This window comes from Camellia sinensis, chromosome 2 (genome assembly GCF_055761805.1).
Source record: "Camellia sinensis isolate YWXY chromosome 2, ASM5576180v1, whole genome shotgun sequence".
Taxonomy (NCBI): Eukaryota; Viridiplantae; Streptophyta; class Magnoliopsida; order Ericales; family Theaceae; genus Camellia; species Camellia sinensis.
Window position 1 is genome coordinate 20,292,008 of NC_138962.1, and position 72,089 is coordinate 20,364,096.

The window sequence follows — 72,089 nt, forward strand, 5'->3', positions numbered from 1 at the left end:
GATTTGTTCAAGTTTTAGAAAATTACTCTGTTTCGTTCGTGGCTGCTTCGAATTTGGCTAGTTTAATAGATTTGATTTGTGTCTATTATTTTGGGTCTTCTGCAACTTTATTTTGAAGATTTTGTTCGTCTATTTGGTGAGGTCTTTCCTCTTGTTTATTTGTGATTATTTAGAATTCACCTAAGGGTGATTTTGTGAGACCATTCGTGTCTCGTTTGTAATCGTTTGGAAACTTTTTGGTTGATAGTGGAATCGAATTTCGATGACGTGGACGTACCTCACATTGAGAAAATCACGTAAAATTCTTGTGTTGCTTTTGATTTAATTTTTCCGCATCAGTTTTTATTCCCATTGATTGATTTACTTGTGAAAAATCTTATATTTTCCTCAACAACTGGTATCAGAGGTTACGGTTTATTTGGGTTTAATTATTTGTGTAAATCAATGGAAGAAAATGTGGGTCGTATGTCTAACTTCAATGGAAGCAATTGGGTAACTTGGAAAACTAAAATGGAGGACTTATTATTTTATAAAGATTTGAATGGACCTATTGAGGGTGATAGTAGCAAACCTAATGATATGAAAGATGATGAATGGAAGAGGCTTAATCGAAAAGCCATTGGTGTTATCCGTCAATGGATTGATGACAGTATGTTTCATCATGTTGCCACTGAAACTTCGGCACATGATTTATGAAAAAAATTAGAGAGTCTTTATAATAGAAAATCAGCCACAAATAAAGTCTTTCGGTTTTGTAAGTTGGTTAATTTAAAATATAAAGATGGCAGCCCCATTCCAGAACATTTGAATGAACTAAAGAGTATTTGTTAACCAACTTACTTCTATGAAAATTGTTTTTGATAATGAGTTACAGGCTTTGATACTACTTAGTTCTTTGCCCGAAAGTTAAGAACTTTGGTTGTGACCGTTAGTAATTCGGCGCCCGATGGAGTTATTACAATGGACCAAGTCACTAGTAGCCTGTTGAATGAAGAAACTAAAAGAAAATCAGCGGGTTCCTCTGTCATAACCCAAACCCGCCCCTATGGGTTTAGCACCGTAACCGACCAGTAATCCGAGATTACCGAAGGCCTGTTTAACAGTAAAACAGTAATACAGAGTACAGGGGTTGGTGGAAGCCAAAACAGTAATTAAAAGATGTCCAATGAGCTGTGACAGTCTGTATGCAAAAAGATTTTTCATAATATGTTCACATTCAGAACAAAAACAGTATATACATACATCATTTACAGGCATTCAGGTTAAGGACCAAATCCCTACCATAACAGTATAGTACAAATATCATTCAGTCTATACATAACAGAGACAGATAGGGTGAATCTAAGACACCCCAAAAGCAGCCTTAGCTTGAACAGATCTGGAACCTCGAAGTGAGGCACAGAGGTTGGCTTGACAAAACAAGGGCTTAGCCTGACGCTTCTAGCAACGGTCCGATGCTTGAACACCTACATATATATATGAGCAGTGAGCTAAAGCCCAGTGAATAACATATGCGTAAAGAGGTTAAGAATGAATGTCCTTTCAGTATTGAAAATATTCATTTATCAGTATATCAGTTATTCAGTTTGTGGCTCATATTTCATGCCATAACAGTCATTCAGAAACTATAATAGTCATATGTGGTACATCCAATAGCAAAACAGTACAGTAGGTCTTAATAGACCGAACAGTTAGTTGATGGCCATCATATCAGTAAACAGTAATGGTTCCAAACATGGGAACCGATAGAGATCTCTATGACAGTAGCAGTACAGTACAGTAACAGTAAATTGCTATGGATGCCACGAATACAGTTCACAAATAGGACAAACATTCATTCAGTAAGAAATATCATTTCAGAAAGCAGTACAGTTGTTCATTCAGAAAACATTCATGATTGAACATATCTATACAACATTGTTACTCACAGAGCACTGGGCTATAGGCAGCTAGAGCGTCGTCGGATGCAAACTCTACACAGTTACAGAACGAACACACACTAAGCTACACAGTTGGAAAATAATAACTTAATCCCTAATTTGCCTCGATGTGGTTCTACATCAATATCCTCATTAAGATGCCTTAAATCAGGCCTAAGAATACCTAGGATGGAATGAGGATGCAAAGATGCATTTAATAACACTTTTCAAAATTTTGCTGAAATAGGGTCCCGCTCGAGCGTGGGTTTCCCCGCTCGAGTGGACATGCAGACAAAAGAGCCCCGCTCGAGCGTGACTTACTCCGCTCGAGCGGACTACAAAAGTACTGGATGGGTGAAATTCACGCTCGATGGGCGCTCGACCTCCGCTCGAGCGTGAGACACAATTCTTCACATGAGCGTGCATTCCCCCGCTCAAGCGGACTGTAAACACATACAAAGTACTGGACACACGCATTTCCCGCTCGAGCGGACTGCATGAACTCAGTGTGTACGCTCGAGCGTGGAGTTCCCCGCTCGAGCATGAGTCCAAAATTTGGAATTTCCAGATTTGAACCTCAAGCTCAAAACTCAACTTTAAAGCATCAAATTCGATCCTTTTGGGCTAATTTTCTGGAAAACACTTGTAAACTCATAATATGACATGTTTCAAAGATCAATTTGAGAAATCAAAGCCCAAAGGTAGTTCAATTAAACACAATTTCAAAGAAGTTTTCATGAACATGAAGAACATATGACATGCATGAATTCTAGTAAATTCTAATACCTCAAAACATGATCCAAAGCAAGATTAAACTCAAAACCATGATGAACTCATGGACTAGAACAAGAATGTAAACTTGCATGTAAGATTTCATGAAAATCAACTTCAAAATGCAAGAATATGTACATGCATGCATGATTCAAGCTTCAATTCAACAATTTAAGCCATAACTTGGCTCTAAACTCCAACAATCCTCTAAACCATGCAAGAACCAACCCAAAATATGAACAAAAAGGTAAATTCTCTACCTTAAGTCTCCAATTTCAAATGTAGAAGCTCAATATGCAAGGAATCCTTCAATCTCCTAAGCCTCCAAGCCAATTTTTGGTTGAAATCAATCTATCTCCTATCTCTCTCTCTCTAGTCAGTTTGGTATAAGGAAAGGGGCTGAGAATAAAGTGTCAAAAGCTCCTAATCAAGTCCCAAATATTGATGTAGAGAAAGGCCACTCAATGGCAACTAGGTAAATAAAGCCAACTTATGTAATTTAACATTATTAAATCTAATTTAATCATACCAAATCATATTTCAATTAAAGATACCATAAAATCACATAAATTCTAACTAGCATAAAACATTACTCAATTTCAGATTCGGCCACCGATAAGGCCTTCAATTTACAATTTAAAGCGCAAAAAATGAACAGATCATTCAACAGTCAACAGATATAAATGCACTTAAGCTATACACTCAATCAATTAGTTTAGGATTTCAGTCAATTAGTCATTTAACATGCTTAATCATAGATTAGCACTAACTAGTGGTGAGGGTTGTCACAGTCTCTCCTTTTTATAAAGAGTTTGGTCCTCCAAACTTGAGTTATCTTCATTCTGGAAGAAAACAGGATTCAGTGGGAACAGTTCAGGATATCTCTTGATCATATCGTTTTCCCTTTCCGAAGTGGCATACACGCCACCATGGTTTTGCCAGTCAACTTTCACTAACGGAATCTCTTTATTGCTTAACTTCTTGATCCGTCTGTTCATAATCTGAATAGGCCGCTCTTCGTAAGTGTAGTCATTACTTAGCACTACACAGGTAGGCTCAATCACATGGAAGGGATCCCGAAGGTAATCCCTCAACATTGAAATGTGGAACACGTTATGCATATGTTCCATTTCAGGAGGAAGCGCTACTTGATACACCACCGGATTAATCTTTTCAATAATCTCATACGGTCCGACATATCTTGGCGTTAGCTTACCCTTGACTCCAAAACGAGTCTGGCCTTTCATCGGTGTCACTTTAACAAAGACATGATCACCTATGTCATACTCTCTGTCTCGCCTCCGGACATCCGCATAACTTTTCTGTCGGCTCTGTGCGGTTTTCAATCTCTGTTGAATCAGTTTCACTTTTTCAATAGTTTCATGTACAATTTCGGGCCCAAGCAAAGGCCCATCTCCAACTTTTACCTAGCAAATTGGAGATCGACATTTTTTTCCATACAAAGCCTTGAAAGGCGCCATACCAATGCTCGAGTGAAAACTGTTGTTGTAGGCGAATTCAGCCAACGGTAAATGGCTTTCCCAGTTTCCTTGGAAATCAAGAACACACATTCTCAGTAAATCCTCCAGAGTCTGGATGGTTCTTTCTGACTGACCATCTGTCTGAGGATGGTATGCACTACTCAGTCTCAGTTCAGTACCCAATGCTGTCTGCAAACTTTGCCAAAATCTTGATGTAAACTTCGAGTCCCTATCAGAAACAATGGACACAGGCACTCCATGCAATCTAATAATCTCATCAATATAGATTACAGCCAATTTGTCCACATTATAAATTGTTTTGACAGGTAAGAAATGAGCAGATTTAGTCAGTCTATCAACAATAACCCAAATTGAATCCATACCTTTATTGGAGCGAGGTAAACCAATAATGAAATCTATAGTGATATGTTCCCATTTCCACTCTGGTATCGGTAAGGGTTGCAGTAAACCTGTGGGTCGTTGATGTTCGGCTTTAACTTGTTGGTAATGAAGACATTTCGACACAAAATCAGCAATCTCTTTCTTCATTCCCGGCCACCAGAAATTCAGTTTTAAGTCTTGGTACATTTTTGTATTTCCTAGATAGATAGACAGTTTTGAATTGTGGCCTTCTTGCAGAATTCTTCTTTTCAGTTCAGAATCACTCGGTACACACAATCTTCCTTGAAATTTCAGCACATTATTCTCAAATTTGAAATCCGGCCTCGGTTTGGATTCCCGTTCTTCGATGATCTTCCTCAAGAGTCATCCTGTTGCTGTTTCTCTTTAATCTCTTCAATCAGTGCCGGTTGAGCAGAAATAGCGGCTATTGTTCCACCTTGTTCACGCAAAACAATCTCAATTTCAAGTCTTTTAAGGTCACATAGCAATTCTTTGTGCCCGGTGAGTAAACAGGCTAAATTTCCAATCGATTGTCGACTCAATGCATCAGCAATGGTGTTAGCTTTTCCTGGATGGTACAAAATTTACAGGTCATAGTCTTTTATCAGTTCTAACCATCTCCGCTGCCTCATGTTCAATTCTTTCTGTGTGAAGAAGTATTTCAAACTCTTGTGGTTTGTATACACCTCACATGTTGCCCCATAAAGGTAGTAACACCAAATTTTCAGTGCAAACACTACTGCAGCAAGTTCTAAATCATGGGTCGGGTAGTTCTTTTCATGTGGTCTCTGTTGTCGGGAAGCATATGCAATAACTTTACCATTCTGCATTAAAACACATCCCAAACCCTTATAAGAAGCATCACTATATACGTATAACCATTCGTATCTGAGGGTAAGGTGAGAATCGGTGCAGTCACTAGTCGAGTTTTCAACTCTTGAAAAGCTGATTTCCTCTGATCGGTCCAGTCAAATGATATCCTCTTCTGAGTCAGCTATGTCAGTGGTAGGGTAATTTTGGAGAAATCTTTGACAAACCTTCTGTAATACCCGGCTAAGCCTAGAAAACTTCGGACTTCGGTGACATTTGTCGGTCTAGGCCAGTTCACTACTGTTTCAATTTTCTGTGGGTCAACTGTGATACCATCCTTACTGATCATATGTCCTAAAAACATCACACTGTCTAGCCAAAATTCACATTTAGTTAGTTTTGCATAAAGTTTCTGTTCTCTTAGGGTCTGTAGGGCAATGTTCAAATGACGTTCATGTTCTTCCGTGCTTTTGGAATAAATCAGAATGTCATCTATGAAAACAACTATAAATTCATCAAGGTATGGTTTGAAAATTCTGTTCATAAGGTCCATAAATGCAGCAGGTGCATTGGTAACTCCGAAAGGCATAACAAGAAATTCGTAATGTCCGTACCTCATTCGAAAGGCAGTCTTTTCGATGTCCCCTGTCTTGACTTTTAACTAGTGATATCCAGATCTAAGATCAATTTTGGAGAACACTTGGGTATCCTGTAACTGGACAAATAAATCATCAATGCGAGGCAATGGATATTTATTTTTCACTGTTACCTTGTTCAGTTCACGGTAATCAATGCAGAGTCTCAGTGAGCTGTCTTTCTTTTTCACAAATAAGACTGACGCGCCCCACGGTGAAGTACTAGGCCTGATGAACTTCTTATCTAATAGTTCTTGCAGCTGAACTTTCAACTCTTTCAATTCGGTAGGTGCCATTCTGTACGGAGCTTTAGATACAGGCTATATACCCGGAATCACATCAATGGTGAACTCAATCTCCCTATCAATCAAATCCCTTAGCAGATCATCTGAAAAAATATCTGGGAATTCTCTGACTATAGGAATACTGTCCACATTAGTTTTATCGTCAGTAGGTACAGTCAATACAGAACATAGATACCCTTTACACCCCTTTCTAATCAGTTTGAAAGCTTTCATGGATGAAATCAGATACGGGAGAGGTACTACTCCAACTCCATTAAACACAAATTCAGGCAGTCCGGATGGACGAAAAACAACTTGTTTTGTTACATAGTCTATGATAGCATGATATTTCATTAACCAATCCATTCCTAATATCACATCAAAATGATCAATATTCAATGGCAGTAAATCAATGTACAAATGAACATCCTCAACAATAATTTCACATGCAGGGTACATATAAGTATAAGTCATGGATCCCCCAACAGGTGAAGATACAGCTAACAGATAGTTCATGGGTTCCAATGGTCTATTCAATTTTCGCGAAAAAGCATGCGATACATATGAATGTGTAGACCTGGAATCAATCAAAATATACGTATTTTGAGCACAAATTGAGAGTATACCTGACATAACGGTCTCGGTATTCTGTACGTCTCCCGGTACAAGTGCGAACACTCGGCCTTGCCTCATAGGCTCTTTTCCGGTAGCTTTGGGATTGGGTTTCGGTGCGACAGTTGATGTTGCTGCACTAGGTGCAGCTTTGCTATTGCCTTAGGAAGTGGAAGGGCAATCTTTAACCATGTGACCCACCTTGCCACACCTGTAACAAGCACCAGAGAGTTTATAACAAGCCCCCTTATAATTCTTACCACATTCGGAGCAGGGCGGTATAGAACGGTTTCCTTGACTAGAACTGTTTGTTGACCCTGTGTTCTGTTTTTTGTTCAACAAACTGTTCCGGCCTTTCTTAAATTTAAAATCCTGTCTCTTACCATGCCATTCAGACGTTGGTGTTTCAGTCTGTTTCAATGCTTCGATGTTCGACTCAGCCATTATTGCTCGATCAAGAACATCCACGTATTTCAGCAATTTCAAAACGTTGATTCTGTCAAGAATTTCTACATTAAGGCCGCCTTCAAACTTCCTGGCCTTTTTGTAATCAGTGTCAACCATGTGCGGTGCATATCTAGCGAGTTCAGTAAACTTTGACTCATACTCAGCCACGGACATGGTACCTTGTCTCAACTATTCAAACTCGATTACCTTACGGTCTCTGACACACTGCGGGAAGTATTTCTCAAAGAAGGCTCCTTTAAACTGAGCCCAATTCATAGTAGTATTGATGTCGCGGACCAGCATCCACCACCTTCTGGCCTCTTCTTGTAAGGTGAAGGTAGCTAGTAGCACTTTGTGTGCTTCAGAATATGGAAACACTTCAAATAATTTTTCAGTTTCTAGCACCCACGCTTCGGCCTTCAATGGTTCAAGGCCTCCCTGAAATGATGGCGGTTTCATCTTATTGAACTTCTGTGTTAGAGCAATGATGTCATCATTCACATTCTGTTCCGGCTGTACCGGAGGGGGTGGGGGCTGTTGGTTCTGTTGTTGCTGTTGCCTTAAGGCTTCGGTCAACAGTTCCACTGTTCTTTCTAATCTTGCCGTTCTAGCGTCAGATGATTCAGTTTCATCGGCAGTTCTTATGTTATCCATTTCACTATAGGCAATTATGACAATAATAAACATAGGCAGTTGCATACTTAAACACATTAACACGTATATTCATGTCATGGCCACACACACTTTTCATGCTTATGTAATGTCCTAATTGCTTTCCTAGGACATCCTATAGCTCATTTGGACACGTGTATGCGGTATAACTCGTGGTTTAATATCGCTCTGATACCACTCTGTCACAATCCAAACCCGCCCCTATGGGTTTAGCACCGTAACCGGCTAGTAATCCGAGATTACCGAAGGCCTGCTTAACAGTAAAACAGTAATACAGAGTACAGGGGCTGGCAGAAGCCAAAACAATAATTAAAAGATGTCCAATGAGCTGTGATAGTCTGTATGCAAAAAGACTTTTCATAACATGTTCACATTCAGAACAAAAACAATATATACATACATCATTTACAGGCATTCAGGTTAGGGACCAAATCCCCACCATAACAGTACAGTACAAATATCATTTAGTCTATACATAACAGAGACAGATAGGGTGAATCTGAGACACCCCAAAAGTAGCCTTAGCTTGAACAGATTTGGAACCTCGAAGTGAGGCACAAAGGTTGGCTTGACAAAATAAGGGCTTAGCTTGACGCTTCTAGCAACGGTCTGGTGCTTGAACACCTACATATATATATGAGCAGTGAGCTAAAGTCCAGTGAATAACATATGCATAAAGAGGTTAAGAATGAATGTCATTTCAGTATTGAAAACAGTCATTTATCAGTATATCAGTCATTCAGTTTGTGGCTCATATTTCATGCCATAACAGTCATTCAGAAACTATAATAGTCATATGTGGTACATCCAATAGCAAAATAGTACAGTAGGTCTTAATAGACCGAACAGTTAGTTGATGGCCATCATATCAGTAAACAGTAATGGTTCCAAACATGGGAACCGATAGAGATCTCTATGACAGTAGCAGTACAGTACAGTAACAGTAAATTGCTATGGATGCCACGAATACAGTTCACAAATAGGACAATCATTCATTCAGTAAGAAATATCATTTCAGAAAGCAGTACAGTTGTTCATTCAGAAAATATTCATGATTGAACATATCTTTATAACATTGTTACTCACAGAGCACTGGGCTATAGGCAGCTAAAGCGTCCTCGGATGCCAACCCTACACAGTTACAGAACGAACACACACTAAGCTACACAATTGGGAAATAATAACTTAATCCCTAATTTGCCTCGGTGTGGTTCTACATCAATATCTTCATTAAGATGCCTTAAATCAGGCCTAAGAATACCTAGGATAGAATGAGGATACAAAGATGCATTTAAAAACACTTTTCAAAATTTTACTGAAACAGGGTCCCGCTCGAGCATGGATTTCCCCGCTCGAGCGGACATGTAGACAAAAGAGCCCCGCTCGAGTGGACTGCAAAAGTACTGGATGGGTGAAATTCATGCTCGATGGGCGCTCGACCTCCGCTCGAGCGTGAGACACAAGTCCTCGCTCGAGCGTGTATTCCCCCGCTCGAGCGGATTGTAAACACATACAAAGTACTGGATACATGCATTTCCCGCTCGAGCGTCACTTTCCCTGCTTGAGCGGACTGCATGAACTCAATGTGTACGCTCGAGCGTGGAGTTCCCTGCTCGAGCATGAGTCCAAAATCTGGAATTTCCAGATTTGAACCTCAAGCTCAAAACTCAACTTTAAAGCATCAAATTCGATCCTTTTGGGCTAATTTTCTGGAAAACACTTGTAAACTCATAATATGACATGTTTCAAAGATCAATTTGAGAAATCAAAGCCCAAAGGTAGTTCAATTAAACACAATTTCAAAGAAGTTTTCATGAACATGAAGAACATATGACATGCATGAATTCTAGTGAATCCTAATGCCTCAAAACATGATCCAAAACAAGATTAAACTCAAAACCATGATGAACTCATGGACTAGAACAAGAATGTAAACTTGCATGCAAGATTTCATGAAAATCAACTTCAAAATGCAAGAATATGTACATGCATGCATGATTCAAGCTTCAATTCAACAATTTAAGCCATAACTTGGCTCTAAACTCCAACAATCCTCTAAACCATGCAAGAACCAACCCAAAATATGAACAAGAAGGTAAATTCTCTACCTTAAGTCTCCAATTTCAAATGTAGAAGCTCAATATGCAAGGAATCCTTCAATCTCCTAAGCCTCTAAGCCAATTTTTGGTTGAAATCAATCTATCTCCTGTCTCTTTCTCTCTAGTCGGTTTGGTATAAGGAAAGGGGCTGAGAATAAAGTGTCAAAAGCTCTTAATCAAGTCCTAAATATTGATGTAGAGAAAGGCCACTCAATGGCAACTAGGTAAATAAAGCCAACTTATGTAATTTAACATTATTAAATCTAATTTAATCATACCAAATCACATTTCAATTAAAGATACCATAAAATCACATAAATTCTAACTAGCATAAAACATTACTCGATTTCAGATTCGGCCGCCGATAAGGCCTTCAATTTACAGTTTAAAGCACAAAACATGAACAGATCATTCAACAGTCAACAGATAGAAATGCACTTAAGCTATACACTCAATCAATCAGTTCAGGATTTCAGTCAATCAGTCATTTAACATGCTTAATTATAGATTAGCACAAATCAATGGTGAGGGTTGTCACATCCTCTCATTCGGAAGTATTTGTTATGAGAGGCCGAAGCAAAACAAGGGGGAGGAGTAACACTCCTCATGGTTGTGATCAAAACCGTGACAAATCAAAAGATTGTTCTTTTTCAAAGAAAGACATTAAGTGCTATTATTGCCATGAGAAAGGGCATATGAAACGAGAATACCGAAAGCTCAAGAACAAAAAGAAAATGTGTGACAAAAGTGTGGATAAGAAGCAAGAAGACACAACTGCAGTTACTACCAATAGTGATCTCATGGTCGTTTGTGAAAATGATTGTATCAATTTTGTGGGCAAAGAGACCAATTGGGTGATTGATTCTTATGCTTCTTTTTATGTGACTTTTCGAGTTGATTTCTTCACTACCTACACCAAAGGAGATTATGGTTCTGTTGGAATGGGTAATGAAGGTTTGTCCAAGATTATTGGCATGGATGATGTTTGCTTAGAAACAAATTTGGACTGCAAGTTGTTGCTTAAAGATGTGAGGCATATTCCTGACATTCGCCTCAATTTGATCTCTACCGGGAAGCTGGTTGATGAAGGCTTCAACAACAAATTTGGTGATGGAAAATGGAAGCTCACAAAGGGTTCTTTGATGGTGGCTAAGTGCAAGAAAACTATAATAACCCTCACCGCTGATTACTGGTTAACCACTGATTACTGCTAAACTGAGACTGATTATGATAAGTAATTGAATCGACTGAAATACTAAACTGACCGATTGAATGTACTAGTTTAAATGCATGTCTACCTGTTTGACTGTTTAATTATCTGTTCATGTTTTATGTTTAAACGGCAAATTGAAAGCCTTATCGGCGGCCGAATCTAAAATTGATTAGTGATATGTGTTAATCATAATTTATGTGATTTTATGGCATATTTATCCGAAATGTGATTTGGTATGATTTAATTAGATTAAAATAAGCTTAATCCCACAAGTTGCATTATCTACAACTTTGCCATTATAGTGGGCCACTATCAAAAACCTTGTTTGGAGCCTTGGTGTACCATTTTGCTCATCTTTGAGTCCCCTAACCGATTGAGAGAGAGAGAGTAGGAGGACAAACTTGAAGTTCATCAATTTTTGCTTGGTTTTGCTTGGAAAATAAGAGGATTGAAGGGTTGATTGCATCATTGGACCCCTAGACTCACAATTGAAGACTTAAGGTAGAGTTTATACCTTCTTGCTCATGAATTCAAGTCATTTTGTTGCATGGTACATGGAAGTTTAGAGATTAAGGCATGAAATAGCTTCATATGTTGAATTGAGTTAGAATTCTTGCATGCAGGTGTTCATCCTTGCATTGTGAGGTGGATTTCATAGAAATCTTGCATGCATGCTTATATTTATGTTTCAGTTCATGAATTCACCACGATTTTAGAAGATTGGCTCATTATAGCAAGTATTAGAAGCTTTAAATTAGTTTAAATTCATGCATGTTCCATGTTCATCATGTTCATGAAAGTTGGTTGGAAATTGGGTTTAATTCCCTCACCTTTGGGCCTTGATTTTACAAATTGAGCTTTGAATCATGTCATACTATGTATTTACAAGTGTTTTCCAGGAAATGGGTCCAAAAGAATCGAATTTGATATATTTGAAGTTGATTTTGAGCTTGAGGTTCAAATCTGGGAATTTCAGATTTTGAACTCACGCTTGAGCGGGGTGACTGGCGCTTGAGCGTGAAATTCGTGCTCCCAGCACTTTGCACTGTTTTGAAGTCCGCTCGAGCGGGGTAATTTACAATTGAGCGAGACATTGTGTCTTATGCTCGAGCGGGTGTCGAGCGCCCAATCGAGCGTGATTTTCACACATCCAGCACTTTTGATTGTTTTGTAGTACGCTCGAGCGAGTAAGTCTACGCTCGAGCAGAGTAACCTACGCTCGAGCGGGACCCCTGTTTTCTGAAAATTCTGAAAATGCTTTTAAAGTGCATCTTTGCATCTTCATTTCATCCTAGGCATTCTTAGGCCTAGTTTAAAGCATCTTAATGAGGATATAGATGTAGAACCACACCGAGTCTAAGTAGGGACTAAGTCTTTGATTCCCGAATGTGAACTTAGTGTGTGTTCATCCTGTAAATTGTGTAGGGTTGGCATCTGAGGACGCGCTCTAACTTAATTGTAGCCTAGAACTCTGTGAGTAACAACTGTGTAAAGATATGTTCAAATATGAATATCTTCTGAATGGTTAAACTGTACTGTTTCTGAATTGATACTGTTAACTGAATGAATGTATGTCCTCTATTCTGAACTGTATTGTGGCATCCATAATAACTATTGTTACTGTTACTACTACTGTTACAGAGATCTCTGCCGATTCTCATATTGGAACCACTACTGTTTACTGATATGATGGCCATCATTGACTGCTCGGTCTTTCAAGACCTACTGTTTACTGTACTGTTCTGCTAATGGATGTACCACATATGACTGTTATGACTGAATGACTGATATACTGAATCAATTGACTGTTTCAATACTGAAAGGACATTCATTCTTAACCTCTTTATGCATTGTGTTATTCACTGGGCTTTAGCTCACTGCTCATATATATATGTAGGTGTTTAGGCACCAGACCGTTGTTAGAAGCGTCGGGGTAAACTCCAGTTTTGTCAAGCCAACCTATGTGCCTCACTGCGAGGTTCCGAGTCCGTTCAAGCTATGGCTTTGGGGTGTTTTAATTTTTTCCCCTATCTGTCTCTGTATCTGTATCTGTTTTGTAATACTATATAAACTGTAGCACTGTACTGTACTGTTATAATAGGGATTAAGTCCCTGTTCTGAATGATTGTACATATGTATAGACTGTTTCGTTATGAATGTGCATATGAATGAAAAGTCTTTTTGCATATAGACTGTCACAGCTCATTCGACATTGTTTATTTACTGATTTGGCTTCCGCCATTCCCCTGTACTCTGTACTACTGTTTTACTGTTAAGCAGACCTTCGGTAATCTCGGATTACTGGCCGGTTACGGTGCTAAACCCATAGGGGCGGGTTTGGGTCGTGACAAAAACTCATACACTTTATTCGATGCAAGGAAAAATTTGTAAAGGTGTTGTCAATGCACTTGAAGATGATACTTCTACCGAATTATGGCACAAGCGGCTTGGCTATATGAGTGAAAACGGGCTAAAAGTTTTGTTCAAGAAAGTGCTTCTACCCGGTTTGAAAGGTACACATCTTAAAACATGTGTTCATTGTTTGGCGAGTAAACAACATAGAGTTTCTTTTCATAAAAATGTTGCTTCTAGAAAAGAAAATGTGTTGGAGTTTATTCATTCGGATGTTTGTAGTCCTTGAAAAGTTAGAACACATAGTAGTACACTTTATTTTGTTACTTTCATTGATAATTATTTAAGGAAAGTTTGGGCTTTTATACTAAAAACTAAAGATCAAGTTCTAAAAGTATTTAAGCATTTTCAGGCCATGGTTGAAAGAGAAACAGAGCAAAAATTGAAGTGCATTCAATCAAACAATGGGGGTGAATACATTGGGCCATTTGATGAGTATTGTCGCAACCAAGGTATTTGGCACCAAAAGACAGTTAAGAAGACTCCTCAACAAAATGGTATTGCCGAGAGGATGAACCGTACCATTGTGGAAAGAACAAGGTGTTTGCTTTCACAAGCTAAATTGCGAAGATCCTTTTGGGGTGAGGCAATGAGAACAGCAATTGACGTAATCAATTTGTCTCCTTCCTATCCTTTGAATGGTGATGTTCTTGAAAGAGTTTGGACTGGCAAAGACGTGTCTTATAAGCACTTAAGAGTGTTTGGTTGCCGAGCTTTTGTTCACATTCCAAAGGATGAGAGATCCAAGCTTGATAATAAGTAAAGACAATATATTTTTCTTGGCCATGGGTGTGATGAATTCGGGTATTGATTGTGGGATCCGGTCGACAAGAAAGTCATTCGAAGCCATGATGTTGTGTTTCTTGAAGACCAAACAATTAAAGACTTTGGCAAAGGTGATCAACCGGGGCCAAAAACTAGTGATCTCATTGACATGGATCCATCTCCTTCATCATCAGTTGATGATGAAAATGGGGGAGATATGCAACCACCTACTGAAGATGCAGAGAATGATACTAATCCTAATGAACTTGAGCCATAAATTGAGGAAGAGCATCCAACTTAAGAACAACCACCACAACTTGAATTGAGAAAATCTACAAAGGACCAACAACCTTTGAAAAAGTATCCTCCCAATGAATTTGTGTTGATTTCCGATCAAGGGGAGCTCGAGAGCTACCAAGAAGCAATTGAGCATGCAAAGAAAGGTGATTGAAAAAAGGCCATTGATGAGGAGATGAATTCTTTGCTTGAAAACCACACTTATAATTTAGTGAAGTTGCCTAAAGGGAGGAAAATTTTGAAAAATAAGTGGGTATTCAAATTGAAGAATGATGGCAAGAATCTGAGGTACAAAGCATGTTTTGTTGTGAAAGGCTTTGGGCAAAAGAAATGTATTGATTTTGATGAGATTTTTTCGCCGATTGTGAAGATGTCTTCTATTCGGGTTGTACTTGGCATGGCTGCAAGTATGAACCTTGAAGTTAAACAACTTGATGTGAAGACCGTATTTCTTCATGGTGATCTTGAAGAAGAAATTTACATGGAGCAACCAGAAGGTTTTGTGGAAAAAAGGAAAGAGAAATTTATTTGCAAATTGAAGAAAAGTTTGTATGGCCTCAAGCAAGCCCCGCGGTAATGGTACAAAAAATTTGACTCTTTCATGATGAATAATGGTTTTTCTAAAACTACTTCGGACCATTGTGTGTTTGTGAAAATTTTTTCCGGATGGTAAATTTATTATTCTTTTGCTTTATGTTAATGACACGTTAATTGTGGGTCAAAATTCTACCATGATTAACAAGTTGAAATTGGAGTTGAGCAAGTCATTTGCTATGAAAGATTTGGGACCAGTAAAGCAAATACTTGGTATGAAAATTGTTCGTGATCGCAAAGAGGGGCTAATTTGGTTGTCTAAAAAAAGCTACATTGAGAAAGTTCTTGAGAGGTTCAACATGGATAAAGCAAAACCGGTTGGTTGTCCACTTGCAGGTCACTTCAAGCTTAGTTCAAATCAATGTCTTACAAGTGAGAAAGACAAGGAAGAGATGCAGAAAATTCTTTATGCTTTAGCAGTTGGTTTCTTAATGTACGCCATGGTTTGTACAAGGCCGGATATGGCTCACTTCGTTGGTGTGGTGAGTCGTTTTGTCTCTAATCTGGGTAAAGAACATTGGGTAACGGTAAAATGGATTCTAAGATATCTTCGAGGGACTGCGAAGGTTTGTTTGTGTTTTGGGGATGGTAAGCCGATGCTTGATGGGTTCACAGATTCTGACTGGCCGGTGATATTGATTCTAGGAAATCTACTTCGGGATATTTGATGACATTTGTAGGGGGAGCTGTGGCATAGCAATCTAAATTACAAAAATGTGTTACTCTCTCAACTACCGAAGCTGAATTTATTGCCATTACGGAAGCTTGCAAAGAAGAGTTATGGTTGAAGAAATTTTTGCAAGAGTTGGGTTTGAAGCAAGAAAAGTATGTGCTCTATTATGATAGTCAAAGTGCTATTCATTTGAGTAAAAATTCTATTTTTCATTAGAGATCGAAAACACATTAATGTGAGATATCATTGGATTCGTGATGTGTTAGATTTGAAATTGTTACAACTCGAAAGGTTCACACAGATGATAATATTTCAGATATGTTGACTAAGACTTTGTCGAGAGACAAACATTTAAATGTGTCAAACTTTGACGGGTATGATTGATGTCTTCACCTAAGTCGATAGGGGGAGAATAGGTTTGGATCATGTTATCCAAATCCACGATCCAAACACAGCCTTGCTGATATCAGTAGCGGACAACTTTTGTTTTTGGTTGGTTGTTTGTTTCAACAGCTTACTGTCTGCTGCAACTTTTTCTGCTCTTAAATGTGCTTATAAGCACAACTTTCTGCACATTAATTTTATTACTAATTCTTGAGTCTCTGTTTTAGTAGATAAAGGGCAGTAAAGATATTCAGGTGGTGACAACTGCACGGTTTTTGGATTTCTATGTATCTCACAAAATATTTTCATTCATGCCAATTATGTCTACAGCAACAGACTTTGCTCACGGCAACTTTTTCCTTAGCCCGATTCGTAGCATTTTCCAGTATCTCCTCTTCTCGTGGGGAGGCCTACTTTTCTTTTGAGATAAAGTGATCCTACCCGACAGCATCCAACCAATCTACTGTTATTTTCGTATACTGTGTTTTTTGTTTTCGCTTCAGTTTCTGTTTAGGCTTCTTCATGTTGTTAGTTATTGTTTCCTGAATTGTTTTAATTTATATATATATATATATATGTCAATGAGTGATGTTGTTTTACTTAAATTGCTGTGCAAACCTATTCTTGGTGGTGTCATAACACACATCATTTGTGTTATGTTCTCAACAATTCTCATTGCAATTTGTGGTTCCAGTAGAGCATACAGCAGCTTTTATTTGAAGACATGCCAAGCAAGTAGAATAGACACATTCATTTCTTTTCTTCTTATTTTTCAACAATGGGACCACTTGTAGTTGATCCTTCTTCACATGTCTACAAGGAAAAAAAGTCGCAATGGAGAAATATCTTGGATAGTGGGCCCCGTTATTGATGGCATAGATAGTTTCTATTACCGATTTTGTGATTGGTTTTGTATCATTACAATTAGAATTAGGTGGTGCATTGAGCTAAATTGAGTTGAATTCGCATCAAAAATAATTTTACATTCACACACAAAAAAAAAAGAACAAAATATAATTATAATTGAATGATATTTTATTTAATGAGATTGTCAATTACAAAAATTCTAACAAAAAGTTAATCGAAATTTATTTTAGGAATCATACTGGTACACTCATAACGAATTTTGAGTTTGAATTATTTATTTATTTTAATAATTTTTTATGTGTATGCATGTAACATAACATTATTATAATTTATTTGAAGAAGATTAATATATATCATCTTGTGTCCTTAGACTTTGTATTTTTGTTAGTTTTTAATAATTATTTTTAAACAAGAAATTAACCATAAAAATTAATATAAGCAATGATACCAGATGATAATAAAAAATGGGAGAATTATTTAACAGTGGGGATAGAAAAAAAATTACAAAAATATTGGTGGTGCAAGTATTTTTGTAATGGAATGCAAGTGAAAAACTATGCTTGCACTCCTCCATGTTTGGATATATATATATATTTTTTATCCAACTGATAAGTAATTTCCCCATAAAAAATTGACAACAATTGTTTTTTATTTTTAATTTGAATCTTTGCTTCTTTAGCCTTCGTTTTGGAAGATATAATTTAGCCTAACTTTTTAATTTTTTGACTAATTTAGTTAAATTAGCTCTATTTGGGAAATTTTTTTGACTTTTTTTGTTTGGATGTGATAATTGTAAAAGAAAAAATGAAATGATTATGATTATAATTTAGATGTGATATTTTGTCTAATTAACTTATTTTGTCTTTTTGTATTTATTTAGTCACTTTAACCTTTGTCAAATGAGGCCTTAATAATTTGCGTGCACTCCTTGATGTGACATTGTCATGAAATAACAAAATTGGTGGACCCTCAACTCTTAAGGCTAGGCGTGTGTGCAGTACAATTCGACAATTTGAAGGTAAAATTATAAATTAAATGGCAGATTGGTGGATAATTAAATAGCGATTTGAGTAGTTTAGAACGGATTGACAAATTGAAAAATACTCTAAATCAATTATCAAGTATTTGCATAATATATAATGTTAATTTGTATAATATTTTTCATATATATTACATAGTAACATTTTTCATATTCTGCATATATATATATATATATAACTACTAATTTGTAATAAATTTTATATTTTAAATTTCTCTCACATTCATTTTTATTTTGATATATCATTAAATGTTAAAAATATACATATATTAACTATAACGGTGTAGAACAATTTTAAAAATAAATTATAAAATTTAAAATTTAATCTGCTGTTAACGGATAAAACGGAACAAATTAATATGATTTTTAACAAATTATACTGTATTGTGCACAATCCTACTTAAGGCCTCGTTTGGGAACAGGCTAATTTAGTAACTTTTTGGCTATTTGGCTAAAAAGGTAGGTAAAAAAAACTTGTATATTTGGGATGACTTTTTGGCTAATTACGAAAAGATATGCAAAAAGTAGAGAGAAAAGAGAATCTTTGACTTTTTGATAGCGTTGTTGACTTTTTGACTAATTTAATAACTTTTTAACTAATTAATTAAAATAGCCTCTTGCCAAACGAGAGCTAAGTCTATATTTGTTGGGTAGTCATCAGTAATACTACGCTCACAAAATCAAAGCACAGATTGAAACATAGAAATAGATGTGGCCCACCATGACCTTTTTGGTGAAGTTTTTTAAGAAAAAATTGATAATGAGAAATTAAAAGGATCATTTTTTTAATTTTTAAATAATTAATTTTTTTAACTTATTTAAACTATTTTTACCTAATAAACTATATGTTGAAGTTACACTAAATAATCTGACATATACTCCTAATTTAAAATAAGTTACAACAAATAGTCTCATGTTATTAGGGCTCTGTTTGTCCCAATTTAGAATAACTAATCGTGAACTAACACACATGGTATCAAACCCCACTATACCTCGTCACCATCGGCTCTCATTCATTCTTCAATACCCACTGTACAACGATCATCATCTTCTCATTCCCTCTTCCACCGGGGACCATCATTTTCTCACTTTCCTTTCCACAGGCGACTGCCACCCCTTCATTTATTCTTCTTCTTCTCCTTCCACTGGTCTAGCCCAACCCGTTCTTGTGCCGTCATCGGATATGGATTCAGCATAGATCGCAATTGTCGAAAAATGTGAATCGTCAATGGATATGCAATTATGACTTTCACTTCGATCCAAACCCAGCCCAACCTCTGCCTTTGCGCCGTCAATTTTGGGGTTTCTATTTTGGCAAGGTGAAGAGACGAATCTGAGGGGTGGGGGTTGTGGGTTGGGTTTGGCAGAAGAGGGAGGAGATAAGATGGTGATGGAAATAAAAAAAACATACCCTTTAGTGTAGGCATAATCCCCATCAACTTGCAACATGAAGAATACCTCGTTACCATCATGCAAAGCCCGTAATCGAACCGTCAAACTTCTATAAACAAAAACACAAAAACCCAAAATCATAATTGATCAAAACAAAAAAAAACACAAAACAAAAAAAGAAATTTCACAATGCTCTGTATAGTAGCCAAAAAACATAAGATTTAACATTATATATTTTTTAGTTTTTCTCTTATTCTAACTTTTTCATTCCTCTTGTCTATTGCTTTTTTCTAATTAACCAAAAAGGGCATTAACATACTGATCTCATAATCAAGTGAACATTATGTGACTTTCCACATTTCTTACGGGGAACATTTTACTCATATTTCTTTAAAAACCATTCTCAGCCAGATAGAGAGAGAATTGGAAAGAACAGAGATGATGGATTCAAACAAATCTTAACGGTAAACTTTCCACTGTTGTATAGTTTGTCAAAATCTAGATCCAAAGCGGGTAAGAGAGAGAAATGGAATCCATCAATATCGTTCCAATCGTTTACATGGCCGCCGTTGAGGGTGATGAGTCCAGGCTTGAAGAAGGCTCGGAGTTGGATCTTAGGGTCCAGATCGCAGCTCCATTAGCTGCTCTCTTGATAAAAAAAAATCAACCGATTTGTTCACCTTTTTTCTCTCTAGCGTGTTTTGAGAAGTTGTTGATTTTTTAGCTTTTTTGTGGATAAATTTTTTTTTTTTAATAAATTATGTGAGAGATGATGTGATTTAAAATTGATTAAAAATTAAAAATTGACTTTTTATTTGCTTTTCAAAAGGCCACAAATGTAATATATATAATGGATGTGTATATCTATACTATTATTATTAGAATGTTTAAATTAATTTAGTGAAACATTATTTTCTTTACATCACGTGACGATTGTATATATTAAAATAAAAAAATTATTATATATTGGATTTTATTAAGCACATATTTATCATTTAAGTAATATACATATTATGATATTAAATTTATTTTATTTGATTTTATTATTAGTTATTAAAATTGCACACATTGCGTGTGTCACGTGCTAATATTTATATATATATATATATATATTTTAATAACTGAGCGTCCGGACCAACACCTCTTCAGAGTGTTTTACCTCGATTAATCTCGGGGTCCTGAGCCGATCAATCAAGCAAAGACGCAATGGCCCGCTAGTAGCTAGTTGAGGGTAGAATTTAAAACTGAGATTTAGAGAGAAGCATACTCCTATATATATAAGATATCTCAATAGAAAATTAATTTACAAAAATATCTTAACTTTGTTAGTTATATTTTATTTGGAGTTGACTGAGACCCCCACTATTTTCCCACCCCTACACACACGTGGGGGTGTGCATAATACCGCCGAAACCGTCGAAACCGCCAAAACCACACCGAACCGCACCGCCAAGGCAAATTCGTTATTATTTGCCAATCGAACTGCCGGTTTTTGGTAAGAAAAATGGCAAATTCTAGTGACACTTTTATCAATCCGTCGGTTTCTATTTTTCTTCCAAACCGCACCGACCCGCACCGCTATTAAATCATGTTTTATAAGATTCTAAAAATTCTTTTTTACTTAAGTTTGCTTGTTGTTGTATACCTTAGAATATAGTATTACATTACTGCTTAAGGGGAATTCAAGTTGTCAGTAATCCAAAATAAAATTAGATTCCAATTCACTTTTCAAGATGCTTAACATCACGGTATCTCTCGTCTTTTTTTTACTTTTTGATTTAAGTCTTGTAATTTGAATTATATTTTTTATAAACTGCCAATCCGCCCGAACCGCCAAGGCAAATAAATCATTATTTGTCAACCGAACCGCCGGTTTTTGATAAGGAAAATGAAAAATTTTAGTGACACTTTTATCAATCCGCCACTCGTCATACGATTTCTATTTTTCTCTCAAACCGCACCGACCCGCACCGCGCACACCCCCTATACGTGGGGTTGGTGATTTGAGCAGGAAAAAAAAAATATTGGCCAATCAACACCCGTTAGGGATGTTGGGGTCTCTCCCAGTGGCGATCTCTGTCTTTTTTCTATTTTATTGAAACACACAAATAACTAAAATGGTTTTAAAATAAAAAATTAAAATTGATAAAATTAAAATTTTGAAGTTTAATTTAAAAACCACGTTAAATGATGAGATTTTTTTTTTTTATAATTTATTTAAAAATATTTTACTTATTTTTTTTATTCAATCAAAAACGAAAAATGAGTAAAATACGTGAAAAAAAAGAAGCATTTTACCTTGGAGTCCCACCAACCATACTACTACCAGCAGCAATCACTTGATTGAAGAGACAGAAAATAACTCTAACCAGCACTCACAGTAGAGAGAGAGAAGAGAAACTCCATCGTTGAAGCTTCGTCGGCGGTCGTATTTTCGCTGGCAGATTGAAGAGTGAGCTGAGCTTCAACACTCAAAAAGGTTAGTCCAACGGATCAAAGAGAAAAAGAGACAAAAGTCGCTCTTCCACGAATCGACCAAAGACCTCTTCTCAAAGAGACTTCCCTAGTTGGCTCATCTTTAAATGTTTGTCCAAATTTTGCATGTTGTATTATTTTTTACATAATTTAGATTTTTGGGATATAAATTTCTGTCTTCACACCCAAAAGTTTTTTTATTTTTAAGATTGCCCAAATTCAATGTAGGGATTTTTGGGATATGTCAAGTCAATGCTAGATTTGGGACAAAAGAAATGAGTTAATTACCCTAAGTATATTGCAGGTTTGGACTTTGTTAGTTTGATAAATTTTATCCATATGAATCGTGAGACTATGGAGGAGCAAAGAATTTTTTCCTGTATTAAATTTGTGAGAGCAGTGATATTCAACTCCAATTTTCTCTGCATTTGTAAAAGTGATTGCATATTTTTAATTGTTAAAGTGATATCGATGTTTAAGCATTGCTTGTAAGGACGACCATGGGCCAATGTTGCATATTCTTATGTATCAAAAAAAATTTTTTTTTCACCAAACACTTGATGGACTGTAACCCTGGTGGGGGCCGTGATCCATCATTAGCTGCCATAATGAAAATGTGACCGCTGATCAACGATGGGGTTTCTCTCTGTCCTGTAATGAGTGTTATTGAGAGAGTTATTTTCTCTCTTCAATCATGTGATTGCTGGTTGGTGGGATCCACACCTAATGACATGGTGTGCCACATCTGCTTCTCTGTTTCAATCCGTGTTTTGATTGTTTGAGCGTAGCATTACTCAGTCATTCTTGTCAATGTCATTGCCATCTGAGTCACACACTGCATTATTGAGTTGGCATTGAGTCTATTAAAGCCCGCTTTGAAACTATATTTTTTCAACTCTTTAATAAAGGTGATTTACATACCAAATGAGGCCTTTGTCAATGTTGCAGACAGTAACCAGGTCATCCATATAAGAAGTGCACCCCCGTGAAAGAAGAAGAAGAAGAAGAAGAAGAAGAAGAAGAAAGAACCCTTTGGTGGTGAGAGATGACTATGGCGGAATCTGTAGCTCTGTTTTTTGCAACCTTTGTGATGAAAAGTCTGGGTAGGTTGCTCATCCAGGAGGCGATAAATTTGCGTGGGGTGAGGCCCCAAGTTGAGCAATTGCAAGCCCAGCTGAACCGGATGCAATGCTTCTTAGAAGCTGCAGGTGCAAGACCAAAAGGAGGAGCAGATGAGATTATAATCCACAACTGCGTTGCTGAGATCAGAGAAGCATCCTATGATGCTGAAGCTGCAATTGCAACTTTTATTGTCAAAATTGCATTTCGTACTAGTGGGAGATCAGATCAGTTCCCTTTCGTTCTCAAGAGGTATTTGTGTATCTTCAAGGAATGTTTAGCCCTTCGTGAGGTTAGGTTGGAGATTGAGGTTATTAATACTAGGGTCACCAATAGCATCACAACAGGTTTTCAAATTTGTGGCATACTAAATTCTACAGGAGTAGGAAAAAGTTCATCATCAACGTCTACGGCTGAGAGGCAGCAACAATTAAGGCGATCCTATGCCCATATTGTGAGGAGGATGTTGTCGGCACAGAAGAAGATGTAAAAGCAGTAGTGGATCTTTTGGTGAAGGAGAAGACACATTATAGAGTTGTTTCCATTTGGGGGATGGGTGGTCTTGGCAAGACCACCCTTGCTAAGATGGTTTACAAAAACATTGAAATTATGCGTCATTTTAAATGTGTTGCTTGGGCCTATATATCTGAACAATGCAATACAAGGGAAGTTCTTGAAGGGATTCTTATCAAACTTCTCTCTCTATCAAACAAAGAAAGGAAAGCAATTGGAAAGTTGAAACATGATGAGCTAGTCAAGAAACTTTATCAAGTCCAAAGTGAGAAGATATGTTTGGTGATTCTCGATGACATTTGGAAGGATGCGGATTGGGATAGTCTGAGTGCAGGCTTCCCAAATTCTACAGAGGTAGGCAGCAAGATATTGCTAACAACTCGCAATAAAAATGTTGCTAAGCATGTAGATCAACAACGCGTGCTTTATAAATTGAGGCACTTAATAGCAAAGAAGAGTTGGGAGCTGTTTGTGAAGAAAACATATATGAGAAGAAAAGAAGTTACCGGTAATTATTAACATCCTACACAATCAAATGATTTGTGCTTTTAAAGTTTCAAATGTCTTTCTTAAACTACTTGCCTTTCGGATTTGAATTCTTTCCATTTTACAATTCAATTTGAGAGAACAATTTGGGTTTGGTGGACCCATTTTGAGGCCAATTTCAGTAATTTGAATCGTTCATTGTTTTTAGAATTCATAAGTAGAATATTCATACAAAAATTCAGGTTGATAGAATATCGATAGTTATATTTTTAAGTCACAATTGTATTACAAAAAATTGATGTTATTTTTAAAAATATATTTGTTGTCTATTTTTATGACAAATGTGATTCAAACATATAATTCTTGATATCTGATTATCTGTTTTTTACAAGAATATTATAATCAAATGAATCTTAAAAAGTAAACGGTATTTATCACCGAGATCAGCCCAAAACGGGCCGATTAAGCCCAATTGCTCTCTCAAGTTGTGATGGAAAATGGCAGCAGCCAATTAAAGTCTATAAAAGGCGTGGATCCAACGGTTCTAAGGCCCAAGCCTTAATTTGGCATATGCTAGATGATGTGGGGCCTACTTGGGAGATTAACTAGATTTGGGATTTATTTAAAAGTGTCTTTTGAGTTTCTCAAGTCAAATGTCTTTAAATTTCTAGTCAAGGTCTTTGGGTTATTTAATTGGTCAAAGAGTCTTCTAGAGTCTTTCACATGATTAATGCATTAAAGAGTCCTAGGGAGTCTAAGTTAGTCATGTCATTTAATTTGGAAAGTTTTAGAATCAAGATGAAGTGAGTATAAATTATATTGTAAGTCTTGTGGCAATTTATGAATGGAATGAATAAAAATTAAGCTTATGCTTCTATGATTGTGCTGATGCAATCTTTCTTTAGTGTGATGCTAAAGAGCCCATTGGTGTGATGCCTTGGGTTTTCTAGGTGTGACATCTAGATCTATCATTCTTTAACCCTTCCTCTACTTCCTACAAATCACTGTTCACGTCTACTGTTCATATTTACTGTTCACAACCCCCAAAACAGCCCTGTTATTTGTGTTTTTGCTCATACTCAGGCCTATTTCGAATCTGTCCTGCATCAACTTGGTATCAGAGCGAGAGTAGCATCATGTCTACACGATCCGGAAAGCCATTTAGGGGAAGATTAACTGATTACCAGCGTGACGAGATTCTGCTAAAGCTTGTGGAGCAGATAGATAATTTTAGTCTGCGCATCAATACTTTGGAAGGCCAAACAACTCAACCTAACGATGGTGAACAAGGCGAAAACTCTGGGAATAACAATACTAATGAAAATGGCGAAAATCAAGGCGAGCGCACGGAAGAGCAGCGTGTAGATCCGCTACAAAGGCAGCAATTAAGGGCTGGCCAAAATCAGGAAAGGCAGCAAAATTCCATGTCTGCTTGGGCCCATGATTTATTGCAAAGGAACCAATATGAGACCTATGATTCAGCCGGAGATATCACTAAGAAGATTAAAATGGAGGTTCCAGATTTTGAAGGTAAGGTCAATCCTACTTTGTTTCATGATTGGCTTGCTTCTATTGAAGAGTACTTTGACTGGTACGATATGGCTGACGATCGGCGAGTGAGATTTGCTAAAATGAAGCTTGTTGGATTAGCAAAAATCTGGTGGATGGGTGTGGAAGGTGATATTCGAAGGTTGGGGCAGCCACCAATTAGTACTTGGCAGGAGATGAAAGCCAAGTTAAAGGAGAAATACATGCCATCAAATTACCATGAGAAGTTGTGTGAACAACTGATTGAATTAAAGCAAAACCGCATGACAGTGGCTGAATATATGCAGAAATTTGATGAGCTAAAGATGAGGAGTCAAATTATGGAAGATTCAAGTCAAGCTCTTGCTCGGTTTAAGGCTGGTTTGAGGCCCGACATAAGAAGGGAGTTGCTTCGCCAACCCTTGTACAGTCTCGAACATGCCTTCCAAGTTGCTTTGGATATGGAGGAGTATTTGAACTACCAAATTTCTAAAAAGTTTGTGTCTCAAGTTGGGGAAACCATAACTAAGGGGTACAATGATGCAAATCGTTTCCGGTCCAATGTTTCAAAGCAAACTTCTGTCAATACGGCTGACCCAAAAGGGAAGAATTATGCAGCTAACAAAGGAAACAGGAAGGAAACCAAGTGCTTTAAGTGTGGTGAATCTGGTCACATGGCATTCCAATGTCCAAAGAGGAGTTTACATATGGCAGTGGAGCAAGAAGCTGAATTCGATCAACAAAACAATGATGATAATGATGATTCCTTTGATGTTGGGGTACTAAATACAGATGACTTAGAAGATGAAGAGGTGGACAATTCTCTGATTTCTGTTGTCAGGCGTATCCTTGCAGCGCCAAAAACTGAAAAGGAAGACTGGAGGCGTACTTCTATTTTTCAAATGCTGGTTCGCTGCGGAAACCAAGCTAGGAAGCTTATCATCGATGGTGGTAGTTCCATGAATGTTGTATCTGCAACCACGGTGGAGCGTCTTAAGCTTCCTGTTCAACCACATCCTCATCCATATAAGGTAGCTTGGATCGATAACACGTCCATTCCGGTAACTCAGCGCTGTCTAGTCTCTTTTTTGTATGGTTTTTATAATGATTCTATCTGGTGTGATGTAATTCCCATGAATGTCACACATATCCTTCTTGGAAGACCATGGCTTTATGATAGAGATGTGCAGCATTCTGGAAAAGAGAACACATATGCTTTCTCATTCAAGAACAAGGAGATTGTTTTGAAGCCAATGACTACAGCTGAAATGGAAAAATTCAAGGAAAAGAAGCCAAAGGATGTCACTGAAAATAAGCCAAAATCTCTCAATATTCTCACCAAGAAGTGTTTTCAAGCTGAGAGTATGGAACTGGGAGTTATATATGCCGTGGTGGTGAAAGAAGTGTCAGATTTAGCTGCTGAATCTATCTCTGAATTGCCGACAGAAGTAGCCAAGTTGCTGTCCCATTTTTCTGATGTTGCCCCCAAAGAACTCCCAGATGAATTACCTCCCATGCGCAATGTCCAGCACGCAATAGATCTCATTCCTGGATCACAATTGCCTAATCTTCCAGCCTATCGCATGAATCCACGGGAGCACGCAGAGCTTAAAAGGCAGGTAGATGAGCTACTATCTAAGGGGTTCATTCGTGAAAGTTTAAGTCCCTGTGCTGTTCCAGCTTTGCTTACACCCAAGAAGGATGGTAGTTGGCGCATGTGCATAGATAGTCGTGCTATAAACAAGATTACAATCAAATATCGATTCCCTATCCCGAGGCTTGATGATATGTTGGACATGTTGGCTGGGTCTTGTCTATTCTCAAAGATTGATCTGAAAAGTGGCTACCATCAGTTACGTATAAGGCCAGGAGATGAATGGAAGACAGCTTTCAAGACCAAGGATGGCCTCTACGAGTGGCTAGTCATGCCATTTGGTCTAACAAATGCCCCAAGTACATTCATGCGCTTTATGACACAGGTATTACAGCCTTTCATTGGTCACTTCCTGGTTGTTTATTTTGACGATATTCTAATCTATAGCAAGACCAAGGAGGAACATATCTTTCATCTTCAACAAGTTTTGAGGGTCCTTCGTCAAGAGAAGCTCTACATTAACTTAAAGAAGTGTTCTTTCATGAGTCCAATGGTTGTATTTTTGGGTTTCATTGTGTCGTCTAAAGGAGTGGAAGTCGATCCAAGTAAAGTGAAAGCTATCCTAGAGTGGCCAATTCCAACCTCCTTGCATGAAGTTCGCAGCTTTCATGGGCTGGCGACTTTTTATCGTCGGTTTATCAAGAATTTCAGCACGGTAATGGCACCTATCACTAACTGTATGAAAGGGGGACTGTTTGTTTGGACAAAGGCAGCAGCAAAAGCTTTTGAAGACATAAAGAAGATGATGTCTGAGGCTCCTGTTCTACACCTTCCTGACTTCTCAAAGGTATTTGAGTTGGCGTGCGATGCTTCCAATGTTGGGATTGGGGGTGTGCTGAGTCAAGAAGGGCACCCAGTTGCCTATTTCAGCGAAAAACTCAATGAAACCAAGCAAAAGTATTCCACCTATGACAAGGAATTTTATGCAGTGATTCAAGCTCTTCGCCATTGGCGACACTATCTTCTTTATAAGGAGTTTGTGTTGTTTTCCGACCATGAAGCACTCAAGTACATCAACTGTCAAAAGAAGCTGAATCATCGACATGGTAAATGGGTTTCATTTCTGCAGGAGTATTCTTTTGTTATCAAACATAAAGCTGGCTCTGAGAACAAAGTTGCTGATGCTCTTAGCCGAGTGGTGTATGTTCTCTCTTCCATGACTCTACAGGTGGTGGGTTTTGACTTGCTCAAGAGAGATTATCCTTCTTGTAAGGATTTTAGCTCTATACATGCTCAGTTGCTGGCTGGACAGCAGGGAGGATATGGTGAGTTTTCTTTGCATGATGGCTTCCTCTTCAAGGGAACTCGTCTCTGCTTACCCAACACATCAATTCGTGAAGATATGATTTGGGAATTGCATTCCGGAGGAGTAGCAGGTCATTTTGGAAGAGATAAGACAATTGCAATGGCCGAGGATCGCTTTTATTGGCCAAAGCTGAAGCGAGATGTGGGCAAGGTTGTTTCACGATGCCGTACTTGCCAACTTTCGAAGGGAAGAAAGAAGAATACAGGTTTATACACTCCATTACCTGTGGCCCATGAACCTTGGCAAGATTTAAGTATGGACTTTGTCCTTGGATTACCAAAAACCCTTCGAAAGCACGATTCTATCCTTGTGGTTGTGGATCGCTTCTCCAAAATGGCACACTTTATTCCGTGTTCAAAGACATTGGATGCAGTCCACATAGCTAAGCTCTTCTTTCAAGAAGTTGTCAGACTTCATGGACTGCCAATGACCATTGTCTCTGACCGTGATTCAAAATTTATGAGCTACTTTTGGCGAACGCTATGGAAGTTGTTGAATACAAAGCTGAAATTTTCTTCGGCTTTTCATCCGCAAACTGATGGTCAAACGGAGGTTGTTAATCGCAGTTTGGGTAATCTACTTCGCTGCCTTGTTAGTGATCATGTTGGCAGCTGGGATCAGGTACTTCCTATGGCAGAATTTGCATACAACAGCTCTGTGAACAGATCTACAGGTCGCAGCCCTTTCGAAATTGTCACAGGTTTGCTTCCAAGGAAACCAATCGATTTGGTTCCCCTACCTATTCAGGCTCGCCCAAGTGCTGAAGCTGAAGCTTTTAGTCAACATATCCGTGATATCCATGATGAAGTGCGACGAAAGATTGCCATCAGCAATGAGGGGTACAAACAACATGCTGATTTGCGGCGGAGGTTTGCTGAATTTGATGAGGGCGACATGGTCATGGTTCGAATCAAACCCGAACGGTATCCTAAAGGGGTATATAAGAAACTTCATTCGAAGAGTGCTGGACCATTTAAAGTTCTCAAAAAGATTAGCTCAAATGCTTATGTGCTTGAATTACCTGATGACATGAGCATAAGTAATGTATTCAATATTGAGGATCTCACTCGATATTCTGGGCATGCTAAGAGCAGTAACTGGGCTGACCCTGTGGCATCTCTCCCAGCACCCAAAATTTTTCAAGATGAAATCGAAGACGTGGTTGATCATCAAATTGTTTCAACTCAACATGGAGGTTATCAAAAGTATCTCATTAAGTGGAAGAAACGTTCACTGTCAGATTGCACTTGGATTACTGATGAGGAGTTTCGGCGCCTCAACCCTGACCTTTATGAAGAATTCCATGCTTTTAACTCGACGGGGTCGAGTTCTTTCAAGCCGGGCAGAGTTGATGGAAAATGGCAGCAGCCAATTAAAGTCTATAAAAGGCGTGGATCCAACGGTTCTAAGGCCCAAGCCTTAATTTGGCATATGCTAGATGATGTGGGGCCTACTTGGGAGATTAACTAGATTTGGGATTTATTTAAAAGTGTCTTTTGAGTTTCTCAAGTCAAATGTCTTTAAATTTCTAGTCAAGGTCTTTGGGTTATTTAATTGGTCAAAGAGTCTTCTAGAGTCTTTCACATGATTAATGCATTAAAGAGTCCTAGGGAGTCTAAGTTAGTCATGTCATTTAATTTGGAAAGTTTTAGAATCAAGATGAAGTGAGTATAAATTATATTGTAAGTCTTGTGGCAATTTATGAATGGAATGAATAAAAATTAAGCTTATGCTTCTATGATTGTGCTGATGCAATCTTTCTTTAGTGTGATGCTAAAGAGCCCATTGGTGTGATGCCTTGGGTTTTCTAGGTGTGACATCTAGATCTATCATTCTTTAACCCTTCCTCTACTTCCTACAAATCACTGTTCACGTCTACTGTTCATATTTACTGTTCACAACCCCCAAAACAGCCCTGTTATTTGTGTTTTTGCTCATACTCAGGCCTATTTCGAATCTGTCCTGCATCAAGTTGGATGGCCTACTTTATAATTATGCAGACAAATTGCCTAGTTTTTAAAGGATAATTTTAAATGAAATACAAAATTAGTGAGAAGTAAAAAATAATTAAAAATTGATGAGGTGCAAGTGAATACAAATGAGAGATATGTCCCTGCCACAACTTTACAAACTCATTTACAGCTCTGAATTTTTTATTATTTACCTCATTTTCTACCACTAACCTCCTTTAACAGCATTTATAAAATCTCAAGAGATTCTATCATAGGCTTTTTAAAGATCAATCTTAATAATCATACCCCTAGATTTACCCTTTTTGTATCTAAGAGAATAATTTCTTGAGTTATGATAATGTTGCCAGTGGTAATTCTACCAGGTATGAACCTACTCTGATTGGGACTAATGAGGTTAGAGAGGAGAGGTCTCATTCTATTAACAATTATCTTGGTGATGATCTTATAGGTGACATTATAGAGACTAATAGATCTGAATTGTTTAATGGTCTCAAGGTTATCTAGTTTAGGAATGAGGACAATTTGTGTTTCATTGATCTCCTTAGGGACAATTTTGTTATGAAAACAATTCTTGATGAAATAGCAAACAGAAGGGCCAACAATGTTCCAGTTCCTGTGATAGAAAATAGCTTGGATGCCATCTTTCCCAAGTGCTTTGAAAGCTTTAATGTTCTTGATGGCATTCCAGATCTCATAGTTAGAAATAGGGGCTAAAAACCTATCATTGTCCTCTAAGGTAAATCTAGTTCTAGCAATGTTGGTCCAACTCTCCAAGAGGGTGGTTTCGTCATACTTAAACAGGTTATTAAAATGATCAATGATATGGGTTTTGAGGTCATTGGTGTCAGAAATCTAGTTGCCCTTATCATCTCTAAGAACATTAATTTTTAACTTCCTTCTCTCATCTCTAAGAACATTAATTTTTAACTTCCTTCTCTAATTGAGGGTAGAGATATGGAAAAACCTAGTGTTTTGGTCAACCATAGTAAGCCATTTGGATCTAGACTTTTGAAACCAGAGAATCTCCTCTTGAAAAAGAGTATTATTAAATTGTTTCACTAGGTCTTTTTCTAAAACATGAAGGTTGTGAGAAAAGGAGTAGGCTTAGGCTTTTTGGATTCCCTCTATGCGAGCAAGGAGGGTTCTTTTTCTTTTAAAAATGTTTCCAAGCACATCCTTATTCCAGATTTTGATGTTCTAAGTAAAAGCATCAATGGCACTTAAGAGGCCATTGTATATTAAGCCAAGAATTCTGGACAACATCAGTGAAATTAGGGTGACTTCAGTGAAATTAGGGTGACATAACCATGCAGCTTCAAATCTAAATGTCCTATTCTGAGGGTTAGAGGGATGCATACCTTGGGTGAATACCACTAGAGGGGAGTGGTCTGAGTACTTTCGAGGTAGTGTCCTCACAGTGCCTTAAGGAAAGAGGGCTCTCCATTTGTCATTACTCATTGCTCTGTCCAAGCGTTCCCTGGTGTTGACCAATACTTGTCTGTTGTTAGTCCAGGTAAGTCTAGGACCTATGCTCCCCAAATCAATGAGGTTGCAGTTATTGATTCTCTCCCTGAATCTCTAAGTTCTGTTAAAGTTGTGGTAGGAGGAGAAGCTCCTTCTTTCACTTTGATCAGTGAAATCATTGAAGTTCCCAGCAACCAACCATTGCTGGTTCATGTTGTTAGCTGTCTCCTCCAGTTCCTCCCATAGATTCTCTCTAGCTGCTGGATTTGGACTGGCATACACTGTTAATAAGACCTACTCTTCGTAGTCTGCCTTGTGAATGGTAGCTTGTATATACTGATTAGATACAGCAGATGTTCAGACATTAACATGATCTGTATCCCATATAAACCAAATACCCCCCCATTCTTCCTATTGGATCAACCACTGTAGAAGCTGAGAAGCCCATATTGTTAAAGAAATTTCCCAGGGAGCTGAAAGTGACCTTTGTTTCCATGAGGATCAGAATTTTTGGTTTGTGTGTCCTAATAAGCTCTCTCAAGTTGCGCTTGAAAGTGTTGTTCCTGCCCCTCGGCAGTTCTAGATCAAGATCTTCATAGAGTCTATGAATGGATAATTTGGGAAGGGTTCAGAGGCTAGGCTCGTAATGATGCTTTGAATCTTATGATGGTCTTGATCTATTGACCTCATGGATGCCATCTGGAACGAGTGGATTGAAGGACTTGGTATGGTGCTCCATCCTGGTTCGATTCTTAGCCTTATTTGTTCGATCCACCATATTGTGTCTACGCAGTGAATTGCTTCTATCTCTGGTTCTAGTAAAAGACCCATCGCACTGCCCTTCATCTTGTGCATCAAGACCGTTGGTAGAGTTACCTCCTTTCTCTCCATGGTGGATTCCTGGGTCTGGTGGTTTTCGAGATCTTGGGTCTCTATCTTCCAGTGGGGAAGTTTGGTTTATGGTAAGAGGGTTAGGTGGGTGTGGCTTAGTGTTGTCATCTATTACCTCCTCCATTGGGATTTCTGGAGAATCAATTTCTGCTAGCGTGGGATTAGGGTTTGCAGGTCTGGATTGAGCAGGTATCATACTAGAGACAGTGATGTCCTTATCCTGACTGGTTCCAACTGTTTGATGTGAAAAGGCTTGTGCTTTGGCGTGTAGCTTAGATACTACAACATTCATAGGATTTGCTAGGCCTTTAGGTGGGCTTGAGTTCTATTGAGCATAGTTAGTGGGCTTTTTGTAGGCTGGGAATGTCTCTGGCCTAGGTTGGGGAGTTTTACTAGAGTTAGAGATCTCATTCTCTTAGCCCGATCTGGTGGTTTTCTTTCCTTTGGTGGGTTCCTCTTCGTGATGGCTGGTGCTACCTAACTCAGCAAATTTATAATTTGTTGGTGTTTGGGCTAGCCTCATAATGTTGGGCTTTCTTGTACGCATTTCGAGCGCCGAATCTTTTTCTATATTGGCATCCATGGCCCAAAAGCTTCGTCTCCTTCCTCTATCCTAATTTTTTGAAGGTTACTGTTATCTACTGGTTGTGCCGTTTGGATGGTCCCTGTAACAGCTACTGGGTTTCCTGTCGGGTAAGGATTTGAGCTTTGAGTCAACTCGGACATTGGGTTCACAGCCTTGAATTTGCATAACTCCTTTTGGTGATCCACCTTGCCACAATGAAAACAAAAAGAGTGAATAGATTCATATTCGATATTATAACTTTTCTTATCTAATACAAATTTGGGACAAAATGGTTTTCGTAGGTCCACTTCGATGCAAACCCTTGCGAAGCGGCCTCTTGTAGCCATGGTTGTGGTGAGATCAATCATCAGTGGTTTCCCTAGTTGCTTCGCGATGGTATAGAAGACTTTCTCTTGAAAATACTCAATCGGAAGCTCTGGAAACCGAACCCAAACAGTCGTGGTGGTTTCGAAGGCTTCCGATGCCTTGAAGTCAGGCTCCCATTTACGCACTGTAAGATAATGGTCCATGATTACCCATGGTCCTCCTGAATAAACCATCGCACAGTCCTCTTGGGAGGAGAACTTGAATAAGAAATAGTTGTTACCCAAATCAATGACGTCAAATTCATCTTGCAGCCCCCAAGTGTCTCAACTCTGGTACAGAGCATTTTATATCCTATACTCTTACCAAGCAATCTGATGATGAGTGCATTCGTCCGTGGTTTGTCTGATTTCTTGCAATAGCTTTTTAGGGAGGGCGATTCTGAGTATTCCATCTTTCCTCTGTGATTGATTCTCATCTTGGATGTCTGTGTCTCCATCCTCATCCTCCTCTTCAGTGATAATATTGGCTATTAAATCATCAAAGTAGAAATCTTTGTTTTTGGGTGTTGCAAGAGCTTCTTTGAAGGATTTAACCTTGGTCCCCTCAGCTGGAGCAATCATTAGCTTAGAATTTTTTGCTTGAGAAGGAGCTGGGAGATTTTGAAGGGGGAAAACTGTTGGGGACAATCTTCTATGTAAAATAAATAACTTGAAACAAATTAAACAAAAAATAAATAAATTACTTACAAAATTTATTTTACTGAACCGAATAAATATTTAAAAGATCAAGTCGAGTGTGTGACACTCTGTCTTTAAGACAGATTCGCCCCGCTACGGTGCTTACGGAAAAATGGCGTCTATCTCCTAGGATACAATAATCTTCACAAATTGTAGTAGCACTCCAAACAATTTGTTCGGCAAACAAAAAACTGTGTTCTTATTCTGAATTTTTCCTAAAATAATATGAAGATTATATCATGCAAGAGAGCAAAACTAGAAGGAAAATGAAGAATTTCGAAGGTCCCAAATGCTGGAAATGAATCTGAATTTATAGGCAAAAAGGTGGCCTTTCAAAACTGTTTGAATAGGTATGAAAGACCTGAACAAATACAGTTTGAAATTCAAACAGATTTGGAGCAGTTTCAATAGATAACTGCAGCAGTTTGAATCTGTTGAAAACTGCTAGGTAGTTTTTAAACCTGTCTGGAACTACTGGGCAGTTTTCAACCTGTTTGGACAGTTTAATCTTTTGGAATTTTAGACTGGAAATGGATAGAAATCTTGAATTCAAATTTGAATTAAATTCTCGCATGAATTTTTTGAAAAAATTTAAATAAATTTTATCCAAAAATTTAATAGTAGAACCGACCCGACCCACAACTGCGCCGGGCACGGCATGTCGGACGGGTGACAGCGGCGGCGCGTGTGTGGTGCTTTGGGCTAAGGTTCACTTTGTCCATAACTCCTCCCTTCTACAAACTTGGGGTGTCCCTTGGGGCCCAATCCAAGGTTGTACACCTAGAGCTTATATACATACACAAGCTCTCTTAGGTGCTGTTTGGTAACACTTACGTTTTATGTTTTCTGTTTATATTTACAAAAATTTTAAAAACTCAAATAAAAACTTGTTTGGTAAAATTTTTGATTTATAAATCAGTGGTCTCAGTTTATAAATTTGGCCAAAAAATGAAAACACAAAAAATGTGTTTCCATTTTGAGTTTTCAGTTTTTTTTTTTTTACCACCCAACACTAGCCACCACTTGCCACCATTTTCCACCACCGTCTTCCGCCACCACCACCCACCCCCCACTACCACCTGCCACCACCACTCACCACCCACCTGCCACCACCACCCACCACCTGCCACCACCACCACCCGCCACTCACCAGCCACCAGCCACCCACTCGCCAACACCATCCACTCCTCGCAACCACCACCACCACCACCCACCCACCACTCACCTGCCATCCACCCGCCACTACCATCCACCGCCCGCCACCACCACCCGCCACCTACTTGCCACCACCACTCACCACCCACCTGCCACCACTAGCCACCTACCACCAGCGCCCACTTGCTACCCACCCGCCACTAGCACCCACCCGCCACCCACCTGCCACCACCACTACCACCACCACCCACTCGCTACCACCTACCATCCGCCACCGTCACCCACCCACCCACTACCACCACCACCACCACCCACCACCTACCACCACTACCCACCACCCGCCGCCACCACCACCACCCACTTGTTACCACTCGCCACCACTCGCCACCGTCACCCACCCACCATCACCACCCATCACCCATTCGCCACCACCCACCACCATCCGCCACCCACCTGCCACCACCACCCGCCACCACCACCCACTCGCTACCACCCACCACCCGCCACCGTTACCCACCCACCCACCTACCACCACCCGCCACCACCATCACCACCACCCACTCGCTACCACCCACTACCGGCCACCATCACCCACCCACCCGCCACCACCCACCACCACCAACTACCCACCACCTACCGTCACCACTTTCCACCACCGTCTTCCGCCGCCACTTGCCATTTCTCACTCTTTTTTATATTTTAAATTTTTTTTAAACATTTTGTCAATTACCAAACGTGTTTGTAGTTTATGTTTTTCTAAAAATAAACAAAAAATAAACAAAAATCAGTTTATAAAATTTTTGTAAATATAAACTGAAAACGTAAATGTTACCAAACACACCCTTAAAGTTTCAATGTGGGACAACCCATTTTAAGGAAACTCATATTTAATTCTTTAAATGTCCATTCTATGAGCCCGAAAACGATGTCAAATTTCCTTTCACTCATATATGGTTTTGACAAACCGTCTTCACCGTGTGACTTGCCATACGGTAAGGAACACGTCACCTCTTTGGACCCACCTCAAAAGACATGTGGACCCCACACAATTTTGGGCTCAAAGTTGGCCCAAAATAAGCCTATAAAAACCAATTTTCCAACAAAAACTTATGTAGTGATTTCCTTCTCTACTTCCTCCGTTGATTCCTTGCTTTTAATCTTCTTGGTGCTACGGATCAGATGATCCTCTTCCTCCTGAGACTTTCCGTTGGGATCTATTTCCACTGTTTCTGGTGTGCTCATTCTAGAAAGAGAATTTTTGCAAGCGTGACTTTGAATATTTGTATTAATCTAAAGACTCTAATCTACTTCCTCTAAACCTATACACACACATATCACTTGTAAATAGAAAACAGAGGAGAAGATGTGCGGAGATAGGGGTGGTGGTCCTCACTTGTAAGAGCATCTTCAATCCTTCACCTTTTCTTTTATCAAATTTAAAAGTGTTCAATCTCCACTCATTTCATCAATTGTTCGTCAAATCAAGGGAAAGTAATTTTTAACCAAATTGAGAACTCATCAAATCCTTCATCAATTTGAATTTGATGAAAATTTAGAAAGATAAAGCATTGGAGGTGATTTTTTTTTCCTCTCAATAAATTTGATGAAAACGAAAATTTGGAATAAGAGGAGATTTTTTATAAAGACTTTAATGAAAGAAAAGGAGTAATTTCAAATTTAGAAAGATAAAGCATTGGAGGTGTTTTTTTTTTTTTTTTTCCCCGGTCAAATTTGATGAAAACGAAAATTTGGAATAAGAGGGGATTTTTTATAAAGATTTTAATGAAAGAAAAGGAATCATTCATATCAAACCAATCTTTTTGCTTAAATTTAAATCAAATTAAATGAAAAAATTGGTGGAAGATTGAAAATGCTCTATCTGTTAGAAGAATTTTCACATCGGCAAAAATTAGATGGACAAAGATGATTAGTTATGTAATAATAAACTAACTAGAACAAAACAAACCATACATACCTTCAGCTATGGTAGAATTCAAGAATAACAAACGTTTGGCAACATTCAATTTTAGCCTAAAAATCAAAAAGTTAAAAAAAAAAATTCCAAAAAGTCAACAAATTATACTAAAAAGTCAAAGATTCACTTTTCTCTCAACTTTTTACACATATTTTCATAAAAAATCAAAAACTCATCCCAAATATACTAATTTTTTTTATCTCATATTTTAGACAAAAAAATAAAAAACGTAATAAATAGTTTGTTCCCAAACGAGGCCAAGATTAATAGTGAAAGGATTAATAATTTCATAAATTAGTGTAAGATTAGTTATCCAATTAAACTAGGGAGATAACTAGTTATTATGTATTCATTTTGGTTTTTTTCTTTCATATTTGAAATTATGATCCCCGCTCCTCTCAATAATAAAAATTTGTCAATTTCGTCGAATTGAATCTCTGTCGACATGTAATACAATTAATAAAATTTGCAGTCAAACATGGAATTGTAAGTCCATAAATTAACAGTCTCAATCCTATGCTATAATCTTACTAATTAAACATGCCCACAATTTAATTACTATTAGTCTCTACACTAAAAGCTTTAATCTTTACACCAGCAAATATGGGGTAGATTCAAAGTCTTCTCCCTCTTCAATCACACTATTATGTTTGTTTTCTCCTAGCGATACGATGTCAGGCTTCTAAAAAAATTATGTGTTGTATGTGAATAGAGAGAGGGACCTTGAATCCTATTTAATAACAAGATACTATTTTTTATTTAATTAATTAAGTGTATGATGATTATTCTACTAATTAAGAATGATAAATTGTAAAATTTTAGGGTTTAAATTGAAACAAATAAAAAGTTAGGATTTGATTTGTTACGGAGGTTAAATCTTGGGTTTTATTTATTTATTTTTGTAATTTCTCCTATATATATAAGAGGTTACAATGTGCATCTCAAAAGGGTGCATATGGTATCTTCTTTGTAACAATCTTGTAAAATTTTACAAATAACATAAACCATTAAATTTTATAAATTCTCACCATAGAAGTCATAACTTCTCACCACAAAATACCATTAAAAGAATCAGAAGTCATAACTTCGCCATTAATAACTTTAAGATGCACAACATAAATTCACTATTGGTAACTTTATCGCATAGTGACATAACACACTACAAATATTCATTACTTTCATCACATAAAATCGTAACTTTCTTGCGATGTGCACCTGCGCCGTTAGGGATGCATGCTCTAGATTTGTCTAGATAACAAATATAATATATGAAACTAACTTATGATTTTTTGTTAAAAATTAGGACAGTAAGACAGACTATTTGACTTTAGCTCAATTCATGTTCGACTTGTTCAAAGCTTGTTTGAGATCGATTTGTTAAAAGTTTGTATTATTTTTATTTTTTATGTAACGTTTAAAATTTTGAGAATTTTCTCTAAATCAATTTTAAAAATAGTTCCACCCAATGCATTTTTGTGTATCATTTTAATTTTTTTTTTATAGTTTTGGGAACAAAGAATTTTAGTGTAGACACAATGTTAGTTGGACCTCACGTTAAGTGATGAAACTTACATATAATTTTTGTGTTGTTGTTAATATATTCATTGGTATATTTATTGGTATTCTTAGCGTTAGTGTTTTTAATATAAATACACATTGCTATTTTTTATTTATATCAATACCGTCCATATAGACTAGTACACACTTACCAACAGATGTATTTTTTTTCCCTCTAATTTTGTAGGATTCACATTAAGCACAGAAATGATTGAGTTAGGGAAGGCAATGGTCAAGCATTGTGGTGGTGTACCGTTGGCAATTGTGGTATTAGGAGGACTTTTGACAGCAAAAGACAAACTGGTTGAGTGGAAGAAGGTGAGTAAAAACATTAGTTATGACTTAGGTAAGGGCAAAAGCCAGGGAGGAATCCCAATAACAGATATTTTAGCCTTAAGCTACCAAGACTTGCCTTACCATCTTAAGGCGTGCTTTTTTTATTTGAGCCATCTTCCTGAAGATTATGTTATTCGCACAAAAAAATTGATTCAGATGTGGATGGCTGAAGGCATTGTGTTGCCATCATCGATACCAACACAAGTAGGAGAAGTGGAAGAGGAACAATGTTGGATGTTGGAATGAGTTATTTGGGTGAGCTAGTCCAGAGATGCATGGTTCAAGTCCAATTAACAAGGTTCAACAAAAGGATTAAACTTTGTCGCCTTCACAATCTCATGAGAGACTTATGCTTGTTAAAGGCTAAAGAGGAGAATTTTCTCGAGATTGTTCACATTAAAGCCTTTGGTCATCAGCTCTCGTGGGTAGATCCTGCATCATCTTCTTCATCATCTTCTTCATCATCATCATTAACAACAATTCGCAGACTTGCCATGTACTATTTGGGTGACCGTGATGCCAACTCTATAGAAAGCAGAAATGTTATTCCCCTATCTGGACATGAAATGAAGAATCACCACCATGTACGATCATGCCAATTTTACTCTTTTGGCAATGAATTGGAAAGTTCTGGTTGGCAAAAATTAAAATTACTCTTTAAGGGCCTCACATTGATTGCAGTTTTAGACCTTGAAAGAATTACTATATTTGGGAAAGGAAAAAAGTTTCCGAGAGCAATAGGAAACCTAATTTACTTGAGGTATTTAAGTATAAGAGAATCTGATACTATTACAAGTTTGCCTTCCTCTATAGGCAACTTGGGATTCCTCCAAACCCTAGATTTAAGGAGATGGAGCATCAGCAGTTTAAGAATACCTAATGTCTTGTGGAGGTTGAAACAATTGAGACATCTATATCTTCCTTCTCGAATCAAGTTGGCTGGAACAAATAAGTTGCGATTGGATAGTTTAAACAAACTGGAGACGCTAGAATACTTTGATAGAGAGTATTGTGATGTCAGATGCTTATTTAAATTGACAAATCTTTGAAAATTCAGTGGTCGGGTAGCCCCCAAAGACTTAGTCGTGATGTTGAAATCCCCAATCCTCAACAATTCAAACTGCCTTCTGCAATATTTGTCCTTCTGGATTAGAGGAGATTTCCAAACGGAAGAAGAACAAAGCCTTTTAAGGCAACTTTTAGGATGCCACCATCTTCGCCAATTGTCATTATGGGGGTACCTGAATCTGGTTAATAAATTGCCAGATCAATTCCCTCCAAATCTCACCTACTTATGTATGGGGAATACTGAACTAGAGGAGGACCCAATGCCAACATTGGAGAAGTTGCCCAACTTATGGAGCCTCATCTTAGATTGGAATTCCTACATTAGGAAGGAGATGGTTTGTTCTTCTGCACCAACAACACCACCACCCAGCAGCTGCAGAGGTTTTCCTCAACTCAAATCTTTAGTGCTTAAGTCTATTCAAAACTTGGAGGAGTGGAAGGTGGAACAAGGAGCCATGCCCTGTCTCTTCCGTTTAGTAATTGTTGACTGCCCAAAATTGAAGGAGGTTCCAACCGGATTGAGGTTCATTACCACCCTCCGTGAATTGCAGATCCGAAGTGTAGCTGAAGCACTCAGAGACAGGCTTAGAGAAGGAGGAGAGGAATTCTACAAAGTCCATCACGTGCCTTCCATCGCAATTCCCTGAGCCTGCCCTCGATCCTACTACATTTACATCAGGTTGGTTGGTCCCATGCTCAATTTCTTTCCCCTCTCTTCCCCCTTTATTTTTTATTTCTTAAAATTAAGGGTTAATTTCACTTGTATTCCCTAACTATCAACAATTTTTTTTTTTTTTTTTATCTCCTCTAAACCATCAATTTCGTCTATTTAGTTCCTAAAATTTTTAATTTTTATTCATGTGGTCCAATTAGAGACAATTGTCCAAATCAATAACCATTAAAACCTAATTTGAGGGGGGGAAAAGATAATTTTATAATTTAAACAACTTAAATCATACAATCAAACACCTTAAGTTGGTTGTGGGTTGTAATTTATTCAAAATAGTAAGAAAATGAGTGTTTTAATGTATGATTTAAGATGTTCAAGTCTCACATAACATTATTTTATTCAAATTAAGTTTTAGCAATTATTAATTTGTATAATTGTCTCCAATTGGGCTCTACATAAACATAAATTAAAAAATTTAAGAACTAAATAGACGAAAATGATAGTTGAATCAAGTAGAAAAAATGGTGATATTTATGACTTCAATGATCCAAAACCATGTCAAAACAAAATTTTCAGATTATTAGTGGTACTAGCTTCGAAAATTCTAACTTTTCAGCCTTGTGCTTTCCTTCGCTTCCTGGAATAGAACAAATTGACCAACACTTCATCTATGCTTTAATTTTGCAAAAGAAGTATTAACTACCTTTCAAATTTCATGTCAAATAATAGAGAACGCATACATGCATATATGTATGTCTCAAGATATGCTTTCCAATCTTATGATGTTCTGAGAGTTGCCACTATTGCAATCTCATGGCTCAATTGTGTTGGAGAAATATAATCTTATGCAACTCAAGTAACTCATTTTATGTTTGTGTACGACACACGATGCAATTCTCCTCTGTTGTTTGTGTGCAAGACCGAATTTTTTGTAGTATTGTTTATGAATCTAGTAAAATGTCTTTCTCAGAGAATGGAGAAATTAGAAAATTAGTATGTAATTTCTTGTGCTTAGATAGGATCATAACTTCTTGAAAAACATAAATAATTAATCGTACTCCAATGTTTACAAGGCATCCTTGCAGAGAAAATTAGTTTTTCTTTGTTTTTTTGTTCTCCCCAGTTGTTTAAAGGCTGCAATGGATGCGCGTGGAGACAACAAAACTAAAGAATCAACCTATTCCTTTTCAATCATCAACCTACTACTCATCAATGCATAAGATCCCGCTTGGAAACTTTATTTTATAACAGTCTTCAAAATGCAGAGAAGCTTGTGTACTGATTTTGATTTGCACAAGTTAAGACATATTTAACCAAATTTCACTTATTGTTAACAGTAACAAATGCAGAGGCTATAGGAGTCGAGATTTCTATTAAAAGCAGTGTCACAATTGAACTTTAAATCACCTATTCCAATGAATTTACTACAAGAAAATCCCAACTTTGCCTTGCTTTAGCTTTCCGGTGACTTCAGTGCAAGAAAATTCTCAAACTATCATCAAAATGACCTGAATTCTACTATAGTTAATCTGTTGAGCAATCCTCATTTGTAGTTTGAATATGCAAAATGAAGTTCGGCTTGCTTTGCCTATTAGTCCTGGAAACATCAAAGTGGGAAGACAATAGCTGTAGTTTTTCAGGAAATAGTGATGATTTGATCACTTGGTTCAGGGTTCCATAGATTTCATGAGAAAACCTCTGTTCAAATAGTCTACATATCTATACGTTTTATTTTCAATGTCACTGTCCATTCACCAAACTTTTGGAGATTTGAAAGAATTTGAAATCCAAAATTCAACAGCTTACAGTGCACACTGGCTAATAGTTATTATTACTACTGTCGATACTCTATTTCAGCAAATGGAGGGCAATGAGGATATCTGGGTGGTGGCAGGTCCATGTTATCTATCTTGCACAATCTTTTTATTCATGCCAGTTATCTCTACAGCCATGGAGTTTGCTCACAGCAGCTTTTTTCTTAGCCTGGTTTGCAGCATTTTCCCGTATCTCTTCTTCTCATGGAGAGGCCTACTTTCCTTTTGATACCGAATGGTCCTACCTGACAGCATCTAGTCAATCTACTGTTAGCTTTCACATCTCAATTAAGGTCTATATGTTACCACTGGTGATCTTTTTTTTTTTCAAACTGTATTTTTGCTTCAGTTTTTGTTAAGGCTTCTTCATGTAATTAGTTATTATTTCCTGTGCTTGGTGTTGTCATAACACACCTAACACTTTTTGCCATTGTGTTTATTAAATCTGTAACACTACCACATTATGGGCTGCTCAACAAATGTATGAATGTATGAGTGGTATTCATCATGATAAGTCCCTACTATTTAGTCTTTCAATCCAAATTGTCAGTATTGGATATATAATGTGACCATCAGCAGGATGCTCAAACAGATGAAATGTTCTGAAGTTCTACTTTGAAGTAATGTTAAATTGCAATTTGTGGTTCCAGTAGAGTACAGCAGCCTTCATTTGAAGACATGGCGAGCAAGCTTAAGGAGGTCTGATCGTTGATGGATATTATGGCAAATGGTGCGGTGCATAATAGACACATCCATTTGTCTCACTCGCATGCTATGGATCATATTTGTTCCATATGAAATATGAATTACTCATGCAAATCCATGGACTCTCCATAAACAGTAGAAACTTAGATTTTTTATTTATTTTTTATTTTTCTTCTAAATTTTCAGAATTACAGATGATATGGTTTGTGTTATTTTGTAATAAGGCATGTTTTTTTTATAGGACACAATTGGTTGAGCTCATTCTATTGCAAATCTTTTCTTTTGGTTGAACTTATAGACTAATCTCTTGTGTGGGCCTGCTCTTACCTTTTCTTGTGTTTGGATGCAATTCTACTTCGTGGTAATTTATTTTGCATTACAAACCAGAACCTGCACATCGTGGATGCAATTTTGGGACCTTAGTGGATGGCCTCTGTTATTCTACCTGATAATAAAACTTCATCACTACCAAATGAGAAAATTGGCAATGAACATGTATCTTGTACTTGCTTTACTTTAAAAAAAGAAAAAAAGAAAAGAAAATTGCTTGTTTAAGTTTACTAGACAGATTTCTTTTATGAATGACATAAGAAGTCTCAAGTTTGTCCTGAATCTAAACATTAGTTCTTTCCGGTTGTGTTCTTAAATCTTCTCCCTCTATGGTAGTTGTGGGTGTTGTGACCTAATCCCATTTTTGGTTGGTTAATTGTTTCAACAGGTTACTGTCAGCTACAACTCTTTTTGCTCTTAAATGTGCTTATAAGAACAATTTTCTGCACATTAATTTTATTACTAACTCTGAGTAGATGAAGGGCAGTAAAGAAATTCAGGTAGTGGCAGCTCCATGGTTTTTTGGAATTTTGTTGTCTCAAAATCTTTTCATTCATGCCAATTATCTCTACAACGAAAGAGTTTGCTCACAGCAGCTTTTTCTTTAGCCTGATTTGCAGCATTTTCCCATATCTCTTCTTCTCGTGGAGGGGCCTATTTTTGCATCAGGTCCTTTTTTTTTCTTTTTTTTTTCAGTTGTGTTGAGCCTAGACTGTTAATTTATATATGTCAATGAATGATGATGTTTTCCTTAAATTACTGGGGAATCCTATGCTTGATGGTGTCATAACACACACTATTTGTGTTTATGGTTCCATTGCAATTTGTGGTTCCAGTAGGGCATACGCCAACTTTCATTTGAAGACATGCCAAGCAAGTAGAACAGACACATTTATTTAGTTTGTTTGGTTTGTTTCTTAGAAAAAATTTTGAGAAAAATTCTCTACAAATAAATTTTTAAGAGTAATCAAATCAAACAAATTTTTTCAAAAAAAATTTTAAAATTTTGTTTGGTTACCTATTGTTCAAAATCACTCTTTTATACACATCAAATCAATCACTTTTTTTAAAACTCTTTCTCCAAAATAATTTTCCAAAACTATTTCTAAAAAAACAAACTAAACAAGTTTTCATACTTTTTATCTCAAAAATTACTCTACAAACACAATCTAAAGACACCAACCTGTAGTTGATTCTTCTTCACGTGTCTGTAAGAAGAAAAGTCGCAATGGAGAAATATCTTGCATAGACAGTCTCAGTTGTCGATTTTGTGATTTGTTTTGTATCAATACAAGTAGAATTAGGGGTAAGCGCGGGTCGGTTGCGGCCATGAAACTTTCAATTCGTCATTCGTCTGCCAGATTGACGGATTGGAGAAAATTAATCTACATCCGTCTGCCAATCTGACGGATGTAGATTGAGCGGATTGGCGGTTTGACGGATGGATGCGAATCGGTTTGACGGTTTACAATTTTATAAATTTTTAACATAATTCAACTTGTGTACTTCCTCAAAAAAAAAAAAAAAGTATTATAGTCAATGACTTAAAAAAGTATTACAATCGCTGTATGCCAAAAAAAGAAAGTTTGAAACTTTAGAATATCACAATCACTACATGCCTCATCCTCATATTATAATCACAGCATGATTCATCCACGTAAAGTATTACAATCTGTGGTTCTTAAAATATAAAAACAATTCAAACCACCAAAACTATGAACAGAGCAGTAATAGAGATTGTATGTCTCTGTATTGTTACATCTATATATGTTTTTGAAAACAAAAACCAACCAACATATATCATATTTTCTATTTATTATTTTTAGAGTTAGATTTAAAAACCAAAAAAATATAAATAAATAATACGTTTATTTTTTTCAATTCAAAAAATATATTCAAGTTAAAATTTTTTTTTTAACAGAATATTTAAATTTTTTTTCAATTGAAAACACAAAATCTTATAAATTACTAGGGGTGCTCGCGGTTTGGCAGTTCGGTTGCGACCAAAGGAATCTCAAATCCGCCATCCGTCCGCCAAATTGGCGGATTGGAGAAAATCAATCCGCAACCGTCCGCTCGTCATTACGCATCCGTTCAAAATGCGGCGGATCGGTTCGGTTCGGTCGATTTTGACGGATCGGTATATCCGCTGCTCACCTCTAAGTAGAATTAGGTGATTAATTGAGTTAAATTGAGTTGGATTCACATTTAAAACACTCTCACATTCACACATGAATGAATGAAAGAATAAAATGCAATTACAATTGAATGATATTTTGTTTAACGAAATTGCTAATTACAAAAATCCCAACAAAAAGTTAATTGAAATTTATTTTTGGAATGATACTAGTGCACTCCTAATGAATTTTGAGTTTGATTTATTTATTTATTTTTTATAATTTTTTTATGTGCATGTATGTTACAAACATTATTATAATTTATTTGAACAAAATTATTTTATATGATTTTGTATCATCAGAGTTCGTGTTTTTGTTAGTTTTTAATAACTATTTTTAAATAAGAAAGGTAAATTATATCTGTGGTTTTTATATTTTAATCAGTGTGTCATTTTGGATCCTACATTTTCAATTGATTTAATTTTGATCCTTAATTTTAGATTTTATGTCAATTTGATCCAATTGATAATATCTTTAGTGTTTTTTATGAAAATTTATCACTAAATTGATTGACGTTAACTCATTTAGTTGAGTAAATTTATAATTTCACTCTTAAAAATATGATATATGATACTTATATGTGTATTTTTTATAAAAAAAAAATATTAAAATTTGTAATCAATTGGACTAAATTTAGATGAAATTATAAATTTACAGTTAAAATCGAATCAATTGAAATTACAAGTATCATAATGACCAAAGTATAGAGACCACTGTCATAATTTATCCAAACAAGAAATTAACCATAAAAATTAATATAAACAATGACACAAGATGCTAATAAAAATTTGAAAACAATTATTTATTTATTTATTTTAAAAATAAATCATATATTTTTTTTAATGATAAACATAATAAATTAAATAAGTTAGATATCAGATTGATTTAAATTTTTTTAAACGAAATACACGAAGGTGGTGTTTGTTTTGAAGAATTGGGCCATGGGATTGGACTATTAATCTCTCTGGACTATTAGTCCGTTGTTTGGTTCAATTTTTTTGTTTCGGACTAATAGTCTGGCATATGAGGGATTATTTTATCCTGGGGGTGGGGGGTGAGATTATTTTTATGGAATTGGTATTCCATAGGACTAATATATGAAATGTCCATTTTATCCTAATGCTATTACTTATAGTAAACAATTGGAAAATGATAAAATAGTCTTTTGAATATTTATAAATTATTTTTTTAGTGTTGTTAATTTAAAATTATATATTAAATAAAAATTATTTAATATAAATTATAAATTAAATTTAATTAAAAATAATAAATTATAAATTATAGCCTTATAAATTAAATTTTTTTAGTGTTGTTAAAAAATTAAATTTATATTTTAAATAAAATTAACTTTTTAGTATTGTTAATTTAAAATTATATATTAAATAAAAAAATATAAATTATAAATTTAATTTAATTGAAAATAATAAATTAAAAATTATGGCCTTATAAATTAAAATTTTTTAGTGTTATTAAATCACAAATTATAAATTATAGATTACAAATTTAAAATTATATATTAAATAAAAATTATAAATTACAAGAGTAAAATAGTCTTTTGAACATTTATCCTTATCCATTCCGTCCAACCAAACATTTGATTCACTAAAAATAAACAAATCCAGATATCTAATTCCATGACTAAATAAACATAGGATACAAATTCAGTCCAATCAAATAATCTGAAAATAATATATTTTAGAACTAACAGTTGATAAATTATAATTCCCCTTATCTAATCCGTCTAAACAAACACATTCAAAATATTCAATAAAATAAGCAACCTAAATTATCAAAACAAAATCCCTAATAGGCCATAAATTCAAACAACCCTCTCCAATTTAAAATCCAGACCGGACCACCTGTTTGAATCTTCGCTACTTTAATAATTTGCGGGCAGTCCTTCATGTGACGTTGTCCAGAAACAAAACAAAATTGGTGGGCCTTCAACTCTTTAAGCGGTGTTTGGGAAGTCGTGAAGTAGGCTATTTTACCCTATAGTTGAAAAAAAGCCATTTAGCTCGGCACTGTAACTGAAGCATTGATATATATTAAAAATAAAAATAAAAAATTTGTAGCCCTGCAGCCTATAGTCAGTGGAGCTGCAGCCCGCCATTGGTGGTGTTTGGAAACTTGCGTTCCGAATTTTTTTTTGACTTTTTTATGAAAAGACAAATTTTTTACAAAATTAAAAAAAATATATCCAAATAAAATATTACATCAAATTCTATAATCATTTTAATTTTTCTCTCACAAACATCACATTTAACCACATAAAAATTCAACTATCTTCTCAAACGCCAAAAATTTTTTATCCAATAATATTCTACAACTAAAAAAAATCTACATAAAAACCCACTTCCCAAACACTCACATGGTCACTTGAAGGCTGTCCCATCGGTACAAAATGACACTTTTGCCCCTTTACCTTAATTCCGAAAAAAAAAGATTCAGAACAAATTTGTCATTTCAACTTCAATTATCATTTTAAATACATTTTTTGATATAAGAACTCAAATAAAAATTCATCTCATCTTCCTAAACACAAAAACTAAAATTGCCTACTAAGGCCTCGTTTGGGAACATGCTAATTTAGTAATTTTTTGGCTATTTGGCTAAAAAAGTAGGTAAAAAAAACTTGTATGTTTGTGATGACTTTTTGGCTAATTACGAAAAGATGTGCAAAAAGTAGAGAGAAAAGAGAATCTTTGACTTTTTGGTATGAGTTGTTGGCTTTTTGACTAATTTAGTAACTTTTTGGCTAATTGGCTAAAAAAGTAAGTCCCCAAACGGGGCCTAAAATTGCCAAAAAGCAAAAAAAACCTAAAAATAGCCATTTCCCAAACACCCACTAAGGCCTCGTTTGAGAACAGATTATTTTGGTAACTTTTTTACTTTTTAACTAAAATATGAGGTAAAAAAAACTAGTATGTTTAGGGTAATTTTTTGAATTTTTATAAAAAAATATATAAAAAATAGAGAGAAAAAAAAACCTTTAAATTTTTAGTATACATTATTGATTTTTAAATTTTATTAATTACTTTTTAATTTTTTAACTAAAAAAATTACTTGCTAAACGAGACCTAATTCTTTCTTTGTTGGGGGAGTCATTCTTATCAATGTTGTTGCCATATTATTGAGTTGTCTTTAATTTATATATGTCAATGAGTGATGATGTTTTCATTAAATTATTGTGGAATCCTATGCTTGGTGGTGTCATAACACACACTATTTGTGTTTATGTTCTCAACAGTTCTCATTGCAATTTGTGGTTCCAGCAGAGCATACTCCAACTTTCATATGAAGACATGCCAAGCAAGTAGAACAGACACATTCATTGTTTTTCTTATTTTTCAACAAGGGGACCACTTGTAGTGATTCTTCTTCACGTGTCTGTAAAGAAGAAAAGTCGCAATGGCCAAATATCTTGCATAGATAGTCTCGATTGTCGATTTTGTGATTTGTTTTGTATCAATACAAGTAGAATTAGGTGATTAAGTGAGTTAAATTGAGTTGGATTCGTATTTAAAACACTCTCACATTCATACGTGAATGAATGAAAGAACATAATGTAATTACAATTGAATGATATTTTGTTTAACGAAATTGCTAATTATAAAAATCCCAACAAAAAGTTAGTTGAAATTTATTTTTGGAATGATACTAGTGCACTCCTAATGAATTTTGAGTTTGAATTATTTATTTATTTTTATAATTTTTTTATGTGCATCTATGTAACAAACATTATTATAATTTATTTGAAGAAAATTATTTTATAATGATACTAGTGCACTCCTAATGAATTTTGAGTTTGAATTATTTATTTATTTTTATAATTTTTTTTATCTGCATGTATGTAACAAACATTATTATAATTTATTTGAAGAAAATTATTTTATATGATTTTGTATCATCAGAGTTCGTATTTTTGTTAGTTTTTAATAACTATTTTTAAATAAGAAACACTACTAAAAAAACTACTTTTTGCGACCGCTATAAACCGTCGCAAATAATAAAAAACAGTCGCAAAAGACTTTTTGCGACAGCCCATGCGACGGCAAACAGGGGTCGCGAATGTGGGGGTGGCAAATACTTTTTGCGACGGCAAAGCAACGGTCGCAAATTATTTGCGACCGCCTAAACTACTTATGGCGACCGCTACTTTACCGTCGCAAAAAACAAAAAAAAACACTAACATGATTTTTGACGGCCATCTTGTTACCGTCGCAAAAAAAAAAAAAAGAAAAAAAAAGAAAAGAAAGTGTAGTGTTAAGCACTCTAGGAATAGCAATGACAAGAATTCAGACAGTATAGCATTATAATTTAATTGAACATTCCATTTGAGTCTCAAAATTTGAGCCATATGTGAAAGTTATTACAACTAAAAACTTGAGAAAAGTTCTTTTATGAAAAAAATACAATCCAGAACTGGCCAATCTTCTCATCAATTTTCTTTTCAAGTTTCACATCACCACATTGCACCTATGCAACAAAAATTTCAGGCATTAATGATAAAAATTATACACTGCCAAAATAAAAATTATCAATTTTAATCACTCCTATGAGTAATTAGATTGAAAAAAGGTAACATGTCACAATCCAGATTTCAAACAACAGGAGACTATATATTTCTTATTACAAATTTAACAACGAGATATGCAGTGCAAAACCTGCCACGGTTTTAATATAATTCTACAGGCACATGGTCAAAACCGAATCAAGTACAAGACAAACCACACTTAGCCATGTTTGAGAATGTGAAAGTAGTGGTGTTATTTTCTTTAATCTCTAAGTGTTAGATCCAGACAAACCACACTTTGTCCCTAAATTTTAGTCTCTAAAACCTTAATTTTTTGTACTGTCATAAGCATGAAACTAGGAAGCATCAACACTAGAGCTTAGAATCAACATCTTTAAAGAAATTAATCAAGTAGTTCAGATATTTCTGTGGATCAGGGACATCCTTATTTCGTTTCTCATACTTTATTGTAATTTTCACCACTTTGGTCTGTCCCTTGGGAATGATTTGAAAGATCTGGTTATAACTCTTATAGAACTCCAAGCAATCTGTTCCCACCAGTGCTCAAATGGACTGTTTTGTTCTCTTCATCTATGGAACAATGTAGTTGGTTTTCAGCTTTATTATCCCAGAATCCCTTTTCTAATAACAATGTAGTTGCTGCTTCATAGATGTTCTCTTTTAAAGAAACATGCCTCAATTAAGCACTCCGTTAAAGAAGTCTAACTTGAACTAAGCATAGATGCTACCCCATGTCTCCATCAGCACTAACTCATGACTAATTGAATGACTATAAGGATGCCTAAAAATAATTGTCTTACTTCCTAAAAGTCATTTTCTGGTACCATCATCTAATCTGGGACATAATTCAGAAACAGTTCATTGCTGTCATAATAAACATAATTCAGAAATTGTTTGATTGGTTTAGGCCAATGTGCAGAGTAGCATAATAAACATATTAAACAAAGTATGAATTCAACTGGTATTCAGCAAGTCAATGTTTTCAAATGGCAAGATATCGCAGCAATCAGTACAGACAAACAGGAGACACTAGAATCATAGTTTAATTAATACTTCTGTTCACTATCCCAAGAAAAAGACCCATTCTCAAAATAGATACGAATTCACTGATAATTGAACAATATAAGGGATCCAAATTGAACAAACAGCACACACACATACATATAACAGAGAGAGAGAGAGAGAGATTACCTAGAGATTGGACCTGATAAGAGAGGAAGAGAATGGAATGTACAAGGACAAGGAGAAGATGATGTCTCTGAAGAAAACCTATTTGCAATTGAATCGGATTACAGAGTCTAAAGAAAACCCATTTGCAGTACCAGATTGGTTCATATGATATGCTCTAGGGATAAATTTCTGACCTAATACGACATAATACATGGGGAAATATAGTGATATCCTTCAAGAACTTCATACACAGCAAATATCATAAATACAAGCAGAAATATAAGGGAAAAGAGAAGTATTCCAAAGAGATATTCATATGTGACAGTTGCACAGTAGGGTTGCATTACCTGCTCTGATGTGGCATGAGCACCATAATGAATCTCTTTGCGAGACAAAGAAAGATCGAACCTGAACACCACCAATGCAGAGGAAAGTTACGGCCATACATACCACAATTGCCACCACAAAAAACTACTGAACAATGTTGAGGCCATACATACACCCAAAAAGAATTGATTTAAAATGCTAATTCCATAACAACGACTCTCAGAGAAATAGGCAACCTAATTCATAATAAGCTGAAAAATTTATTAAACGCAGAGAAATACATACCTATTCATTTTCTTTTGAAGCTTGTTGCCCACTAGATGCATCTGACACCTACAATATGTTAGTATAATGTGTTAATAATTTCCATATGTATATATACAAATTGATAAAACGTAAAATTTGTCAATTTGTAAGTATTGCACCTCTCTCTCTCAAGCTCATAATTTCCATATGCCGCTTCTTTCTTTCTTTCTTTCTTTCTTTCTTTTTCTATTTTAAGTAAAGGAGGGGCATGTGGCCCTCTTGGGCCCATACTCCCTCCACCACTAGGTCTGATGGTTAACAAAGAGAACATGTTATTGGTCTTAGGATAGAATGATCACCACCCTCTCTGCATTGCCAGATTGGCAAGTCATAGAGAGACAATAGACAACCACTCCACAAATTATATCAATGAGACTATACTTCCAAAATTATATCACATATTCAGACTAATCTACCCCGGGTCTTAAAACATAGGAATCCTTATCTTCTATAACCTTCCACCATTTAGAACAAGGCAACCTTCGTTTACCCCATTATGACATGTGTTTGCTAATAGATACATCGCCAAATGCCTTCGATACAAGTGTCATAATAATAAAAGTAATAATACAATGAAAAGAGTTGTTCAGATAGTTTAGTAGCTACCTTGCTTGAGCGACAATGAAGGTCTTACTAAAAAACAAGAGTAATAATTACTATGTTTCACATAAAAATCATACATGCATATGTAAGTATGTATACAATATGCGAACATATCCTGTTTTTCAAATATTGACTGTGGCTTCATGTCTTGTCTGTGGTTAATTATCATATTCCTTCTCAGAATTCGATCATTCTCCTCCGTGACATTGAAATTCATTCATTCCTGCAACATTAATTTTAAAGAATGGCCAGTAAGGCAGCCAAGTTTTGTGGCACTGAACAATGGTAGATAGGAATCATGTCATAACATGAGCTTATAACTACAGTGATAATACAAAAATGGATAGCAGGAAGATGTATTAACTGAGGGTGGGGAAATACAGATTGAAAATGATGAACACAGCCTCACAATCTGAAATTTATCATGTGAAGGTAAATATGAAAACCTTTTTTCTCCGCATTTCTACAGCAGCCTATTTGTCAACCCTTGTGATATATCAATAACAAAAAAGTAAAGCAGAAAACAATTTCCAAAGTATAAGGGCTATGAACAGAAGCTCAACTACCATCTATTCAATCATGACTTAATCATAATCTGTGAGGGCCAACAAAGAGAAGTGACCTGTCATCTACTCAATTATGATATAGGGTTCTAAGGAAACTTGATCACACGTAAATCTAGCACCAATTCTCACTTTTTCCATTATCATGAATTCAAAGCATCTTTCTTCTCAAGTATATGTGAGATATTCTTTCCATCTTAAACTTTATATGAGAACACACTCTCATACCTAATTTTGGATCACATATTAATGCTCTAACCCAATCAAGTTAATAATTGTTCGTGGACAAACAAATTTTATTTAGAGAAATTACAATACAGTGGGAAATGGGGAAAGTATTTACCAATAGGTTTGGGATGCGACTTTTGTTGTGGTTTTGTTGCACAGAAAAAGTTGCTCCGCCCATGTGTTCGTAATTATTTGTGATCTTCTACACTGATTTGTAATTTCCCCTTTTATTTACTACAAATGACTACACAATACCTTCGATCACTTAAGTTGCAAATTATGGAATAGCTGGGAGTAACCAGACAATGCATTTTTGGGGGTACACAGAAAGGTAAGCCACAAATTATCAGCAAATAAACATCCTCATATGACCTTTTATTTTGTATAAGTTCTCTTCTCACACAGTGTCAATAATCTATGTAAATAACAAAGCACTGGCATGTGATGAGCCACTCCTTATTTGAATTGCTCACTCCGAAGAATGTTTTTCCTAAAAAAAAATAATGTCACAGCAAAAAACCAGTGGTATGAATGTAAGCATACTATGAGATAAATCGCTCCCTGGCTAGCTCTGAGATTTTGTTTTACTTATAAAAATATTGCAATCTGATCAGCTTTGAAGAAAATTGCAGTTCTGGAATAAGTAAAAGAGCATTGCAAGGAAGACAGAAAATTACTCATAGTTAAGCAAGTTATATTTGTAAACTGTAAGACACTTCAGAAATCAAAACTAGCATAAACACTTAATTCATTTTAATAAAAGAACTGACCACACAGGCTACGACACTTAATTCTTGTTAGTCAACACATCATATCTGTTGAGAATAATATAAATAATAAAGTTGCCCCTCTCTCTATCAGCTTGAGTTTTTCTTCCTCCTATCTGTTCTTTTTTGTTTATAGGCCTTCATGACTATTTGATCCTGAGGCAGTTTTGGTATTATTTTCAACTTAAGGCTCCAGAAACCACCTAAAGAGATGAAAAGTGATTACGACTGACATACAGTTCTATAGTCCCTATTCATTCATCATTTTTTGATTAATATTCTATGATTAATATTCATTCATAGAATCTGGAAAAACACCAGAAATAAGCCAACAATTTAGCAAAAACAAGATCAATCACCGAAATCATGTCTCCATCTATCTGTATAACTTTAAATTAGCAAAAACAATATGAATCACCTAATAAATCAAAAACACAGATTAAAGAACGATCGAAATCAACACAGAAATTCAGAATAAACCAACACAGAAATTCAGCAACTAGGCATGAAACAAACACGCTAGATTACCGAGAGAGACAGAGAGTTGGATTCATACACAGAAAGTAGCTTACCAATTATGAATCTCAATTATGAATCGATCGAAATCTTCATCAACAGCCTATCGAAATCTTCAAATCTTCATCAACAAATAGATCAAAATCTTCAAATCTTGAGAATGAGATTCAAGCGAGGTTCAAATTTACTAGAGCGAGAGAGATTTGGACAGTGAGATTCAAGCGAGAGAGAGTCGAGCCAGAGAGAGATTTTGAGAGAGAGAGAGAGAGAGATTAGGCAACAACAGGAAATGAGGTACACCACCGTTGGAGACAAATTTGGGAAATAAGAGTGAAAGGGGGGGATAGGTCTAGCTTTAAATGATTTTATTTTATTTTATTTTATTTAAGTTAAGGAGAACACGATTGGGTTAAATGATTTTGTGTTTTTTTTAATGTAAAAACTGATTTTTTGCGACGGTTAAATAATCAGTCGCAAAAATATAGACGCAAAAAGTCATATTTCTAGTAGTGAAAGGTAAATTATATCTGTGGTTTTTATATTTTAATCAGTGTGTCATTTTGGATCCTACACTTTCAATTGATTCAATTTTGATCCTTAATTTTAGATTTTGTGTCAATTTGATCTAATTGATAATATCTTTAGTGTTTTTTATGAAAATTTATCACTAAATTGATTGACGTTAACTCATTTAATTGGGTAAATTTGTAATTTTACTCTTAAAAATATAATATATGATCTTATGTGTGTATTTTTTTATAAAAAAAAATATTAAAATTTGTAATCAATTGGACTAAATTTAGATGAAATCATAAATTCAAGGTTAAAATCGAATCAATTGAAATTACACGTATCATAATGACCAAAGTACATAGACCACTGTCATAATTTATCCAAACAAGAAATTAACCATAAAAATTAATATAAACAATGACACAAGATGCTAATAAAAATTTGAAAACAATTATTTATTTATTTATCTTAAAAATAAATCATATATTTTTTTTAATGATAAATATAATAAATTAAATAAGTTAGATATCAGATTGATTTAAATTTTTTTAAACGAAATACACAAAGGTGGTGTTTGTTTTGAAGGATTGGGCCATGGGATTGGACGATTAGTCTCTCCGGATTATTAGTCCGTTGTTTGGTTCAATTTTTTTGCTTTGGACTAATAGTCCGGCATATGAGGGGATTATTTTATCCTGGGGGTGGGGGGTGGGATTATTTCCATGAGATTGGTATCCCATGGGGCTAATGTATGAAATGCCTATTTTATCCTAATGCTATTACTTAGTAAACATTTGGAAAATGGTAAAATAGTCTTTTGAATGTTTATAAATTATTTTTTTAGTGTTGTTAATTTAAAATTATATATTAAATAAAAATTATTTAATATAAATTATAAATTAAATTTAATTAAAAATAATAAATTAAAAATTATGGTCTTATAAATTAAATTTTTTTAGTGTTGTTAAAAAATTAAATTTATATTTTAAATAAAATTAATTTTTTAGTATTGTTAATTTAAAATTATATATTAAATAAAAAAATATAAATTACAAATTATAAATTTAATTTAATTGAAAATAATAAATTAAAAATTATAACCTTATAAATTAAAAAAATTTTAGTGTTGTTAAATTACAAATTATAAATTATAGATTACAAATTTAAAATTACATATTAAATAAAAATTATAAATTACAAGAGTAAAATAGTCTTTTGAACATTTATCCTTATCCAGTCCGTCAATCAAACATTTGATTAACTAAAAATAATCAAATTCAAATATCTAATTCCATGACTAAACAAATATAGGACACAAATTCAGTCTAATCAAATAGTTTGGAGATAATATATTTCAGAACAAATAGTCTGATGGACTATAATTCCCTTTATCTAATTCGTCTAAATAAACATACTCAAAATACCCAATAAAATAAATAATTTAAATTATCAAAAAACAGAATTCGTAATAAGCCAAAAATTCAAACAACCCTCCCCAAATTTAAAATCCAGACCGGACCGCCGAATTCGGATCTTCGGTCGCACTCCCCTATCGCACCCTCCTGTCGCCCTCCAAAACGACGTCGTTTTGGAGGGTTTTTTTTTTTTTTTTTTTCTTTTCTTTTTCTTCTTTCTCTTCGATCTGTGTTTGGTTTTTGAAGAAAACCAGAGGAGAGGAGAGGAGAGGGGAGGGGAGGGGAGGGGAAGAAGAGGGGAGAAGAAGGAAGAGGACGGAACCCACCACCATCACCACCGCAGAGGACGGAACCCACCACCATTGTGACACCCCTGTTCCGTAGTATGTTAATTAGTCCTTAACATGATGTGATTATGTATTTTGATATGATTTTGTGTTCCACTATGTGAAAATATGTGGTTTGAAATTTTATCTGTTCATCGTAGGAATATCTGTTTGAGTAGTCTGTTTTGGAAATTTAATTGAGGGCCTTATCGGCCACGGAACCCGAAATTGATTACGCCATTGTGGTTGGCATAATTTTTAGGGCCTACGGTGAAATTTAATTGGAATTTGATTCTGGTCAATTTAAACTGATTAAATTGAGAAATTAAGTACCCCATTATTTTATATTAAAATATTTGTTAGTGGGGCTTGTTGTATATTTGTATTGCACTCTCCTTTAGCTCTCTTAAAACTCAAAATCTGAGTTAGACAATTGAGAGTGAGAGAGAGGCCGGCCATGGAGAGAAAAAGGGAGAGATTTGTGTAATTTGGGCTCAAGACTTGGGAATTTGAAGATCTAGCTCAAGATTTGGCTAGGGCTTGAGTGTTGAAGCTCTTAGGTAGGTGATTTCATGAAATCTTACTTGTAATTTGTAAGTTCAAGGGTTGTTTGTGATCAAGAACATGTAATGAGTTGATTTTTGTTGAGATTGAAGTCTTAGAACTCAGGCATGTAAGAAATTACTTTGAATTTGCATGTTTGAGCTTGAAACACATGATTCATGTGGAGTTTTGGGTAAAGCTCATATTGTAGTCACCATTTGTACCATCTAAGTTGAGAATGATGAGCATCTCCCACATGCATGTACAAATCATGGGAGTATAAGTCTTGAATGTTGAATTTGAGCATGTTGATGATGGGTTTGAGACAATTTGGGACATGCATGTAGATAATTCATGTAATTGAGCTTCCTAATGTTGTAATCTGCATTAGTAGCATGTTAGCATGTGTAAATGTGTAATTTGAACCATTGCATGCAAGAAATGTAGATGGAAAACTGATTTGGAGCTCAAGAACACGATCTGGGAAACCCAGATTTTTGAGGTCCGCTCGAGCGGGGTAATGGCCGCTCGAGCGGGAAAATCGTGCTCCCAGCATTTTTGCAGAGTTGGATGCCCGCTCGAGCGGGACATTTCACGCTCGAGCGTGGATTTTTGTAGACGGACCTTCAGCTCGAGCGCATCTTTTGTGCAACCAGTACCTTGCAGGCCTTAAGGGTCCGCTCGAGCGGAGAATCTTACGCTCGAGCGGGGACCCTGTTTCCTGGAATTTTGTTCATGCATTTTGTGATTCGTTTTCCGTTCTCTTTCACTTGTAAGCACTCCTAGGCATGTGTTAAGCATTGTAAATGAGTTAATGAGATAAGAACAAAGCCTAAAGAGGAATATGTGAATTAAAGAACGGATTGAACTGTTAGTGACCCTTTTGTATTCATGAAATGTGTAGGGTCAAGCTCCAGGGCGCATCCACAAGCCGATCACTGTGAGTAACATCAATATTTGAAAACTTGTCAATGTCCAATTGTTATTCCCCTATAAATATTATGAGTTGTTAATTGGGATTGTGGACAAAAGGCCGTTTGACATGAATGAATGGGCCAAAGGCCGTTTGACATGAATGAATGGGCCAAAGGCCGTTTGACATGAATGAATGGGCCAAAGGCCGTTTGACATGAATGAATGGGCCAAAGGCCGTTTGACATGAATGAATGGGCCGAAGGCCGTTTTGCCATGAATGGAAACCCGGATGGGCCAAAGGCCAGAATGTTTGGAACTACAGTTACTTGACTTGCATTTCGTATAGTTATATATATATTTTGCTGTTAAACAGAAGTATGAATTGGGCCCAAGGCCGTTTGGATCATGTTGATCCACATATTGTTATGTAACTGTTATATTTGATATTATTCACTGGGCTATCGCTCACGCTCATTCATGTATTTGTAGGTGAGCCAAGGGAAGTCCAAACCCAGCCCCAGTGAAGTCTGCTAGGAACAACAGGAGTTTTGGGAGAGTCAGCCTTGTGCCTCGCGCATGAGACCATCCTTGCCCTTTTACTATGTACCTATGTTTTGTCTTGTTGGCAAGGACCCAGTGCATGTCTGTACATAGTCTGTTATAGGTTGACTCGTTTTGGACGATCCTGTCTGTAATGAATTTTGTGAAGCTGTACTTTTGATGTGAGTTATTAACGTATCTGAGTATGGTTTGTTTGATGTGCATATAAGCACGGCTCTATGGACAAAGTTTTTAATTTTGCTTCCGTTTGGCCCCCATTAACTCTGTTAAAATACGTTTAGAACAGTTTGAGGCCGTAGGTAATCTCATGATTACTGGCCGGTTACGTCCTTAACCCACGGGGGCGGGTTCGGGTCGTGACAACCATCACCACCGCAGAGGACGGACCCATCGAACTTCCACCGGCAACTCTCAACTTCCTCCTCCTCTCTCTCTCCTCTCTGATCTTCCCCTTTTTTTTTTTTACACAGCTTGTTCTTGGGTTCTTGGGTTTGAAATTTGTTCTTGGGTTTGAAATTTTGGGAAGCTCCTCTCTGATCTTCCCCCTTTTTTGTTGAAATCAGATTTTTGTTGAAATTTGAAATTTGGGTTTGAAATTTTTTTTACCAATTTCAAATCAGATTTTTTTTTTCTGGGTTTGTTGATGATGATCAGATTTTTTTTTTCTGGGTTTATTGATGATGATGCTTGGTGGTTTGCTTCAACTCTTCTTCTCCCTTCCTCTCTCTCTTCTTCCCCTCCCCTCCCCTCCCCTCTCATCTCTTCTCTGGTTTTCTTCAAAACCAGACACAGACTGAAGAGAAAGAAGAAAAAGAAAAGAAGAAAAAAAAAAAAAAAAAAAAACCCTCCAAAACGACGTCGTTTTGGAGGGCGACAGGAGGGTGCGACAGGGGAGTGCGACCGAAGATACGAATTCCCGGACCGCCTGTTTGAATCTTCACCCTTTAATAATTTGTGGGCAGTCCTTCATGTGACGTTGTCCACAAACAAAACAAAATTGGTGGGCCTTCAACTCTTAGAAAAAAAGGCCATTTAGCTCGGCACTGTAGCAAAACCATTGATATATATTAAGGATTGATTTGAGAAGTTGAATTTTTGGCTTTTTAATTTTTTTGATTATTTTAGTTTGAGTTAAAAAGTTTGGTTTGAGAAAGGTTTTTTTTGATTTTTTGGCTTTTTAAATTTTTTTTGTAAGAGAAGAGTGTATTGATTATGGATTGAATGTAAAATTTTATTTGTTATGATTAAAATAACTTATTTTGTCTTTTGTAATTATTTTAACCAAAAAAACTCAAAAAACCTCTTCCCAAACAGAAGCTAAATAAAAAAATAATTTTTTTTTTTAAGCTCTGCAGCCTATAGTCAGTGGAGCTGCAGCCCGCCACTATCATTTGATGGCTGTCCCACCGGTACAAAATGACACTTTTGTCCCTTTACACTAATTTTGAAAAAAATAAGATTATAGACAAATTTATCATTTTAATCTCAAATATCATTTCAAACATATTTTTTAATATAACAATTTAAATAAAAATTTATCCCATTTTTCCAAATATAAAAATTAAAATAACTTATTAAAATAATCAAAAAATTAAAAAATCTAAAAAATAATCACTCCCCGAACACCCACCAACTCTATGTTTGCTTTGGAAGTCATTCTTATCAATGTCGTTGCCATATTATTGAGTTGTCTTTAAAATTGAAATATATAGGCTTCGAATCTATTAGATTAGGCGCTTTGTAACTTTATTTTTTGGACGAATTATATTAATAATTTAAATAGTTTAAAATTTATGTCATTTTAATTTTTAACTTTTTAATTATGGTGTATTTGATTTTAAATTTTAAATCTTACTTTAAATAAGTATAATTAATATATTATTACTCAATTTTAAAGATAAAGTCGTTAATTTAATAAAATATAAATTAATTTGATAAAAATAAATGTCAAAAAAATATTTTTAAAATTTTTTAAAATAATTTTTACCCACTAAAGATAAAATTATATAAAATTGATAAATCTTTTAAATATTTATTTATTTATTTATTTTATTAAATTAATTTTTATTATGTGTTTGGATAATGATTATGTAATAGATGATTATTAAGCTTTTAATATGTAATCGAATGATCATGTAATAAGTGATTAATAAATTTTTAATGTATAACTGATATATTTAATATATGAAATGTTTTTAAATTTTTTGATTTAATGAATTAATTTAATAATAATATTAAAATTGCCGCCATATTTAAATTTTGAAAAAATAAACACTAATTTAATGAAAATAAAAATAACAATCCATCATTGTTCTCATTCACACCAAAACCCTAGAGCAAAAAGATAATCTTTCGATCGAGGAGGACGAAGAGCCTTTGAGCCACGAAATTGATTGAAGCAGTTTTTGAATGGGAATGGCTTCTGTGTGATTTGTATTCGGAGGATTTTCAAATTTGGCAATTTTTCGATCTGGGGAAGTTACCTCAGTAAGTGTACAATGCCCCATTTTTGTAATTTTGATTTCAAATTGTCTATTTGATGGATAATTGATTGCAAATAACAAGTCTCTCTTACAAATGTTGACTCTCATTGTCAATCTATGAGTCCTTCTATATATACCCAATAAATTGATGTAATTCAAACGCAATTATTGATTACTGAGATCACTCCCGCACTCTTCTCTCTCCGACAGTCTTCTCTTTTTGTTCTTGTTTGAGTCTGGGTTTCTTTGTCTCAGTTGCAATTTCTTTTTTTCTTTTTCTAAATATTGAAAATTATATTTCACCTCATCAAGTTTTTAATTATATGACAATTAATAATTTTTAATTATGTTAAAAATATATTTTAATTAATAATTTAAGTAATTTTATTTTTATAGAAGATAGCATTTAGAATTTATTTTTTATAAATAAAAAATTCTGATAAAAGGAATTTATAATTTTTAAAACTATCGGCCAATTTGTATTTTAATAAGTAATCAATAATATATTTGTAATTTATCCTTTGGAAACCGCCGGAAAATAAACTTCATTATGCTGGACAAGTGACTCATCTTCTCACAATTCAAAAGAGCATGAAATATTTTCAAAAACAAACACTATTGGCGAAAGAAGAGATGCAGCAAAACTCAAAACATACAACTGTGTATGGCTTCGGTAATTGATTCATCCCCAAATAGAACCTAACATATTTATTACGGACAGAGATGGTGGTGGGTTTGACGGTAACTGTAAATTATTATTTTTTTGATCCTGTTAAATGTCATATGTATTAATTGGTATACTAATTAGTGTATCAATTGATAATATAACATAATTTAAAAAGTTTTTAATATTTGTAATGAGTTTAATGATAAGGTCAATAATAACAGCAATGCTAGGCATCATGAAAAGTCTTTCATGAAAATGGTCATGAAAGATTTGTGACCTTTAGATTACACTTACAATAAAGCACCACACACTAATCAAGATAATCTAATGGTCACAAATTTTTCATAATCCTTTTCATGACAAAATTTTTATGATCTCTAACATTTCTCCAATAATAATATAATAATTAGGGCTGGCACACTAATTAATACATTAATTTATGTATATAATACCACCGGAATAATTATTACCTTTATTAATTAATTTAATAAAGAATGTGCATGCTTTCAAAAACAAGTAATTAAATATAGGAAACTTAAATTAATCTTTTGTTGAAAATTATAAACAAGAAAATAAAAAAACCAAGAAAAGACAGTGATGGGTGGGCACTGGGAGTGGTCAACATCTAATGGTGTATGTTATGATATTATAATTTTTAATTTTTGTTTGTGGTCATATGGTTGTTTGGAGATGTCTTAAATAAGTGTATTTTTTATTTATTTTGATTAAAAAGTTGAGAAAAAAATTATGAATGTTTAGATTAACTTTTTAATTTTTTATGAAAAAATGTGTATTAAAATATTATATAAATAAATGTGTAAGAGAAAATAATTAATTAATCCGTACGGTTGGCAGTGCGTCGGTTGAAAAGGATATGAGAAAAGATTGCCTACTTTTCGGCCTTTGATTGGACGGTGTTGTTCGGCCCGTGGGAAGCCCACCACGGGTCCCTTTTTTCTAATTAGAACCGTTGAATATTTAGAACTCGTCGAGTACTATATTCTTGTAAAAAATCACATTCATTGGATATTGATAGCTATGTAATCGTGTTAGTTTTTTTTTTCACATGTTAACTATAACAGCATCTATTTTTTATACAAAACTGATTTGATCATGTAGTTAGCGATATTCGATAGACGTGATTTTTTAAAAGCACATAGTACTCGACGAGTTCTATACGTTGAACGGTTCCGATTAAAAAAACGAGACTCGTGGTGGGTTTTTACGGGCTTAACTTTACCATCTAATTTAATGAATATACATATATAATATATATTTTTTTCCTTTCACTCCTATGCTTTGACGTCTCTGTACATACGCTGCCGTGAAGTTGATTTGTATTTAATATTATGTATATTAATTTTTTTATATTTTTTTTGATAAATAATGATAACTTTTTTTTTTGAGTAACTTTTTAATTTTTTTGAAATTGCCAAACCAATCCTTAAATAGTGTAATATGTTAGATAATCGGTTCAACCAAATATTTTTTATTACGTGACAACCATACAAGGAGTGGACATTATGTACCTTTTTAATAGGCGCACATTATAAACTTCTTATTTTATTATTGTGTTTGGATGTAGTAGAAAATTAAATTAATTAATTAAAACAGCAAAAATGGTTGTAAATAAGACACAGTGGTTTTAGACTGACAACAATTTTTTTGGTTTTATTAACTTATTGAGACAGTTCCGTTTTATGCGATCTTCTTAAATAAAATTAAATAATTCTTCATCCCCAAATACAATCCAATGTGTTTATGTTGACATAGATGGTGGTGAGTACGACGATGATAGTAGTTCTCTCCATCATATTACGTGTCTCTTATCTTATGCTTTTTAATTAATTTTTTCATTGAATGATTATTATTTTAATTAATTAATATATATATATATATAAAATACGGATCTATATACATTCAAAATATATATATATATAAAATACGGATCTATATACATTCAAAAATAAATAATTAAATAGGGCGAATTTAAATTAATCTTTGGCTGAAAATAAGAAATAAGAAAGGACAACATATAGCTCTGTATGATCTTGGTAATTGATTCTTTACATGCGTATTGTAGACTATACATATTATCTTAATATTAATCATATACACACACACATATATATATATATATATATATATATTAATTTTTGCATCTCTCCTGTCCATTTTGGACTCATTTGGTATTATTTATAAGTTAGCATTTAAGATTATAATTTTTTAATTATTTAAAATATCTAAAATAATTTATAAATTAGTTTGGTGTAATTTTTCATTAAAAATATTAGACCTATTTAGTTAAATAAATTGTTACATAACTTTTTTTTGTTAGGCAAATATTCAAGATTTGGAGTTTATCTTTAGTCAATCTTGCAGACAGTCAATAATTGTGGGTTTGGCCAGAAGTCCATATCCATAATACCACTCTAATTATTAATAACAAGTAGTACACATGTGAAGAAGAAGGAACTGCGTTGCTGAGATCAGATGCAAGACCAAAAGGAGGAGCAGATGAGATTGGCCCCGTTTGGTGTAGCTGTTAAAATAGATTATAGATTATAGCTTAACAGATTATAGATTATGACTTTAATCAGAAGCTGTTAATTTGTTTGGTGTAGCTGTTGGATTATAGATTTAAGTTGCTGAGTAGTGTTTGTTAAATAAGCTGTAAAGTAGCTTTTTCAATTAATTTTTATTTTTTATTATTCACTATTTGTTTATATTTCTCATAAAAAATAATAATAATATTTTATAGTCCATTTGGGTCTTTTTCTATTTTTTAAAAAATAGAAAATAAAAAAATTTAAGAGTATAACCGTAAATTAACATGTCCACAGCAGAAGCTGATAATCAGAAGTAAGGGGTGAGCAGCTTCTCAGAATTAGCTTTTTTGACTTAAAATAAGTTGTTATAATCAGAAGCTGTTTGAAATAAAGTTTAACCAAACAGTCTAAAATAACTTTTCAAAAGCCAGAAGCCATAAGTTGGCTCAAAAAAGCCTAAACAAACACCACCATTGTAATCCGCAACTGCGTTGCTGAGATCAGAGAAGCAGTGTATCATTATATTTTGTGTTTTTCCCTAAAAAATTAAAAAAATATTTTAAATATACATATACTTTTATTTAATTTTTTACTAAAAAATTTTAAAAAAATATACTTATTTAAGTTATGTCAAACAATGCCTTAGCAATATAAAGTGATTCTAATTATTTAATTTTATTTTTATTTTTATATTTATTTTTAAAATAAAAATATGTAGAAATAGAATTACACAAATTTATTTAAAAGATTAAGGGTTGGTTTGGAAAGTGGGTTGGCTTTTTGACTTTTTGGCTTTTTTGGCTATTTTAGCCTAGGCTAAAAAGCTTGGTTTGGGAAGGATTTTTTGGCTTTTTGACTTTTTTGACTTTTTTTGTGAGAGAATAGTGTAATGATTATGGGTTGGATGTGATGTTTTGTTTGTTGTGACTATAATAGCCTGTTTTGTCTTTTATGGCTAAAATAGCCAAAAAAACCCACAATCTATCTTCCCAAACGAAGCCTAAATATAAATATGTTTTGATTGGATTTAAAAAAAAAATTAATTAATTATTTAGAGTATTGATTTTTTCTTTAATATTCTTTTTGAATTATTCATACATATTGTATATAGGTATATAAAATTTAAATTAAATATAAATATTTTGTAATAAATAATTTCATGTTAAATAAAAAATTAAATATAAATTAATATTAAGACATCAATAAGATAGAAATAACTAAAAAAATATTAAAGACAATTAATTTGATTTATGCGATATACATAATTAAACACATTCTGTCATATTTATTTATTTATTTATTGAAGTAAGTTTTTTTTCAAACATCAAAATAATTAAATTAAAATATCGACTATATAAAGGAAATCTACAACGACAAAACTAAATACATGCTAACAATATATATAAAAAATAAATATTTTTCAAATAGAGTACATATAAAATTAATTATTATAATTGAAATTAAATTTATATAAAATTTTATATATAAATAAAAAAACATACTGATATGATTTTTTTTTTTTTTTAAAAATTCTTAAAATATACCCCATATATATATGTATATATATATATATATATATATGATATAATTTGTGGGCAGTCCATGTGAAGTTGGATTACTTTTTTTGGCTAAATTAATCATAAAAAGACAAAATAAATTAAAAAATTAATAAAATAAAATATCATATCTAAATTATAATTATTTTATTTTTTTCATAAAAATCAAAATAAATCAAAAAAATCAACTCAAACAAACTTTTTAATCAAAATTAAAATAGTCAAAAAGCATTTTCAACTTTCCAAACGGACGTCTGTTTGTTGGGGAGTGATTCTCGTCAATAATGTTGTTGCCATCTGACCACACAAGCATTATTGAGTTGTCTTTTAAGGGTTGTTTGGCTAGAGCTATATTAGTAGTTTATATATATATATATATATATTTTGAGTTATATTATTTTTTTTACAATTTTATACATTATTTTATAAAAAAATCAAAAAAATATATTTATTTAACACTTTCTAAACAATTTTAAAATTAAAATAGATAGGCTCTTAGTTGTCTTTATTTTTTTAAACTCTTTAATAAAGTTGATTTACATAGTGCCGTTTTGGGAACAAAATAAAAAGTCACATTTTTTGACAAAATGTTCAAAAATGCAAGTGCCAAAAACGCAATAAAAACCCTTTAGGAAGTGCCAAAAACGCAATTGTAAAATTACAAATTAGGACTTATGACAAAAAAATAAAAAAAATAAATTTCTTATGTTGGGTAAGGACATTTTGGTCATTTTAATTTAATTTGACACTACAAACAAATATCAAACTAAAAAGCCAATAGTCAGCTTTTTACTAACTTTCCAAATTACTTTCCAAAAAACTAAAAAGTTTGATAAAAAGCCAAAAGTCAGCTTTTTGTCAACTTCCCAAAACATAACAAACGAGCCGTTTGTCAATCTTGCAGACAATCAATAATGGGAAAACTATAAAAAAACAAAAAATTATAATCGATTCAGCTTGTTTTTAGTTAGAGATCAAGATTGAACTGTCTAGTTCAGTCGTGGGTTTATTTTTGGGTCCCGTTTTAATAATTTAAACCGTGCAATGCGTATAATTCGTCAAATATTATATTTTTGTAAAAAATCAAGTTGATCAGATATCGATAGCTATTTGATCAGATCAATTTTATACAAAAAAATGAACGGAAAAAAATAAACACTTGACAAAAATCTAATCTGATAGCTATCGATATCTGATCAATATAATTTTTTACAATAATGTAATACTCGATGAGTTCTACACATTAAACCGTTCGAATTATAAAAAAAAACCAAAAATGGGCCCATTGATGCAATTCTCTCTGTCTGTTAGAATTGTTAAAAAAAAAAAAACTCTTATTTATAATATAATTATTTCATGACGGTTCCATCTATTTATAATCTTCCCATCAATAATTTTGTGTTGTCCACGGCGTGGGTCGACTATAACCGCGTCGTCCATATAACAAGTACACCCGTGACTCGATTTGTACAAAATACCATCAAATTTATTAAAATCACATTGATTCACATTAATTTATATGCTAATCACAAATTAAATTTTAAATTTTATAATCACCTTCAAAATTATTTTGCTCCGTTATAGTTAATATATATATATATATATATTAATCTCTAATAAAATATTAAAATAAAAATAAGTGTAAAAGAAATTTAATATGTAAAATTTATTACAAATTAATAATTATATATATGAAAAATATTATATAAAATTAGCTTGTAATATATATATGAAAAAAATATTATGCAAATTAATGTTATATATAATGTAACTATTTCATAATTGTTTAAGAATATTTTTTGTGGGAGCTGAATAAGTAGCAGAGTCGGAAGGTGCGTACTCTAGAAGACAGATATTATTCGGCTCCATCCTGTTCGACCAGGAGGCCAAATACAATGGATAGGTCGAGTATCCGTTGATCCATGAAGCCGAATACGTAAAAGGATAATGAGCAAGAAGTTGGCGCTGGTCCCGAGGCCCAACGCACGAGTATAAATACTGGAATTACAGATTTAAAAAGGTATGTGAGAATCATTTCGCTTAACTTAGATTACAAGCTATCTTGAGTGCAAAAACTACCTTGCTCGTCGGAGTGCTAATTCCGGCACCCCTGACCGGAGTATTTGTCTTTTCAGGTGACTAACTGAGGATCACTAGTGTCTCCCAAGATCAGAAGAGTATTTCCAAACCACTTCTCCACAATTGGCGCCGTCTGTGGGAATACTCAAATACATCCATGGCAGGCGTGACTGAAGACCCTCCGATAGTCACTAACGAGACCGCGCAGAGAAACGTTCTCACTCCGGCAAACACGCTTGGACTGGAAACCATCACCGCAAGACGCGCCTTAAACTTTTGTTCACCTTCAGCCTCACGCAATAAACAATGCAAACGATCATGGCACAGGTGAAACAAAAATGAGCAGAGGTTAGAGAACATGATCGCTGCGAACGAGCGTCTTTGTCGAGATCTGGCCTTAAAAACAACAAAGTCCAAGCAAGTGCTGTGCCAAGATCCAGTGCGACCTCCGAGGGCAGGTGTTCGACAATCTCGAACCCGACAACAAGACACTGACAGCTGCCATGCTTCGAAAGATCACCTTAAGGAGTTGGCACAGGACGGTCGTCTCCAGCAACACGTCTGGAGGAACGTGATCAAAACAATTGCTCTTCGAAAGGATTCGCCTCCGCTCGGCACCATCCACATGATATACAGCCTGCCAACAGCCCCAACCGTACATACAATTCAATCACATCCAGGCCCTCAACAACAACTCACACCAGCAAAGCGGCCCCGAGTAGCGCCGAGTATTACCTTCGACGATTCTGATTTGATCGGCGTAACACTCCCCCATGTTGATCCTTTGGTCGTTGAACTACGCGTAAACCGATTTACCGTTGAACGCGTTCTCATAGACCAGGGAAGCACTTCGGAGGTAATGTATTATAAAACCTTCATCAAAGTCGGGTTCAACGAGTCAGACTTGACTCCGGCTCCTTATCCACTATTCGGCTTCAATGCCACTCTCGAGTACCCGTTGGGAAAAATCAGCCTACCAGTTCGAGCAGGCTCTAGAACAGTGGATGTGGAATTCTTGGTCGTCAAGCTGCCGTCATCTTATAATCTCATCATGGGGCGATCCTGGTTGCATGCTATGCAGGCCGTACCAAGCACCTATCATCAGCTGCTACGCTTTCCGACAGAGCACGGTATTGAACAAATTCGCGGCTTCCAGAAATCAGCACAAACATGCTATCTCCTTGCTGCAAAAATGCCAAAGAAATTGCAGGTGAACTCCATTGAGGTGCCGGATCGAGAGAGCCTCAGCGATGTTTGGCGGCTCCCAAATGAAAAGGCCACGGAAGGTCTAGACTGAGTCGAAATTGATGGAAACCCAGAAAAGTTCTTTATGGTCGGTGCCTCTCTGAACCAGGCCGACAGATAACAGTTAATCTCTTTCCTGCTCAGCAACCTGGATGTCTTTGCGTGGACTCCGTATGAGATGCCGGGAATAGATTCATCAGTTTTACAACACCATTTGAATGTCGATCCTAAGTGCAAGCCGATCATTCAGAAAGGCCGGCGGTCAGCCGCAGAGCACACCGCTGCCGTTGTTGAGGAGCTTGACAGGCTGCTCGACGCCGGGGCAATTAGAGAAGTCACCTACCCTACGTGGCTCTCTAATACAGTGGTGGTGAAGAAGAAAAATGGGACTTGGCGAGTGTGCATCGATTTCACAGATCTGAACAAAGCCTGCCCCAAAGATTGTTTTCCCCTGCCCAGAATCGACCAGCTTGTAGATGCGACGGCACACCATCAACGCATGAGCTTCCTCGATGCTTACAGAGGCTACCATCAAATCGCCATGAATCCAGAGGACCAGGACAAAACTGCATTCCTCACCCCAAGAGGAACCTACTGCTACAGAGTTATGCCTTTTGGGCTGAAGAATGCAGGGACAACCTACCAAAGACTAGTCACCGCCATGTTCAAGGAGCAACTAGGCCACACTATGAAAGTGTACATCGACGATATGGTGGTCAAGTCCAAGGAAGAATAGAATCATATAGCCGATTTAGAAAAGACATTCAACATTCTACGCAAATTTAGAATGAAGTTGAACGCTTCCAAATGTGCGTTTGGAATCGGCTCTGGTAAGTTCTTGGGTTACATCGTCAACCACCGAGGTATCGAAGCTAACCCGAGGCAAATCACAGCAATCTTGGAACTTGGCTCCCCTCGTTCAATAAAAGAGGTTCAAAAGTTGATGGGGATGGCCGCCGCACTCAACAGGTTCGTCAACCGGTCTACAGATCGCTGCCGACAATTCTTTCATACACTACGGCAGGGCAAGGCTTTTGAATGGTCCGCCGAATGTGAAGCCGCTTTCAACGGGCTCAAGACTTACCTCCGCTCAGTACCACTCTTAACAACACTCGCTGCTGGTGACCCGCTTATTTTGTATCTGGCAGTTTTCGATAGGGCTGTCAACGCCGTACTGATAAAAGAGGAGCTGGGAGAACAGTGGCCGGTATATTATGTAAGCAAGGCAATGGTCGACGCCGAAACACGCTACCTTCCGCTGGAAAAACTCATCCTAGCCCTAGTCATGGCAGCAAGAAAACTGATGCACTATTTCCAGGGACATAGCATTGGGGTGCTAACAGATTATCCCCTCCGATTAGTACTACGGAGTGCACAAGCATCAGGACGTGTTTCAAAGTGGGCTCTTGAACTTAGCTAGTACGACATTCAGTTTTTTGCCTAGAGCCTCAATCAAAGGACAGGTGCTTGCCGACTTTGTCGCCGAATTCACTGGGGGTCTTGCCAACTTCAAACCTGATGAAGTTCGACCAAAGCCGAACTGGAGAATTTATGTTGGGGACATTTGACAACTATATTGTGATAGATCGTCCAACCAGCGGGGCAGCGGTGCCGGAGTTGTAATCATG

At 35.4% G+C, this 72,089-nt stretch overlaps 2 protein-coding genes and 1 long non-coding RNA gene across 6 annotated transcripts; 2 read left to right on the forward strand and 1 right to left on the reverse strand.

The window, feature by feature from the left end:
- The first annotated feature begins 22,064 nt into the window (after nt 1-22,064).
- LOC114300137 (putative disease resistance protein At1g50180) lies at nt 22,065-44,346 on the forward strand. 4 transcript variants are annotated; one of them, XM_082904201.1, is made up of 4 exons: nt 22,065-22,247; nt 23,192-24,383; nt 39,680-41,575; nt 43,424-44,346. In XM_082904201.1, exons 2-3 carry the CDS (start codon nt 23,915-23,917, stop codon nt 40,072-40,074), a joined length of 864 nt encoding a protein of 287 aa, XP_082760327.1. In that variant the 5' UTR covers nt 22,065-22,247; nt 23,192-23,914; the 3' UTR covers nt 40,075-41,575; nt 43,424-44,346. The 4 variants fall into 4 exon arrangements, with proteins under 4 accessions (XP_082760327.1, XP_082760339.1, XP_082760331.1 ...); XM_082904213.1 differs by having other exon boundaries at nt 42,690-43,599; XM_082904205.1 differs by having other exon boundaries at nt 22,114-22,352.
- Nucleotides 40,104-41,543, forward strand: LOC145811433 (putative disease resistance protein At1g59780). The gene is made up of 2 exons (XM_082907564.1): nt 40,104-40,834; nt 40,886-41,543. The coding sequence occupies exons 1-2, from the start codon at nt 40,104-40,106 to the stop codon at nt 41,541-41,543; spliced, it is 1,389 nt and encodes a 462-aa protein (XP_082763690.1).
- A 6,339-nt stretch (nt 44,347-50,685) lies between the features above and the next one.
- LOC114300141 (uncharacterized) lies at nt 50,686-56,108 on the reverse strand. The gene is made up of 3 exons (XR_003642564.2): nt 55,666-56,108; nt 52,912-53,758; nt 50,686-52,707 (listed from the first exon to the last, which is right to left on the reverse strand). It is a non-coding gene; the product is annotated as an uncharacterized LOC114300141 (long non-coding RNA).
- Nucleotides 56,109-72,089: the final 15,981 nt, after the last annotated feature.

Bases quoted from the DNA above. Each gene is read 5' to 3' on its own strand.
- LOC114300137 (XM_082904201.1), top strand. From the start codon at position 23,915: ATGGGTGGTCTTGGCAAGACCACCCTTGCTAAGATGGTTTACAAAAAC. The intron at 24,384-39,679 runs GTAATTATTAAC...CTAATTTTGTAG, and splicing joins GAGAAGAAAAGAAGTTACCG to GATTCACATTAAGCACAGAA.
- LOC145811433 (XM_082907564.1), top strand. From the start codon at position 40,104: ATGGTTCAAGTCCAATTAACAAGGTTCAACAAAAGGATTAAACTTTGT. The intron at 40,835-40,885 runs GTATTGTGATGT...TTGAAAATTCAG, and splicing joins CTAGAATACTTTGATAGAGA to TGGTCGGGTAGCCCCCAAAG.